Raw genomic sequence first — 56192 nt, 5'->3', positions numbered from 1 at the left:
GTGTAAGTCCAGGTACAACTGGGTAACAGAAATTCATGAACCATTTGCCTTCTCCTACTCCCTTCTCCAAGAATAGGTTTCAGGTGTGATCTGGGGGCCTCCTCTTGGGATTAGAGGTGTGCTTTGGTTTCTTGTGCTCTCTGTTGAGAAGAGCTGGTTTCTACCCCAGGGCTCACTGCTAGGGCTGAAAGTTGACATGATAATTTTGTTTCAGTTGTGGCTCTTCTTTTGAGCAAAAAAAATGTTTAAGTCTTTCCCCAGAATGTCTCTACTCTCCTGGAAGAATTTTTCTAGTCTATATTTAGCCTTTGCTGTTTTGGATCCTGACTGTGAACTCTGTTGCCACTGTGATTAAGTATGATTTTGCTTTTCTTTAACTTGCTGAAGCTGACTGGGCTTTCAGGCAGCAGTTCCCAAAGCAAGGTACCTAGCAACATGCAATTTGTGATATTTTCAGTCTAGGAAGCTCATATGATGTGCTAATGTCCCTGATAATTAGTGTGTGTGTATAAATGTCGGTTCAATTTTCCTTGTGGCCTGAGATTTTTAGGTTAACTGCATCATCTTGTTCTTTCCTATGATAACAAATGTCTGTCTACTGAAACACTTTTTGACCTCATTACCATGGTGCCTTTGTGTCTCCCTGAAGAGACAAACACCCCTGGTGTCCATTTGGCCTTTCCACTCTGGCTCTGCATAGCAGGAGATTCCCATTTCCCTTCAAACCCCATCAGATTTGTGTTAGGCTCTTCGTACGTGCTGCTTCCTTGAGGTCCTCAAACCATTGTGCTTGCTTGAGTGCTGTTACTGATGTTGTGCAGCCAAATAATCTTAAAGCTTTATTCTGGGCAGGTCTGGGGAGTGGGGGATGCAATCCTGACCTCAGTGCTTTGCTGTATGTCAAGTAGCAGGAGGAGCTTGTTCCCATCCCCTGCCTTGCGCCTCTGCTGATGTGGATGCCATCATCCTCCTGCTCGCTCTTCCCTTGGGGCTGTCGGTAATGTCCAGTTGGCATGTCTTACCCTGGACTGCCAGGCACTTTAAAATAAAGCATTTAAAATGCAAGCATCTCTATTTTTGTTCCCTGCATAAAAAAGTTTATAAAAAAAGAAAGTTGAAAAGAAAGAAAAGTTAAACTTGATCACGTGTGTTTAAAGAAAGCATGAATTACTTCAAATTGGAACTGTGAAAGCTTCCTTCTTTTTCTGAAAATGTGCACAATTTTCTCAAGCAACTGTTTCTGCTCTTTCTGCGTTTGGTAATACAATGTGGGTGATAGAAAACAAAGATCTTAAAGGCAAAATGCAGGAACAATGGGAAGAAAGAATTGCAAGACTAATGGTGGTGTTTTGCTAGCCTCAGTGAAGTTCATGGGAGTATTCCCATGGCCTTTTATTGCTTAATTTAAAGCCTATTGAAACAAATGTCCATGATCTCTCATTAGGGCTTTAAAAATCCTTATGAAACTTTTCCTGGACCAATGGCATCAGGATTTGCCTTCCCATGAGTGTCAGTATGCATCAGATGCTTCATTTTGACCAAGGCATGTTAGAGTTATTCCCTTGGTTAACATGATTTGGACCCTTTTCAGGGAGAGATGCCACAGCAGTATCTCACCATCGTGTAAGGTTTATAACTGAAATCTTTTCTCTGCTGATAGTCAGTGGTGGAACATAAGCCAAGTGAAGATTTATTCTCTTGTCGGTGTATTTTACTGATTTGTCAATCATTGTATTCTAGTATGGAGAAGTTTGAAGAATAGTTTGAAGCAACAATAAGTGATGCCAGGAGCAGTGTTGCCCATGGGGTTCCCAAACTTCTGAGGAAATGGGCAAGCCTACAAGATCAGCACTGACTGTGACTCTTAAATTTTGCCTAGCTCCTCAAATGACCAGTTTACAAACAAGACTCCAGTATAGGACAGGGTCTCAGTAGAGCAGAATGGGTCCAAGAAATTTGGAGATTCCTGGGAAGGCAGGAAAAGGGGTTTGCAGAAAGATGGATTTTGCCTGGAAGAGTTAAGAGTTTAAAAAACTGTTCCAAATAAGCATATACTTTAGCTTGCCTGAGCTGAGCCAGCGTTAGGGTGGCATTAAGCCTGTGAGGAATAAATAGAAATGATGCTGTGAGCATGCAATCAGCTACAACCCATCAGCATTCCTCTGCTACCACATCATAAGGGCAGCAGAGCATCTGGGCAGCATCGTTCTTGAAAAGGCCTCGCAACTGCCAGACTGGGCAAAAAAATATTGCTTTGTTGAGTCCTCTTAAACCAGGGGTGAATTTGTCCCCGTGCTCCAAATCAAGTATGATGCAACATCGGCCTCTAGTTCCACAGTGTCGGGGTGTGGTTCCCCCTTCTTCACCCTTGAAAATGTATGTATATGGATGTGTATATATACATGTACATGTATGTTGCATATTTATACAAGCCTCATTTGAAATACAGTCTCCTTCATAGATACTGAATCTGAAGGGCAGACCTTTTCTATCTTCACAGGAACTAGTGGAATTAGACCACAAATAAATTTGGTCTGAGATCTTAGGAGATTGGATCACATCTTGGCAGTTGTTGTAGTCACCACCCTTCCATGATTCCTTGTGAGTTAGAATAAATATTCACTGACCTGATACTTCTGGGATGTTTTTTTCTGCTCAGTCAGACCCAGAGGCTCTTCACTGGTATCACCAAGTTTATTTCTCCCTCCCCAAAAGGGATAATTGCAGATTCTCTGTTTCTAGAAACTGAGGTCTGAAACGGTCTCTGTTTCTAGAAACTTGTTTCTTAGCAGCTTCATCTACTGTAACTATCTAACTGATTTCTTCCTCAGTAAATCACAGCTTGTGGAGAATAGAGGTACAGACTCTGAGGAGCTCATTTAAGTAGTGGAAGAGTTAAATGCTGTGGGACAGCAACAGTCAATGGAAATAAGTATAGCTCATAAAGATACCTAAAGAGTGTGTGGCAATTGGTAAGATATTTTCAGATGAGGCAACCAGAGTCTACCCTACCCAGGCTTTGAACTGCTCGCGTTTTGGCACAGGACCTCTCCCACTCCTTTTTTCCAAGACAGGCGTAGATTTAGTTTTTCTCTAATACATTTTAGGTCTGGAAGTCTTGTGAACACTTATGTGCTTCTTCCCATCCATCACTTGAAACAACTTTACCATAATGGCACCAACTTCCCCACATGTCTGGTGGGACCGTATCTTTTCTGTTTCCTTCTCCCTCTTTCTTATTTTCTCTTCTGGTGATGCTGAACTAGTGATCCCAGGAATAAAGCTGTCAGGGGGAGGAGGGTGCAGTGTTCCTTTGCAGTGATTAATGGGCAGTGTACTTGGAGCTACTAAGTGAGACGAGTCTTTAAAATAACATTCATCAAAGGGAAGAGGCTGTTGGTTACAAATTTATGAGGGAGAGTCACTACCCTCCTGCTGTAGGCTGATAATCCGGAACTGACTCATTGACTAAAATTGTTTAAACCATCATATTCCTGAAGTATTACATTTCAGATGAAGGCTTAAAGGGCCAGGAGCATAACTGGCTGGCACTGTTATGAGTGTGTCAGTGTTTATCTTGAGGGAATACCGCAGCAGCAGGAGCAACCTCAAAAAGCTCTAGGCTCTCTGGTTGTTCCTAATAACCCCCTCGTTTTCTCTGTTTTCCAGTGAAAGCCACGTGCTTTGGAAAGAGGCAGTACGCTTAGGAAGCTGGTAATTTGGGTAGCACAGAAAAGATTCTTCCGTAGGTGTCTTCTGAGGGGCTTGGCCAGGCAAGCTCTCACAGGGCATGCCAGATGTACACAGGCAGAATTGGAGTGATCCAATGTGCTTTTATTGAAACTGCACAATTAAACCACTTGCCCAGCGAGGTGGAAGCTTTCCTTCTTGGTGGGAAAATCTCCTCCTGAGCTGGAGGGGACTTTGGCCTGTGTACCTCCCCTCCTTGGAGAGCGCCCTTGCCTCCAGCAGACACCCACACGGAAAGACTGTTTGAAACACAGTCCTTCCTCTGGAAAACTGTTCTACTTTGTATCTATGTGGAAATGAAAAAATCTGAAAAAGAATTGGTTAGTCTGCAGTCTAATAGAACTAATCAACTAATTTTTTACCAGCTGCAATCTGGTAGAGCTGAGCAGGCATTCCTGGCCCCATGAGCATCCTCACTGGAGGGGCCTGAGGGGCATGGGAAGCAGTAAGAAATACAGGATCTTGCACAAGAATGTGCATGGTACCACATGCTTGGGACTTTGGCAAGGATAAAAACTTCTTCCAAATCTTACTTGCTTTCATAAACACAGCTCTAGAGTCCCTATTCTTGTTGTCCCAGTTTGGTGGCTGGGCACTTATCCAGGGAGAGAGACCTGGAAAGTTCAGCAGTGATAAGCATCCATGTTTGATAAAATGGGACCTTGAACTCTGCCACACATCCAGCTTTCACTCTTTTATGTTTTCGGGCACAACAAACCACAGGAAAGAATGGGGTTTCTCTGCCAGCAGAGCCCCACCAGCAGGTATGTGTCCCCACTGTGCTGCTGGCCATGTCCCTGGGACCCCTGTGGCCTCACTGGCAGCTGGGGGTGGTGGTCATGGGCACAGGCTGGGCTGGTGGTCTGCTGTTCAGATACAAACATGTTGCATTAAAGCAGACAAAGAATGATCAGGAAAGCCTTTTTTTTTTTTTTTTTCTTGGACTCTTACTCAGTTTTCTGCAAATTGCTTAACAAAAATTAAAGCATTTGACAGCAAAACTGCTATGAATTATATCTCTGGGTTTCTTGATAGCCTGGAAATGGAAGCCTGCTGAAACTCAGTTCTGCTGTTATTAATGCTATTTTAACTTTCACCTCTTCATATGGAAAAAACATTTCATGTCTTAAATACTTCCCCCTGTCCTAGTCATGCATAAGTCCTAAATATTGGAGAAGTCTCATTAATTGTGCTCAGCCTTCAGCAATCAGTCAACTAATATGATTTTATGGTAGAGGGTTTTTCTGGTGGTAAAGTCATACCTCAGGCTACAAAAATAATTTAATGGACAAATTTCTTGAAAAGACCAGGAAAAATGCAGCAGAGAAATAAAATCCTCTCCAAAATAAACCAAGAGAGAAACAGACAGGGCAAATTAAGTGTGTGGTCAGATAACTTTCCCCTTTCTCATGCCTCAATGAATATCTGAGACATTAGTAACAGGAAAGTGTCCCCTAAACTGTTGTACCTGCTCTACTTTCTTTTGGCTATATTTGAGGAGTGCAGCATCCTCTGTCTGTGTGCAACAAAATCAATCTTCCGTGCAAGCAGTTTTTCATAGTAATTGCACTTCACTGAGCTTGTCCAGAACTTCAAAAATATCTTTACTGACACCTCCCCAAGCTGAGATGTAGTCTTTGGCAATCCAGGCTTCTGCCAGCCATGATACGAGTTTCCAGTACATGCAGCCTTAAAAAAGGATGCCCAGTGATTGCTGAGGAGAGTGCTTGTTTTGTTCCAGTGTCAAGTATTGTCGGCACGCTCGCTGCGGCTCAGCCCTGTGACAGCTGGGAACCAGCTAACTGCTCCTGTGTGTCAGACTTGTCACGCGGCAAAAATAAAACCAGCTGAGAAAGCCCTGCCTTCTGGGAAACCAGAGATACCGTCTCGGCGTGTCAGAGCTGTGACTGTGTCAGGGAATGACATTATCGTTTCACCTTGGCGTGATGCGTGGGGCTTGTACTGCTGCGCTCCCATGGATGGGGCAAACCCTTGCCGGAGGCAGAGCTGTGTGGTGCCTGTGGTGTGTGTGGGCAGTTGCGGTGCTGCCACAGCCTGTCCCGCTGTCAAGACCAGCAAACGGCCTCAGGAGACAGACAGAGCACCCTCTCACTGTGAAGGGTCGTCTTCAGGTTGAAGAAAAGGGGCGCTGAATGAAGAAACTTTGAAGGCACGTTGCTGCCGGTCTGCCGGATAGAAGAGGAAGGCAAGGCAAGGCAGACCTTCCTTGTTGTTCTAATGCCCGGGCAGCCCCGGTGTTTATTAAAAAGATTATGTGAGATAAAACAGAAGAGAGGATGTCAGCAAAGTGCGATGTAGGTCTCTGGCAACCCAGAAAGGATGCTGCACTCAGGATGCTGAGGAGAGGGGCGGTACAGAGACAGGACCTGTGAGCTCTTACTCTCATGCTAATACTGATTCTCCCTCTTTGCCCTCAGCAAATCACTTAATTTCTCCACTCTCTCCTTTCCATAAAATTAGGTTAATGATAGCAATTTCTCTGCTTCACAGGAGGGCTGGGTATGAATTAACATTTGCCAAATAATGAGACATAAAAGGCACTACATCAATGTGAAGTAAAATCATTGCAGAGGAAATGCAGTTTTAAAATTGTTGGGATCTCGGGAGTGAAATAGCTGGGAATGTGAATTAATGTCAAAAAGAGTTGGGAGTTCATGTGATCTGGACTGGAGTGCCTATTGCTGAGGCAGTGAGGCTGTGGGGCTTAAGGAACAGGGTACTGGTTTTCTGCAGAGTACAGAGAAGTGTTAAATATTTCACTGGAAATGGAAAGGAGACCCCAAATTAACAGCAAAGATCCTAGTTATGGATTTTTTTCTTCCTTTTTTATTGGCAAGTTAACATTAAACATTATGGTTTTAAGATAAATATTCTTAGCAGCAGACAAAAGCGATCTCTTGCTTTCTACTTTCCAGCTAATGTGGAAAGCCTGGTTCAACATTTATCCACATACCAGCACTGGAGTGAGGAAGATAAATGAGGAATTCATATTGTCTGACTAGATTCTGTGTTCGTCAATAATTCCAAAGTAGTTCCTGAATTAGTCTATTACTAATAATCTATTTTCACCATAATTGGGAGGACAAGAAGTTCTGGCAGGCGGCGCATGAGACATACAGGAGAAAATGATTAAAACGGAGCCAAAAATATCACCATACTGGAGTCATGAGTCAGATCCTGACCTTTCAAATAAGCACCACAGAGACTGAGCTCATGTGGATGGGATCCCAGTGATCCAGGTGAGAGTAATAGGACAGTTCAGCATGGCTGGCTTTTAATGGGGGGTGCAGGGGGAACTGGGAATGTTCCAGAGGGACGCTGACCCTTTAGATGGGCATGAGAGGTTGGGGACAGCAGTGCTGCCTTTCAGGTGAGTCTGTCTCCTGTGGCCTTCCCAAAGGAAAGGATTGCCCCACGCTGTTGAGCTTTACTGTTTCATGTGGTAGTATTCCTGATCGGTTCCTTGTAAAGAACTTGCATCCCCTGGTTAATGTAATCATAAACCATAACAAATCCCAGTTTCCTCTTGATTAGCATTTTAAAAGCCCCTTAAGCTTGTGTCAAGTCATATTTTCTCAGGAAAGGGGACTATTATAAACCGACTTCTTATGAAATCCACAGTTTGTGGTGAAATGATATGGTGGCAAGAGACAATTTCAAAGAAAAAGTGCCTGTTGTGAGACTCGTTGTAAAACTCAGAAGGTGGCTCTGCAGTGACAGAGCCGCTGCCCCGACACCTCTATACATTGGGAGCCACTGGTGCCTGTGCTGTCCCCAACACCTCAGTACACGGAGCAGCAGAAGCAGCCCGAGAGACCCGGCTGCCCTGGGAGCAATGGGGCCAGGCCATCGGTCCGTTCACACCTCGGGAGCGCTGGCAGCACGTGAAGCCTGGGGATGCTGAGTGCCCGAGGACCCTGCTGTGGGGTATTGCTAGGAGATGGGAACCCTGATGAGTGGCTGATTGGTGACTTAGGACTGCTTGTCCCCAGCTCTGCAGGGTGAGACTCTGCAGGTGTGCCTCTGGACAGGCGCTGGCACCAGCTGCTGGGTGCATCCTTCCCCAGTGCTATGGTGGTGAGATGGCCATGGTCAGGCAGGCTGTTCCTGTGTCCAGGAAGGAGTAGCAGAAAAATGTTCTTATCAAGCGTGTCTCTTGCCTTGACAAAGCGCTACCAGTGTGGGTTTCTTCCTAATTTTGGCTCAGGATCCAGACTTTCACTGAAGTCGGAACAAACCAGACTGGTTTATGCTTCAGGCCATGGGGAGCACAGGATCACCTGCTTCTCGGCAAGCAAAGATGTAACTGAAACTTAACCCTCAGCCCGCCTTTGTCTTGAGCTTTTACCTCTCCTTTATGGCTGGTTTTGCTCTGTGCCTGTAATGACCACCCAAGTGCACCATAGGAGACGGGTGGTGTGTGCTGGGGGGCTCTGCTGTGCTTTCCCCACCAGTGCCCTGTGGGAAGCGGGTCCCACAGCTGAGAGCGATGGAGTGAGCTCTGCTCCTGGGGCTGTGGCACACCAGGAATGAGATCCCAGGTTTGTTAATCACCTGAGCTGCTGATCTTATCCCTTGTGCTACAGGAAAAATTTCACTCCATTGTAAACATAACGCACAGACCCTCTCTCATCCAGTCGCTGTGAGATCCTCTGCAGAGGCAGAGAGGAAAAGCCCCACCTTTGCCCTGAGTGGAGATCTGTGGGATTCTTCTTCATACACTGTCCTGAGGCTTCTTTTGGGAAAGCTGCTGCAGCGAAACTCCCTGGGGAGTGCAGGAGAGCACCCAGGCCCCATGGAGGAGACTTCTCCCTCAGGGCTCCCTGCCTGTGGCGGTTCGGCCAGCCTCTGGGCAGCCCTGGCTCACAGAGAGGGAGAGACAGCTTTTGTCCCTTGTACCCAGGGCCTGAAGCTGTGAACCCTGCAGAGGTTTGTCCATCACCTTGCCTTCCTGCTGCCCAGGGAGCTGGGCAGAGAGTCACCTGGCCTCTGCATGCGATGCCTGGAAAGCCACACAGACAGCCACCAGCAGGAAAGGCATATTTGCATTCATGCTCTGTTAATAAAAATAAGTCTTTTTTTTAAGGTCATGGGCTGAGGAGTTGTCATGTTACAGCCTGCTCTTTATTCTTCCACAGCAACTCTTAACTTTCCAAGCAGGCAGAGCAGAGCAGCGATGGTCCCTTTGCAATAAATTACCTCTGCTCGCCATCCTGCCTTTGTAACAGCGGCACCCGGCAGGTCCTGTCCCAGGAACGGCTGTGCACAGAACAGCAGAGCACGACAAAATGACAGGGTGGTACCCAGGTGATGCTCTGTGCTTTGCTCCTCTGGGGACTGTGGGAGATGCTGCCTGTGCACCTCAGCAGAGCCTGCAGGATCTAATCAAAATCTGGTAGTTGGAAAGAATAATTAGAAATTTGTCTCAATGTTTGGATTCCAAGTCCAGAGTCACTTGCCCTCCCTTGGGTCTGTGGGTGTTTGACTGTGGATGTTTCATGGGATTATGGGCACAATTTTCTTCCTCCCAAGAACAAATTACTCAGCCAGATTAAACAAGCGAAAGATACTGGTTGTGCTGATTCATAAGGAAACAATTTCCCTTCTATTTCAGCACCATACCAGCAGGAAACTGCAGGGCGATTTGCCAGAGAGGCAGAGAAAATGAGAATAGGTACAGATTATCCAACACTTCCTGGGTGCCTGACAATTCCTTCACATTCTTAAAATCTGTGAGTAGGTTTATGCTGCACAATATGGTATAGAATAGAGAGATTCATCTTTAGGATGCTTCAATATCGGGAGAAGCTCGAGCAAAGCTGCCTAGAGCTCAGTGGAGTCTAATTGACATCACTGGAAAACGATACCTGAAGGGAAGCAAACCCCCATGGTGTTCCAGGCTCTACCAGCACTTGTGCACAAGCTGTTGGGTATTTAATAAGCATTCCCCGCAGGGACAGTTTTTGCCCCTGTCTCCCACACCTGCCAGCAAATGGGGCAGATCTCCCAGGGGAATCCCACCCCTGAGTGGTTTTTTGGGCACCTGAACCCTGGAGGTTTGTGGAAGGGCTGATTCTGTGTGTGGGCTCTGGTGTGTGCATGGTCAGGAGAAACACCATGAGACTAAGTCCTCCTTGGCTGGGACTGGTGGGCTGTGGGGAGGCAGAGTGAGGTCTGGTTGTGCTTGATGTCTTTGGCTTCCTCCAGTTCTGTGCCCACATGTGGCGAGCAGCTCCGCTTCCCATAGAGATGCAGCCAAAGTTTCAGTCCCTGCATTTTGAAGCACTTAAGAGTTTCAGGAGTTTAGACTTCACTTTGCAACTAAAAGCCTTGTTCACTACCCATGGAAGTATAATCGCCTATTCTTGTCTGCTTTTCAAAGTCATGAAGTGGTTTCTCCCTCCTGTGAATCTTTCCATAATACCCCTCTCCTCTGTTGTTAGTAAGGCTGTTTCACAACTCTCACTTCTCTCAGCATAGCTGTAGTACTGTGAGAATTCAATGGATTCACATTATCCTTCGGCAGCTGAAACTGCCCTTTTTGCCTCTGCTAGCCTCTTTAATTATCCCAATAAATGATCTGCGATGCCCAGAAAGATGCTATTTTGTGGCACTTGGAAATGCAGATTCAGAACTGATGAAAATTTGTCCTTTCATATTTTACCTCCGGCTACGGTGGTGGGGAGGAACCACCCCGACTTCTGGGACCTGCTCTTTGTGCCTGGAGCCTCAGGCTTTAAACATCAACTGCTCAGATAAACACTTTTGGTTCAGGAGAAAAAGACAAAAGATTCTCTAAACAAAGCGATCACTTTTGTTTTCTCTGAGAATTAAGTAGACTCTAAACTGCTTCTTCACTTAACAGCTCCAAAATATGTTTTTCTCCTTTACTTGTACTCATTATTCTTTCTCTGTGCTGCTGCGTGGCCGTGGCCGGGATCATGGTGATGCAGAGAGTTAGATCATCAATTTCCTGTTTTCCCCCCATGTCAGGACCATACTATTCTGAGTGGAGGACATCAGAACATTGTTTCTCGGTCAGATGACGGGAGATAACGCAGGGCAGGGCAGCAGAGAGCTATTGGAAGGGAGAGGAATTATTTAGACATCACCGAAAGAGCAAAATGAAAGACATCTGCTGTCTAATTGAGTAATCCAGCATTAAATATGATCTGTGTTAAAAAAAATCAATATAATTGTATGTTGGTACTTTTCTCGTTTCCACTACGATCTCACTTCAGTAGTGAAATAGCCTGCAAATAGAGGTGCAAATTTAACAACTTGTTGCAATCCATTGCCTACAGCCCTAAAAGACAAATGCTCAGAAAATATCCTGCTTTACAGCACCCTTTAAAGGAAATGATATACAGTCTGCAGTCTCAAGAGGCATCCTGATGAATGTACAGATTAGCTCATCTGCACTTACCTTCACTTTTGTTTTTTGTGGTCATGGTCCTCAACGTCTCTGAAGTTTTTAATGCCAGGAGAGCACTAAAAGCAATGCATGTGCTCAGATATGGAAAAACAAAACCACGGGGACTGGGTTATGTTAAAGGACATGAAGCAAACGAGGCTGAGCTTGAAGGAAAAGACCAAAGGAGCAGCACACTCCATCACCAGCAAGGCTTCCTCCTCCCTTTCTGCATCCCATCTCTTCAGGAGGTTAGCTTCGTTAACAATGCCTGCTTGGTCATCCTTGCAAGCTTCTCATACAGTTTGATAAATTTTTCAAGTAAACTTGTTTCTGTCTTTCCTGGTTTGGGAAGAAACGGACAGTCCTTCTATACAGCTGAAGGTGGAAGAGTGTAAGAACTGGGATGGTGCTTTTCTGGCATCTTAGCGAGACAAATCCTCAGGCTACCTGGGGATAGATATTCCCAGGAAATCTCTTTTCTACCCCAGTGGTAAGCTGCCTCAGCATCCAGGAAGTCTTCACTTGCAGCCAACTCCAAAAGCACCTTCACAGCCTGTGAAGAGCTGCTCTGTGTCTTCTGGTTCCCTTTTATGTTCAATACTTGTCAGCGAGTTCAGATTAGTATTAATTGCTGAGCCCTGCAGAAAAGTGTTTTGATACAGCCTGTAAAATGGAGATCTCGGATATTTCAAAGCATTTGAGAAACAGGCAGGCGCACGCAGACAACAGCATCAAAGCCAACATTATACCCTTCTGGTTTAATGTACAGCATTTGGTAGAGGAAGTAGATTTCATACAATAGTCACGTTTCTGGAGGAGAATACAAAACCGCTTGGTTAACATTTCTGAACTCCAAGAGCCACGCTGGTCGCATCACCAAGCTCGGTCACGGATCCTGAGCAGGTCCAGCAGCTCAATGGACAGGACAGGGCACAGAGAGGGACTACACCTGGGCCAGGCAATGCGAGCTGGCTCAGCCCAGGAGCTGCACCCTGTCCAGGGGAGTTGGCCAACGCTTGCCCAGGGCTTGGGTTGACATTTTCTTGAAATGATTTCTCTGAAGCACTATTATACTTAACAGCTTTCATTTTTAATACATTGACTTCTAGGAAGGAGGCATGGGCTAACATGGAGGAAAAAACATTGTTTAATCTAGATTTGAAGTTTTGAATATTCATTGTTTACCTCCAGGCCGCCCCCGAGTCTCCAGGATGGCATTCAGTAGTGTGAGCTACAGATTGCTTCAAAGCTTTTATTAGAAAACTAGATACTTCTGAATAAAAATGCCTATGTGACAAATTTGAATGTCATCTAGCAGAACAGCTCCGTCGTGCCCTGGCAGCTCGTCTGCAGAAAGCAACTGCACATCAATAAAATGCTCATTAAATAAACATTATCCAGTCCTGGTAGAGAAGAAACAGAAGTCCTGATGGAGGAATAGTACTGGACTGTGTGAATGAAGACTATTGTAAAACAGACGCATAAGCAGCAAGGATTCATGCCGCACAAGAAGCCTTCACTCCGGCATTTACCGATTGTTGCATCTTTGGCTTTGCAGCCTTAGCAAGTGCCCGACTGGGGCAGCTTCCTGTGGCCGAGCCCACAGGACAGGCTGAAGAGGGTGCTGTGCTGTGCTCTGAAGCTGTGGTGCTTTGCTGCAGAAGCTGCTGTTAACCCAGCTCCTGACAAACAGCCACTGCTGGAGCACAGCTGGTTCTGGGGAGCAGAAGCCACCAGAAGATTTGTGGCACAGTTTAAGTTACAGGATGCTATTATTTTGCTGTGCTTATTTCCCCATGCACACACAAAATGCTTTCTTCCTTTGTTTTTGAAATCTTCCTTTCAATTTTGTTGTCAGCATGCATGATGCCAATCATATACTAAGGAGAGAAGAGAGAAAATTGCTTGCTGAGCAGCCTGGCAGAAGAATCTCACTGCTTAAGGTCTTCATCTTCCCGGCTGCGGCAATGAAGGTACTCGGGTGGCTTTGTAAGTTGCTTCCATCACTTCAAGCGGTGATTGACTGGAGCAGAAAACACTGGCTGGCATGATTTGGAGATGTGGAGGTACAGCTGCCTCGAAAACCACCCCTAGCTTTAGCAAATCTTTTCTGACAATGAGCTTTTTGCACATGGGGAAGCTGTCAATTTATTATCGCTTGAACTGCAAGCAAAGCAGAACATCGGCTCGTCTTTGTTCACAGCTCCCGTGCAACTGTAACAGCCATTGCTGTACCTTCTCCTCTTCTGAGGTAAACAAATATTGTTTCCTGAATCAGAATGGGAGGGCACAGACTGCAAAAATAAGCAGACAGCACCAGCCCTGAGGTGTATCTCTGCTCTCACAGGAGGTCTCCAATGTTGACAACAGGTGGCTGTTTTCACCACAGTAGGATTTTAGGGTTCAGGTCCGCAAATCAGTTTAGGCTGGTCTAAGCCAGCCGTCCCCCCCCATCCCAGCAAGCCACATCAGTGACCAGGGTCACTGACCTGCACTGTCTTTTCTCGCTTCGATGATACCCTGTTGATTAGAACAAATGAACTGAATAGAAAGAGGAAAATCGCTCCTCAGGCCCAGCACTTGGCAATAAATTTTCTATACAAAAGGGAAATGCCCATGTCTTCAGTTTTAAGTGTTCATTTTCTTAAGCTAACAAAGAGAGGTTCCTGGTATTCCTCCTCTGCAGCCATTCATTTGCCTCTGGGAGAGGTTTGGCATCTGTTCTTGCCAAGCTAATCAGTGAAACAGAAAGAACAGAACACTAATGTGCATTTAAATCCCAGGCACTGTATAGTCACAACAAAAAAAAAAAAGAAGAAATTTTTGAAAGGTATATCCACCTGATCCCCACAGCTGTTTGATGGTAAGTGCTTTCATCTGGGGAGAGAGAAGCAGAGGGGACTTCTCAATTTGAAGTTTCCTGCCTGAGGTAGAAGCTAGGACAGGAAAAAAACTGGAAGAAAAAATGGATAAGACCTGAGTTCCAGATTGGGTAAGCCCCAAATATACAAATGAATCCATCACCCGGTGTAATTAAGCACCGCTGACATGAGCAGCGGGTTGTCGGTGAGGCTGATGAACAGACAATTCGGGCAGGTTTTCCAGAGGTCCTGGTGCTGGCCTTGGCGCCGAGGAGGATGGCGTTGAGCCAACCAAGGGCTTTGTAATCCTGTTCCATGTTTCCTCCTGGGAAAAGCCTTCAGCAGAAGTATTTCACTCAGTGTCTGTATTTTTGCCCACTGGGAGACTCCTCCAACATGTGGGTCTCCTCCTCTTTGCCATTGGATGCTTTGCAGCCTGGTGTTATGTGTCTCGAGGTTTCAGGCGTGGGTTGGGTGCGGTGCGACGCATATCGGGGAGGGAATGGGCAGTTCCCTGTCAGCATCCTCTCCCCAAACCCTGCTCTTTTCACCCTTATCCCAGGTGATTTCTTGGAAAAGCTGTGCCATATGGTAAGCAGCAGCAGACCTGTTGGAGGGTTTGGGCCCCCTCTCGTTAGCAGCTTGCTAAATATTACAAAAGCAAGAAAAGGTTTTGTAATTTTTGCTCTGATATCTGGAAAGGGAGGAACCCCACAGGGCTGTGATTTAGATCAGCCCCTAGAGCAAGAAAGCTGAACAGAAGCAGGAAATCGGCATTCCTGAAACTTCTTCTTGTACCAGATGTACTTCTGCTTCAGCGAGGGCAAACAACAGCCTCTCGGCTCTTCTGACAGGTACCCAACAGCTCGACAAATCTCCCCAAAATCCAGACGGAAACCTGAGAGTTTCAAAAATATTTTGAAGCTTCGTTTTAACCCAGTGGCAAGGAGAACGTATTCCACCTTGGCTCAGGAGGGGAACCCAACCCCTCCAGAAATCCCACAACCTGAAGGGTAATAGCTGGGATGCAGCATGCGTCTCCTGCCAGCAGTGGTAGCTGAGATGTGACCCACACTGCTGGTGTGACAGCTTGGGAAGCTTTACTAGCTGTGATCACTGATAATAGGTATTTTATTCTCTTTTTTTGTGAGAACCTAATTTTCTGGTTTAATAAAGCCGCATGGTTTTTTTCTTAAGCTGAGTTAAGCAGGAATTTAACTGAAGCTGGCAAATGCTCGGTATTTCCCTGGAGACAACAAACCCAAAGGGATTGGGTGGGTAAATGTCCAGGCCGTCCAGCTGGGCGGGAGCGACTGGAGCTGGGTTGGCTCCCTGTGGATGCCCACTCGTCCCTGCACGTCCAAGTCTCTCTGCAGGGGGAGGTTCCAGCGCGCGAAGGCAGAGGGGCTGGTGGTTAGAGACCAGAGACAGGGGCTGTTTCAAACCTCGGCAGTTTGGCTGAGGCAAAAAGACCGTGAACAGACAAAAGGCACTATACCGTAATGGATTTCCTTTCCAGTTTTGCTGACTCCTGCGCTTCTCACCAATTCTCGTTCCAGAAAATTTAGGTTTAAAATCCAGCGCAGCAAGGGCACAACATCCACCCACGGCCCCTGCCAGAGGAAGGTGCCGGATGGCAAAGGAGCCTCATGTGGAGAAGAGGAAGGGACTGGCCAGTGCCTGACTTCACCTCCAGTTTAATGTCTCTGGTTTCTTTTGGATATCTGCTCTTTCAAGAAAAAAAACTACGATAGGAAAATTTGTCTTTTTTAAAAATATATTTATGCTTTTTTTTCCCCCATAGAAAACAGTATACTAATATCATAGTGAAGAGGAAAAAATCTGCCCCAACTTTACCCAGCAGTGAAATGCATATTGATGGGCCTTAACTTTGCACTGTGTGACAGTTTCCATTTGAGTAAGTTGTACAAAATACTGCGGATAAAACAGCCGAAGCTTGCAGATGCAATATGTTTTGCCCAATAATTGAAGCTAGGAGCAGCCTTCACAGCAGATGCTGGCTGGCTGTATTCTCCCTTCTCCAAGTGATAGAGAAGCCAACAAGGAGAGGTGCCATGCTGGCCCTTGTTCTCACCAACAAGGAGGGACTGGTTGGGAATATCATGCTCAAAGGCAGACTTGGCTGCAGTGACCATGAAACAGAGGAGTTCAAGATCCTTAGGGCAGTGCGGAGTGCGCACAGCAAGCTCACTACCCTGGACTTCAAGAGAGCAGACTTTGGCCTCTGCAGGGATGTGCTTGGTAACGTACCACAGAATAAAGCCCTGGAGGGAAGAGGGGCCCAAGAAAGCTGGTTAATATTCTAGGATCTCCTCCTCCAAGCTCAGGAGCGACACATCCCAACAATGAGGAAGTCAGGCAAAATCACCAAGAGGTCTGCACAGATGAAGAAGGAGCTCTTGGACAATCTCAAACAAAAAAAGGAAGCCTACAGAGGGTGGAAGCAAGGACAGCTAGCCTGAGAAGAATACAGATAAATTGTCCAAGCAGCCAGGGATTGGGTTAGGAAAGCTAAAGCCCAGACAATTAAATCTGGCTAGGGAGGTCAAAGGCAAAAAGAAAACCTTCTATAGGTACATCAATGATAAACGAAAGACTAGCGAAAGTGTGGACCCACTCCAGAAGAAAACAGGAGACCTGTTTACCCAGGATATGGAGAAGGCTGAGGTACTCAACAATTTTTATGCCTCAGTCTTCACCGACATGTGCTTTAGCCACTGCTCAAGTTGCAAAAGGCAAAGGCAGAGACTGGGAGAATGAGGTACTGCCCAATGTAGGAGGAGATCAGATTCGAGACCATCTGAGGAACCCAAAGGTGCACAAATTCATGGGACCTGATGAGATTTATCCATGGGTCCTAAGACAACTGGCAGATTAAGTTGCTAAGCCACTATCCATAATATTTGAAAAGTTGTGGCAGTCTGGTGAAGGTCCTGCTGACTGGAAAAGGGGAAACATAACCCCCATTTTCTAAAAGGGAAAAAAGGAAGACCCGGGGAACTAAAGGCCAATCAGTCTCAACTCTGTGCCCAGAAAGGTCATGGAGCAGATCCTCCAGGAAACCATGGAAAAGGGAAGGGCAACTGGCATTGTCTACCTGGACTTGTGCAAAGCATTTGACACCCTTGTCCTTAAATTGAAGAGACGTGGATTTCACAGATGGATGACTCGGTGGATAAAGAATTGGTTGGGTGGTCATACTTAGAGTTGCGGTCCATAGCTCGATGTCCAAGTGGAGACCAGTGACAAGTGGCATTCCTCAGGGGCCAGTATTGGGACCAGCACTGTTTATCATTTTTGTTGGTGACATGGACAGTGGGATCAAGTGCACCCTCAGCAAGTTTGCCAACAACACCAAGCTGTGTGGAACAGCTGACATGCTGGAGGGAAGGGATGCCATCCAGAGGGACCTGGACAGGCTTGAGAGGTGGGCCCACATGAACCTCATGAAGTTCCACAAGGCCAAGTGCAAGGTCCTGCACCTGGGCCAAGACAATCCCAAGCACAAATACAGGCTGGGCAGAGAATGGATTGAGAGCAGTCCTGAGGAGAAAGGACTTGGGGGTGTTGGTTGATGAGAAGCTCAACATGACACAGCAATGGGCGCTCGCAGCCCAGAAAGCCCACTGCATCCTGGGCTGCATCAAAAGAAGCATTGCCCCCAAAAAAGTGAGACCCCACCTGGAGCACTGTGTCCAGCTCTTATGTCCAACATAAGCAGGACATGGACCTGTTGGAGCGAATCCAGAGAAGGGCCATGAAGATGATCAGAGGGCAGGAGCACCTCTCCTATGGACAGGCTGAGAGAGTTGGTGTTGTTCAGCGTGGAGAAGAGAAGGCTCTAGGGAGATCTCATAGCAGCCTTCCAGTACCTAAAAATGGCATGTAGTGGTAGGACAAGGGGAAATGCTTTTAACCTGAAAGAGGGTGGATTTAGGTTAGATATTAGGAAGGAATTCTTTACTGTGAGGGTGGTAAGACATTGGCCCAGGTTGCCCCGAGAAGCTGTGGCTGCCCCATCCCTGGAGGTGTTCAAGGCCAGGTTGGATGGGGCTTTGAGCCACCTGGTCTGGTGGGAGGTGTCCCTGCCCATGGCAGGGTGGTTGAAACTGGATGATCTTTAAGGTCCCTTCCAACCCAAACAGTTCTATGATTCTACAGCCATATGCTAGCTGGGTGGTTTCTTTATTTCTTTCCTGGATCATTTAGGATTCTGTATCAGAAGAAAGAAATGGAAAATTCCTACCATGTCCACAGTTATTACAGAAATACGTCTCCTGGTGGCTCCGGAAATCTTTCCGTATTGCTTGATCCCAGGTCCAGAGATCACTCCCCAGTGCTCTTATTTACCTCCTCAGAGCTGAGATTTTGAAGCTCCAATTTTCTCAAGGGCTGCATTTTGATCAGACGCTGTAGCCCCTGAACTGTTTGTTTGCTTAAAGGTGTAGAGGTGCAAGTGTGGTGCTGCATAACTACACGCCCCGACCTGTGGTATTTTTCCAGCGCCTGAAGGCCGGCCCTTCAGGAAAGTCCCAGCACAGCTTAGCAAACCCAAGGCTTTTCACAACATTGAAAAATGCCCCTTTTCATTTCAGACCAGTTAAGTTATTCCTCTTTCGATGCAATGTTTCCCCTGAAGAATGTCTCTGAGCCTACAGCCCTGCTGTCATTGTCCGTGTCTCCTATGGAGGCAGCTGGATGCCGTGCTGGGACAGACAAAGCAGGCAGGTGATTGCTCTCCACCCCGTTCCTGGGGCTGGTTGGGCTGTCCCATGCCCACAGTCCCGCAGCAGCTCAGTTTCTTCAAAAGCCTTCGCTGAGAAACTCAGCTGAAATCTTCCTGGGGACCCAAACTGGGTGTATGTAGTGGGTCCTCTTTATCCCCTTTGCCTCCCTCAGGCAAGGAGAACTTTTCTCTAAAACGGAGGTGTCTGTACTTTTCCTCCAGTCTCTCCACATTTCCCCACATGTGTGTTAATCCTATTTTTCAGGCTGCTTGGAAAAGAAGTTGGATGTGACATGAGGAGGATTGCCCCTGGAGCCCATTTTAGAAAGGATGCCACGCTTGCCATTTTCTGTTCCCCTGGTAACAGAAGGTAAGGAAGGTTTAACTTATAAATTGAAAAGCATGATAATCAATAATTTTGTTTTTGAGCTCTTTAGACCTCATGGGGTAGTTCCATTTCAAGTATGCTTTTCAGATTTCACTGTTATAATCCCATAATTCAGCCAAATTACCATATTTTCATAATTTAGCCAAAACCTAAATATTAAATCCTTCAGAGTGAGCGACCATCAAACCCCCCTCCTTTCCTTATTGTTTTTACTTCTGAGCCATTTGTTTGCAAATACAGAATGATATAATGCTCAAACCCCTCCTATCACTGCTGAATCTCAGTTCTACAAAGGCTTTCGCCCTCCCTGCGAGCACGCCGCTGACTCACTTGGCTTTTTTGCTGTTCAGAAACCCATCGGAGCCTCAGCACCCTCAGTCCTGTGCCTCTGCTGGTGTCCCAGCCCTGGCCATCCCAGGCCGTGTGGGCAAACCTCTGAGCGTGCCGTATGGGAAAAGGGTCAAGGCAAAATGTTGGCAGTCCAAAAAGCGATGCAGGGGGTATCCATCACTGATGCTTAGCAACCTTTTCTCCCCATCCAGAAGGTGGGGAAAATGCACAATGATCCTTCCCAGCTGACCTGGTGAGCTTTCACCACAGCTGAGAGGTTTTCTGACCCCACATGTCCATTAACAGCTGCCCACAGGCACATTTGCCACCACCTTAAGGTCCCCAAATCAGGGCTCTGGTGGATGACTTGGACCCAGTTAGAGCTTGGAAGGACGCTGCAGTTGCTCTCACCTTCTCTATGTGACCATCCTTTGCTGGCTTATCCAACTTTTGGCTTTGTCACCTCTCTTCCTTTGGTCAGAGCTGCACAAAGGGACAGATTTTTGAAATAAATGTGTATTTTACCACTACTTTTTGAGTCTCATCTTCCTTCATTCCTCCCTTTCTTTGGTATGTGAGTCATCCCAGCAAACCTATCATGCTTTTAAATTAATCAAGACTTTAAAGGGAGCAGAGATGATGAGCCATTTCAGGATGCCATTATTTAAAAGCCGGGAAAATGCTAAGGTGTTACCTAAGTTTTCCTCACCTTGTCAAATGCATCCAAATCTCAGGCTTTGGCTCCTTGGCTCATGACAGGTGAGGTGCAAATGAGAGGTCTCTGTGGCGTCTGCTGGTGCTGTTGCCTCCAGGTCTCAGGCACCTTCAAAATGGCTCAAAGTGACAGCATTTCTGTTGCAAAGTCTTGCCAGCAGAGTTTCGGTTGTCTGGCCTCAAATCAGCAATGCACTTGTAGAAGGGCTTAGTTTTCAGACTGTGAAAAAGTGAATGAGTTTTGAACTTTGCATCAAAGGCAACAGGGCTCCTTGTGAACTCAGTGAAGTGTGCTTTTACATGTAGTTTTTGCATGGTCTCACCTGAACTAGGGAGTGTCCCTGTTTACTGTTCCGTATCTTCACAGGCAGACTAAAAGCAACATGTGCTGTACATCACACACACGAAATGACTTACCCTTTCCACTTGTGGTCAAGTCATTTTTCTTAGCAATGAGCTTTCTGTTAAGGAAAACATGGTTTGTTTGTTTATTTTTCTGTCCCGTACTCCCACACAGAGGGTTGAAGAAGAACTAAAGAAGAACCTCCTAAGAAGAAAGCATACACTAAGGGGTGTTAAAAGCTCAGAGGCTTCTGGAGCTGAGAGTCTACCACAGCAAAGGAAAATGTATTTTTCAGAGAAGGTTGGAAGGCTTGGTTTTCCTGCGCAGACAGGCTGTTCTGATCTGAAGGACAGAAAATTGCCGACCCACGCAATGAGCCAGGTTGGAGCGCTTGGAGGCACAGGTAGGAACTGGCTGGTTGTCACTGTTATCTGCTGGTTTTTCATACCACAATGGAAATCATGTGGTCAGCTGTCAGGCAGGAACTGAACATGTTGTCAGTGGCATTCTATATGATTTCAAGGAAAAAAAAAAAAAATAAAATCAAGGCTGACGATCCAGACCCCAATGGAGTCACTAGACAATACCCATCAGCTCAAGGAGAGGGCAAACTTACAATGTCATATTGGTTTTCTTTGTTCTGTCACCCAAGCCTTTCAACTGAAAATTCAAGGACTATCAAATCCATTTTAAAGCCTTTCTTTTCCAACTGCTCTGAAGTTCCATTATTAGCAGCTATTACGTACTTGCCATTTGTATTTTGAATAATAAAGTCTAAATTGTAACTGTCCACAGAAAATCAAATGCAATTGCTATTGCATTGTTGCTCTTCTTATTTCTCCTATTGAAGCCCATTTTGTAAAATTTACCCCTCCACCCACTCGCTTGCGATGAATATAAGTGCTATTTAAAATATATGCTAATGGCAAACCTTAATCTGAAGTAATGTGTCTGAAAGCACTGTTCCCATTTAGATGGGCGGCTAATGCTAGATCATACTCTGACCCCGGGGAAATTGTGGAAGATTAGTTTGCACTTCCCGGTTCCTGCCACCTGAATTTTAATTTGATCTAAAATGGCAGATGAATTTAAAATTTGGTTGTAGTTTCTGTCTTAAATGTGAAATGTCAGTTGTTTAGAAATCCGGCATGTTTATCCCAGGTTAGGAAAGCCTCTGCACAGCTGCTGTGGGGTGGCTCCGTCTGGAGGGAGGTTTGTGGTCCACGCTCAGTGAGCCGAGCTCGCAGGAAACAGTAATACGAAGGGAAGCGGTCTGGTGCAGAAGATCTTGCCCTGCAGCTCAGAATTTATTAATCCAACCCCTGGCTGTGCTGCCACCACCTTTGGTAAACCCGAGCCGGCTTTTTAAACATGTGCCTCAGGAGCGAGAAGGGGTGAGTGACCGTCTGCGCGCATTAAACAGCACATGCAGGTATAAGGCTTGGTAATAAATATTTCAGGGACTCAGGTATACCTTTTGTGCCTTAAAATCTGGTGGTGATAATAGAGTAGACACCAATATTTGAGGGCAAAAGGAGAGTTCTTGCAGCTCATAAGTTAAGTGCCTCTGGCGCCTGTGTATCTGCGGTATTATAAATTCATCTGTCTAGAGGGCATCTAGCCCTCCAGGAAACTAAAAGACCTTCTGACATTTAAAAGACACAAGAAGGAAAGACACTCAATGTCTTTAATATCTCCAGCCTGCAAAGTCTCCGCAGAGACAGGCAGGTAACTTGAATTTTGCCCAAGAAAAACAGGCAGAAAATTCTAAGCAATTTTATTCCACAACAAAGCTATTCCTGCTCCTAAAATGTTTTCCAATAGGAAAAAAATCATACAAGCGTCAATTAGACACTTGTCTAATGACATGGAAAACAAAGGACTGGCAGCTCCATCGAGTGTCTGTGGGACAGGATGTGGCTGGCATGAAGCAAAGGTAAGAGTGTCCAGTGTCAACATCAATCAAAGCATTAACGTTGTGGGAAACTTAAAGTAAATGAAGACCCATTTAGTTGCTATGAATTCTTTTAAAATAGCTTCATTTCAATCAAATACTTTGAATCGTGCCTTTGGGAACAAGGCTGACAATGATTTTAGTCTCCGCTTGGATTTCAGGTTGCAAACTGAGATGTTCAGTTCATCAAGACATGGAGGCACATGCATGAACATCGGCTGCAGCAGAAGATCAAACCCACCACAGCACTGGGACCCATGGGTGATGCTCTGCTGAATCACCTCGACCAGTGGCTGCCAGCAGGGACCAGCTGGAGGCTGTGTGCAGGCTGGCTGAGTGTGGAAGGTCAATGTTAGCCACCAGGCAAGCGTACAGAGAGAGTGGCATGGAGAAGGTGAGCCCTTCCTCTTCCCCCTTCACCAAGCAGAGGGGCAGTAACCCAGGGCAAGAAGAAAAGCCAGGAGGAGGAGCAGGCATCCAGGTTCTTGCCTATCCTCAACCCAGAAACCAAGCAAGCAGTGAGGTGTACGTGGGCAATCGTGGGGCTGACTGCAAGGGATTTTTTTTCAGTCAGGAGGGTTAATAAGGATTATTGTTGTACAAAGGAAGGCTAGATGCCGCAATTGTAATGAATCAAGTCTTAATTCTTCAACCAGTGAGTGCTAGAGTGTTTCAAGAGGTTCTAGCACATGCTTGTAATTAAATAATTTGCATCTGGGGAAAGATAACATGCCTGGGATTTTGCTGGAAATTTGATTAGACTAAACTCATAGCTTTCCTCTTTGAACATGCATGCGGTTATAAAGCCAGTAATAATATGTGCCAGGCAAGAAAAATATGAGAGGATAATGAAATGACTCTTCAGATGCATGGGAATCTCAGTCGTGATGAGAATGACTTCAGGGGGGGAAGAAAAAAACAAAAGCAGAAGCCTACCAGATCATCTTGTAATGATAACAAATGTGTAGCATGTCCTTTCTACAGCCCTCAGGTGAGAAACTCCATAGAGTAAATACAAGACTTCATTCTGCTTCTGCTGAAAGCAACTGGAGTTTTGGCACAGGCTTGAACTGCATCAGCTTTGAGACCCTGCAAAGCAATAAATACAAAATCCTGAGCAAAGAACTGGTTCCCTGGAAACACACATCAAATGTACATCTTTCCTGCCACAGAAGCAACGCCTATCTCTAGGCTCCCTTTTTCTCCTGTTTACAAGGAAGATCTTCACTGACTTCTCAAAAAGCCTCTGGCTGATGTGCTGCAAGCTGGGGCGCTCAGTTTGCTTCACGGCAAACAGACATCAAAACTGGAAAACAAAATCTTTAAATTCTCATCACTGTTTACTTGCCTTGATGGAGGTCACAAACGTGGCTGGAGACCAGAGCGTGTGCTAGAGCCAGGACAAGTGATCCCAGCAAGACCCAGCGAGCGGCCGGGAGCAGACAGGCCAATGTCTCCAGCCCCGCGTGAGGCTCCACGGCCACCAGCAGCTCTGGCTTTGGGCAGCGTAGGAGAGGGCACATGCTGGCTCACCTCTTCCCAGCACCACCTCATCTTTCCAGGATTGGGAAACTGAGCTTGAGGATACTTCTGGATTATTGTGGTTTTTTTGTTATTTTTTTTTTTTTAATTCTTGGTAGTAACAGCTACTGGAGAGTAGTGAGTATTCCCAGAGAAGAACTGGGGACGCCAACTGCTCGCTCTAACAGCACGCAGAAAAGGTGAACTTAATGCCAGAGAATAGGATAGATGTTCGGAAACTTGTGTATAACAATTTTAAATACATTATTAATTGGAATTAGCAATAATCAGATAATTAGAAAAATAAGTGGTGTTATCACTGTAACAAACAGGACTACCAACACTTGCCTGTTGAATTGGACTGGACTGTTAAAACCTTAGGCTCGCAATAAATTTGGATTACTGGCTGCACACATCAGTGTGTGACCGTTTTACCTGCAAACACAATTCTTAACAGGAGGCGTGTTCTCTGTGTCCCATGTCTCTCCCATGCATTCCTCGTCCTGTAGCTGCTCCCCTGCCAGTGACACACGGCCCGGCAGCCAGCCTGCAGCTTGGCGTGACACGGCCGTAGAGGTGCCAGGAGAGAAATGGGCCGTGGGAACGGAGCCATGGGCAGGATCAGGAGATTACAAAGGCGACTGGAAGTGGGTAGAAAACAAAACCTTCTCTCTCTTTTTTTAAAACAAGATGAGTGACACACACGGCTTGCAAAATGAGAAAGACAATAATCTCCAGTTTAAAAATGTCATCCAAAATCTTTGTCTGAAACCTAAATTGTCTGGGTATTTTCACATTTCTGTGTCAGCATTCTGTCAAGAGGGATCCAGACGTGGGAAAAACACTTATCTAAGAACAATCTGTCAGTGCTGAAAACCCACTCAGAGCCTCATTTCAGAAATTCAGGCTCAGAGAATTTTGCAAGGATTTTCTTTTTTTTTTTCATTTTCCATCCATTACATTGCTAGCATCTCTGCAGGCACAGCTGCTCTGTACTGGAGAAGGCATCGAATGTGCCGTGCTCACAGCCCACCCAGCCTGGTTCCGCAGCCCCACAGCACAGTGGCTGGGGTGGGCTCTGCTCTTCAGCAGTTACCACATCCTTTCTGGGTGGCTGCAGGCACCGCAGCTCTGCCTGTCCCTGCTCGACGAATTGATCTGGAGCCCAGAGAAGCCAACACAAAGATCTCCATTGAGCTCACAGTACTTCAAATCCAGCTTTTCAACAATCCCCTTTCAGAAAGGTGGCACAGGCACTAACTTTCTGTACCAGCTGGTCTGGGAATTAGGTGAGGAGGAGATCAGACTTCCATCCTCAGCATCAGTGTATATGTGTTCTGGCAACCCACATGGAAGAATAAAACAGTGAATTATTCTAGCTCCTGTTAATGACTTTTGAGACCAGCCAAATCTCTTAAAAGAACAGAATCTTGTTCCCTTTCCTCAAGAACTTAGGAACAGCTCATCTTCAAAAGCAACAGTGACAATTCTCACTACGCATATCAAGCATCCTCTCTGCTGCTTCCTGTAAGTTTAAAATGAAAGAATAAGCTAAAACTTGTTGAGCAGCTCTTTAGTCCGCTAAAATGCCGTAGAGGAACACCTGAGTTACGATTCCAAGGGAGTTCTCTATGCTGCAAACATCTGTCTTTGTCTGGACCTCTCCTTTAACGCCTGTAGAGGGTATGCACACCTGTGGCACAGAAATGAATCAAAACAGACTCACTAACCCATCGTGTTCCGCAGGTCAGGTAGCGCCGCGCCTGAGGCTTTTTATGAATGAAGTAGTGACCGCGCCCCCCAGCGCGGTAATGGGACCCGGAGGAGCCGCCGCGGCCCCGTGGGAGCGGGCACCGGGGGATGCGAAGGAGCGGATGGCGGGGGGGTAAGTGATGGGTTTGTTTGGGTTGTTTGTTGTTGGGAAACTGTGTATAACTTGCGCTTGCAACACGTGCGCTCTTATCGTAAAGATTTGTCTGGTTCAGGGAGCGAAACGTTGATTTCTAGTCGGAATTCAAACCGTTTGGCAGACTGCTGTTGGGAAGATGTCTTTAAATTTGTTAGAGTGGAAGGTTGACAATTCTACATCAGGAAGAAATTATTGCCAAAGCAGCCAGGAGTATTCAGAAGCCTGTTTGGACCAGGCACCAGAAGATGTATGAAAAGTTGTACTGAGGTAGACTCTTCCTCTCTGGTCCTTCAGATTATACCAAGTGATAAAAACTAGAAGCTAAACTCTCTTATTGCATGAAACTGTAGTATTTCAACTCATTGGGATAACCTGCATTTAAAAATACACTTCTTCAGGAAAACAGGAGAGTCCTCTCTGCTGCACCTGAGATCTTGCCCAAGGCAGCAGCCGATGCTGAGAGTTTCAACAGTTACTGAAAGTAATGTTTTACTGGATAGAGAACGACCTGAAGGAGAAATTCCTTGTTAGAAAATCAGGTTAAAGATCCATCATCTTAAGCTCTTCCAGTCTCCTCGGGCATTGGTTCCTAGTGCCTTCCCTGGAAAGAGCAAGGTTCAGCCATGCTGTGGGTCAGGTCAGGAAACCAATCTGGCTGAAAACGCTGTTTTTTTTTAATTTTCAGGTGGATCAGCTTTTTCATTTGATTGTACAGGGACCTGAACATAGGTAGAAGAGAAATGGCTACATATAGTAAGGAAAAAGAGAGGTTCCCGTTCATTGTTCACATTTAAGGCCATGTTTACCTGATCACTGTGAGCTACTCAAGAGTGCAGATCCTACAGGTAGTCCTTGAGAAATGGGCTTCTCAATCACATGGGCACTTGAGAAAACTTGTTTGGCTTTTTTAAATTGAATAATCTGTACAAGATGTCTTCTTGTTACCTACCAGTCTAAAGTATGCAGGCTGCAAATCTGATTTGACACATGAGTTCGAACAGTTTCTTGAAGCTCAGCCTCATCTCGTGGCAGTAAAGACAAGTTTCCACATAAGAACATGAGGTAAATTGATGCAGGGAAGTCAATAGGTGGTTTCATCTGTCACACCACAACATCCTCTCAAGCTCAGTGATAGCATTTCAGTGTAGCATGAATATCCCAACTGTGCTTATTCAAAGATCAAAGTGGTTCAGCTGGAGCTGACTAAAATCATATTTCTTTGTCACACATATGCTGCGTTACCCTTACAGCTTAGTGCAGCTCCATCTCACTGCCTACTGAGAGCTGCCGTGCAACGTAAAGAATGAAATCCTCGGTATATAACGCAGCGGACAATAAAGAGGTGTGGAGTCCTGTGTGCCTTACCCAGGCGTGGGATGAACCTCGCAGGTCTCTTAAGGCCCTCAGTGCCCATCTGCTCTACCCCCGCAGCAGCCCAGCAGGATGTAGTTCTGGATTCTCTCATTACCTGTGTAAGCATTAAGTCCTTTCTGACTTGTACCGCGCTCCTAGTCTCAGACATGTTTCACTGCAATGAGTCCTGTGTGTAAACCACCTTTTTCAAACAAGGTGATTGATCCCTTTGCCTGGTTTCAGCTCTGCTCACAGATTCTTGGCAGTTCCCCAGGTTCACGTCTTGTGAGACAGTCCGGCTGGGACCCGCTCTAGGGCTGATCCTGATGCTCCCAATAGCATCAGCACTGGGAAGACAACAGGGAACTGAATCACCTGCTGCCCTACAGCTGCTTTGCTCTAGCAGAATCCATGAGCGTTTCTCACGCTTTCTGTCCTACTCAGGCTTCTTTCATTCATCAGAAATTTGTCCAGAAAACAGCCGTAGCCTCTTTTCAAGATCTGTTCTCCTCTCCATCTCCTGGATGATTTCTCCCTCCTTCCACCCCAACGAGTTGCTTTATCATCCATGGTTGATCTCTGATTCTTGGTGGTGTTTGCAGCCGAGGCCACTGCCACGACTGAACAGTGTGGTGGTTTGGGGTCTGCTGGATGTCTGCTTCAGGCCACCACCCGCCACGCAGCGAGCCGGCTGCCTGGGTAGCCTGCTGGTCTGCTGTGTGGGAAGATACTAGGGAGCCTTTTAGCGCTCTGAAAGATCTGCTTATTAATCCCTCACACCGTATGAGGTCCATTGATTTGTGCACACAGCCGCGGGGCTCGGTGGGAATGGCATGTACCAAACACACCAGCCACCCTCTCAGAGAATCCGACGGAGCTTCTAAATGACTTTCTCCTCCCACGTGTAGCAGATCTGTAAACACTGGTGTACATAGTTAATAGGTTCCACCTAACATCAAAACATCAATATATCAATGCAATCTAAAATCACCAGAAATATATAAAAATAGATATTGGTAAAGGTGAGGAAGCAGAGATTTTTGTCTAGGGAGTTGTTGTGTATCTAGTGCTGTGTGTTGGTTTGCAGATACTGTAAGCGGATCCTTTGTGAGTTGCATGCTTCTTCACTGCTAAGTCTTGCCTTTTGCAGGAAAAGCGGTTTTCTCGCTGAAACTGAAACACTGGAAGCAGAATTCAGTTGTTGTTTGGAGGAGAAAATATGAGACAGTCTAAAGTCAACTTCTGATATGATTTCCAGGTTCTGGATTGCTTTAGAAGAATTGCTGGGGTTAGATGCAGACAAAAGCTACCTGTGCTCTTAAAAATGATCCCCCAAATGGCTCTGCCTTTACATTTCAACAACAAAGAACCAGGTGTTCTGAAATAGAGGATGAAAGCACCAACAGCGGAGCTTTCTGTGGAACTTGGAGGAAAAATGGACTCAGGTGAGAACAAAGAAGAAAAAGCTGACTTGGGATTAAGACAACTTCAAGCCCCACCTGAGGTTTTTCTACATTTGCTACATGTGATAACTAGCTCTTCTTTCCAGCCTTCCCGCCTGCCTGTGGAGCTGTTGCTCCTCTTGATATATGAAGGGGTTGAGAGCACGCGGTGCCAAACCAGCCCCTTTCCAATGTGCCAGTTGGAACTGCTCCCCAGTGCTGCCTCTTCCCCTGGGGAACCCATCGCACCTTAGAGGCTCCCTCCAGTTTTCTGTTTTAAGCTGTTTATAATGTCAGCTGCATCTTCACCAGCTTCCTAGAGAACCAAGCAGTTGGAGCTGATGGATCACTTACTATGTGAGCTGGAGTTGTGATCCCTGTGGCCTCGAGCTGGTTGAAGACTCAGGTTAACCCACCATGCCTCACTTGCTGCTTCAGTCATACAAGTCCCAGACGATATCATTTCTTGAGGAGTTTGAGCATTACTCTTCCTTGACCAAAGTCATGTCAATCTACCAAGCAAGCAACAGGACCACCTTCAACTGGACAGACAGCCGCATTGTTGAGTGGGAGAAATTTGCCGAGCTGGCTAAATATGAGCCGGAATCCCAGAAACCAACAGTGAAAGCTCTCCTAATTGTGGCGTACTCGGTCATTATCATCATGTCTCTCTTTGGGAACATGCTGGTGTGCCACGTGGTGCTGAAGAACAAGAGGATGCACTCAGCCACCAGCCTTTTCATTGTCAACCTGGCGGTGTCTGACATTATGATCACGCTGCTCAACACGCCTTTTACCCTGGTAAGTGTCCCGTCGTGCTGTCCCTTCAGCCAGGAGGGCTCACAAGAATGCTCTGCCTGGTGGTCACGCACTCTCTGTGCATGCTCTTCTAGGACTGAAGCATGAACCCAACGCAATCAAGTCTAATAGACAACTTTGCCAGGCAAGTAGAACGCTGTTCAGCAGCCTTTGGGCTCTCTGTGCTCCATCAGGCTCTGTATCTCCTAAAAGACTCTAAAGTCTCTGCAAGTATGCCACCAAACTACAGCGAGAGCTTCTTGGGGAATGCAAAATAAGTGCCTGGATGACCATGTACTTCTAATGTAAATACAGGAGAGCACTAGAGAGTCACACGTAAAAATTAATGGGTCAAAACAACTTGAATGCCAGTCATGTTTGGGTGACTGGAAGAAAGTAGTCAAGCTTTTCAGAGCTGCTAGTTGGGTACAGTCTTCGGTGAAAGCTCTCCAGACCTGAAGGGGGGTTTGTGTGACCAAAACTTGGTCCACTTTTTCCAGATATACTTGTTAGTATAATCAAAAAGTTCTTACCACTGTTCACAAACGGTGTTTAGATGAACAATCTAGGAGGGCTGCGACAGCAGCACTCATTTAATCAGTGGGTTTTGACCTTACAAAGTCTTAAAGGTGTTTAAAATCCAGTGTAGCTAATCTTTGTTTGGGTTTCAGATGGAGCTGCCCAGTCAGCCAGGCAAAATCCATGTGCTGGCTCAAGTGCAATCCAAAGGGTTTCCCTGTGGATTTGTTTTCAGTACATTTGCTGGCTGATGGCCTGTTGTTTTCCACTCAGGTTCGGTTTGTGAACAGCACGTGGATCTTTGGAAAGGCCATGTGCCACATCAGCCGCTTTGTGCAGTACTGCTCCCTCCACGTCTCCACGCTGACCCTGACGGCCATCGCCCTGGACAGGCACCAGGTAAAATGCCGCCCATCCTCCATTCCCTTGCAAGGTTCTTCCCAAGCCCTTGTCAGTCTTGGTTGAGCCATGGGTTCAAGGTGGCTGAATCTTAGGGATTAAACCCATATCCAGTGAGAAGGCTCTAGAGCTAAATTCAGAGACGTGCCTTGTGTGTCAGGGGCAGGAAGGCTTGATGGGCTTCCGAGGGCTCCCAGGTACGGGCAGGAGGGATAAAACAAAATGCGGCATCACGGGTTTTACAACGCTCCCTGACTTTCAGTGAAAAAGGATGAGGACACCTTTTTCAAGTAGTTTGAAAAGAGGCAGGTCCAACCTACCCCCCACGTGCGGCAGGGCAAGTTGATTCAAGAGGCTTTGTTTTACATGGGGCGCCTTCAGAGACAGCAGAGCCAATGCTGAGCGCTAAGTGTTACTTTAGCTGTACAGGGAACTCTTCCAAGCTTTTCAGTTTACCACCCAAACCTCATAAAATGCCAGTCTGAGCGTTTGGTCCACATCAAGCTTCAGGAGTTCACAGCAACTCTCAGCTCACTGTCTCAGTGAGTAAACAGAAAATCTGAGACGAAAGCCCTGTGGTATAACTACGGGACTAACGCTGGACCATTATAAAGGGGGGCAGCAGAGTGGGAAATCCCTGTTGGACATACTGGGAGGAGACTTCAGAGCTGTGAGAAGACTGTGCCCACCATCCGCCCGCAGCGAGGCTGTGTCACCTGCCCACTGTGCCAAACGCTCGCTGCATTGCCAGCGCAGGAAAGAGAGGGCAGCTCAGGCCACGCACCTATCTCTAGCAATCACTCTCTTTTCCCATCAGCCAAATGGTATCTTCCAGACTCTCAGATTTTATAAGCCCTTTACCTTTTCATCTAACGAAGATGAATTGATAAAAGGTAAGTTAATGCCTCAAAAGAAGGGAGGAGGGCTCTGCTTCATAGGTTCAGGCAGAGCAGGAGACATTTCTTTATGTAATTCATATAGAATAAACAAACATACCCGTAAGTGAAGAGACTTGTGTAGATACCTTTTCTTCCTAATGAATGTAACCCACCATTTAAGGGAAGTGGTCCTTACAGAACAAAACAGGAAAAAGTTTATTTGAAAGTACTTTTGGGCAGACTGAAAAGTTCAAGGTTTCCCATTTTCCGTGTCACTCTAATAAGCAGGATGTTTTCCTAATCACGTGTCATTTTCTTAACAGCATTAGATCGTGCCAAAAAATGCCTCTGCTGTGTGCATTGGTGAAGGGACTTTGCTTTCCCATGAGATGAGAGTCACAGTGAAGTCTGTGTTGCAGGTCATCCTGAACCCGCTGAAGCAGAGGATGTCACTAACAAAAGGAGCATTGAGCATCTCTGTTATCTGGCTGATGGCAACCTGTTTCTCCCTACCCCATGCCATCTATCAAAAGCTTTTCCAGTATAACTACAGGTGAGTTATTTCCCCTTCCAAGCAAGCGTGAAGGGGTCCGATAGCCCTCTGGGGGGTGGTGGCTTTCAGCAGTGAGAGCTGCTGGAAGGGCTCCCAGGCTTGGGGAAGGACATAGTAGAACTGGTGGGAGTTTGCATGTGGATGAAATTTCATTTCCCACAGCAGAGACTTGGCCCGCAGGTTGGTGAGACAAACCTTCTCCAGTGTCACGATCCTGTTAGGAGGGGCTTTGTCCCAAGAAGGCCATTTTCTCCCAAAGGCGTTTCATCTTGTCTCCTCGTGCTCGCTCAGCTCCCTAGACCTAAGGGAAGACCATATCTAGCCAACTTGCCCAGGCAAGGAGGAAAGAGAGAGCCAAAGCTGCAATTTGAAAAAGAAAGAAAATTAAATTCATGGTGCTAGCATCTGGTACTGACATTGGCAAGACTATACAGAGAGAAGAGGGAGGAGAGGACCCCCTTTGTGAGTGAGCAGGGCCATGAAACCCAGACCTCCAAGACTTCATGCGCTGATGCACGCATTTTAGCTTCCTTTCATTTCAGCCACCTGGATTTATGAAACAGGACCAGCCTTCCTTAAAGCTTGAGGCTTCTCTGCCCAGTGTTACCTAAACAAGAAAAGCAAAAGAGAAACCTCCACCTCTTCCTCTGCAGTGGAGGTGAGAGGAGCAGTGCTTCGACAGGGAAACAAAGTCATCTCAGAGTGCTGCTTTGCCTTGCCCAGCAGGGAAGGGAGCTCTTCGCTTGGCTGAACACAACAACAGAAGCTATTAAAAGGAGATGAAGTGGAATTTCACATCCGCGTGAGGACTGCGGAAGTATCAGAAGAAAGCAAAAGTTCTGATATAGAGGGGGGAAAAAGGAAGAAAAAAAGAAAGAGATTATCTTTCCCCCCCTTCCAGCTGGTCTGGTGATGGCATGCATTGCTGGGAAGCCACCCTCTCTACCAGGGAGAAATATAGAACCACAAGTTTTGGGTTGTTTTGCCCTCACAGTGTTTAGTTCCTGCATGGTACCCAACCTGTTCTGGTCCTCTTGTCCCCACCAGCCTGTGGCATTGCTATGACTCCTCCTGGCTAGAAAACAGTCTATGATGCTACACAAACTGGTGTTTTTCGTGGTGGTGTGTAGACCCAATACACTTCCAAGGAGGAATGCCAAACTCAAGGCCAAGGGGATAATCTTACAGTGAACAGTATTTTCAACCTGAGCGCGGCGTCCCGGGGAGGAGGGTAAGGAGGCAGTAACAGGCAGCAGGAGGAAGATTTCTATTGTAGCTATTGCGCTTCTGTATAAAGGACAAATATCTTTCTTCCTACAGCACTGCCACTTCCCTCCCGTCAGCGTGGCAGGGAGAGGGTTTGACAGCCCGCGCAGGCTTTTTACTGCTGTTCGTATACAAGAGGCTACACAACATGGGAGTGCAATCTGGGGCTTCGCAGCTCTTCCTTATTTGTGCTTCTGATTGGTTTGACTGAGAGATACCTCCGTGGGGGGATATAATATCTTCAACTGCTTAGACTTTGTAAACAAAGTGCTGGGTTACTCCTGTACTCGCATTGCTTCGCAGCTGTGTTCGGGGTATGACTGAACAAATTGCTTATGAATGAACAAACGCCGCTATCTCTTTCACAGCAGCTGTCTCTGTTCATCCTTCAGCATGGCCAGAGGAAACCTAGCCTTGCATCGGCATGAGGCGGCTCAGCGATATAAGGACTTCCAGGACATGCTATTCTCATCCCTGCTTTCCATTGAATAAAAACCGCCGTTGCTCATATTAGCTCCTGCAGGGCCAGGGAGAAGTCCCACCAGAAGTTGGGGTTCTGGGGGCAGGAGAACGTGGGCTCCACCAGCATCAGACCTCTCTGGCTGAAGTGTGGCCAAGTGCACAGTCATACCAGAATTTACCAAAATACAGCAGCCTGTCTGGTTTTGCTCTCAACCAGCCTCTTCCCTGAAATAACTGTAAGCTGCTTCTATGGCTTGGAGGGTGAGAGCGAAGGGGGCGGCGAGGGCAGCAGTCGATTTTTGCTTACCTGTGGGCTCACCCTGCTGCCCGCTCTGTTCAAAAGTGTCTTTAAGCTCTGCAATCACCGAAGCATCACCCTCCCCAGCCTTCAGCTGCGTCACGCTGTCCCAAGCTCAAGTCTTCCCCAGTTCCTGGGGCAACAGTGGGGGATGACTGCCCCACTCCCGCCCTGTCCCTTCTGCTCTTTGCCTACGGCTTTGCTCTTCAGCCATGGCAGGTCTGACCCCGCACTGCAGTGTCACCTTGGGTGCTGCACTTGCTTCTCCTGCCAGATCTCGGGTTGCTTGGGCAGGTCCCCTTCGGCAGGCAGGCAGGCACAGCTGCCTGCAGGCAGGGGCTGGCCTTGCCCGTGCTGGCAGTGAGCCGGATCCCGGGGAGAAAAAAGGTCAGGAGAGTGGTTTATAAAGGATGATTTTCCCTTCTGCGTCAGTTCCCCTCTCGAGCAGCGTCTCCAGGGTCCTCCACGGCCACGCTCGGCGGAGCTCTGCTTTTTGTCATCCCTCCGACAGTGGCGCGCAGGCCCTGCTCGCAGCCGTCTGTTTTCAAGCAATCTTCTATTTGTGGCACAAAAGCCAGCTCCAGAAGCTGAAAACAGGATATTAAAGATACTAATCAATACTGCAACAAATAATGCAGCTTGATGGGGACTAAAGTCTGTGCTAAATACAAGTGAGCTGAGGACAAGGGTTGAAGAGAGAAGGGCAAAATGGACTAAGAGGAAGAAAAAGAGGTGGGAAAAAAAGAAAAGGAGAAAATATCCACCAGAAATAAATGGGCAAGTGCTCCTTTCTCCTACTGTTTCATCACTTCCAGTCATCTGCTGTGGGATGCAGAGGGGACACGTGGCGCTCTGCGGAGCGTGCTGGGGTGTGTTAGCTGAGAGCCGGAAAATGTGAACAGAGCCTGGAGCTGCTGGGTGGGACGGGACAGGGTGCAGAAGTGCTGTCAAAATAAGATATTGCATAGAGTTAAACTCAATTCTTTTGTTAGTCAACCATCAGAAGTTAAACTGTCAGGCTTATGTTAAACTTGAGTTAAGCGACCAGGTTTTCTAAGCGTCCTGCCTGTTTTTAGGTGTAGCAATAAGGTTTCAACAGGCAGTCTCCTGAAAAGCTGATGGAAACGGGCTGGTGGGTATGGGATGGAAGGAGTGCTGTCCCTGCAGGCAGGGTCGTGCCTGTGAGGCTTTCACATGGCTCCCAGCCTCCAGCAGCCCCTTCCCCTTCTGTCCCTAATGGCTTTGACTTCCCAGATGGTGCAGCGGTTTTCTGCTCTGGCCGAGGGGTTCACGGAAAGGCGGGTGGACCCGTGTAGGGCACGGACTGCAGATCCAGCCTGGAAAAGACAATTTAGAGCTATTGCATCCATGCTGCAGCGGTGATCCCAGCACCTGCTGTGGCTCTGCCATGTCACGAGAAGATCGGCTCAGGTGTGTTTGGCCAGACAGCACTTCGCACAGCCCACGTGCAAGAGGAGTAACACATCCCGGGCTGGATTTCTGGGTGGGCACATTCCGAGAAACCTGGGCGTAGTGTGTCCTTTTCCCAGGTGTGTAGGAATTGCCTATGGGACTGAAGAAAAGCAGAAGTTAGGTGGGTCTCACCCACCGCCCTCTTTCCTCCTGCACTGGGTTTTTGGGGCAGAGGAAACTGGCGATGCCGTGTCTGTGTGGCCATGCACACCGGGAAGATGCAGCCAGGTCAGTGCTTCCTTCACAGTAGCCCCTTCTGTAAGAATGGGCCATTGGGGGTGACTTTCGCCATGTTAAGGGAACATAAGGGACTCATTCAATTAAAATCAACAGCAGTTTCTAAGAGGAAACTCCAGTTTGTCTTTCTCAGAATGTCTTTTATCAGACAACACAATTTAAGGGGAGAGGAGATAACGATACACAGCAGCCAGGCCTTACCTTGGTAAGACAGACACAGAGAACATAATGAGAAGACTTTCTGGGAAACAGAGGTTTGACTGAGTTTTGTTTTGCTGAGGTGAGCAATATCTGGCCCTCCTCTGTCTGTACTGCAAATCTGAGGAGGTAGTTGTGGGTGGTTTGCCAAATTGGCAGCATCCATTTGCACAGCAATGGCCACATGCTATATATGTATTTCTTTGCTTTTCAAGGGAAGCCACTGTCCGGAGTTTGTGCCTCCCCGATTTTCCTGAGCCTGCAGAACTGGTCTGGAAGTATCTGGACCTGTCTACCTTTCTCCTTCTTTACCTCCTGCCTCTGTTAATCATCACTGTCACCTACACACGCCTGGCCAAGAAGCTGTGGCTCCGCAATGCCATTGGAGACATCACCACGCAGCAGTATATCACCCACCATAAGAACAAGAAGAAGAGCATCAAGATGCTGATGCTGGTGGTGGTGGTCTTTGCTGTCTGCTGGTTCCCTCTCAACTGTTACGTGGTGCTCATCTCCAGTCTAGGCATCAAGACGAAGAACTCCCTCTATTTCGCCCTGCACTGGTTCGCCATGAGCAGCACCTGCTACAACCCTTTCATCTACTGCTGGCTGAACGAGAGCTTCCGCTCGGAGCTCAAGTCCCTGCTCTGCATGTGCCAGAAGGTGCCTCAGACTCAGGACAACGTGCTGCCACCAGTGGTTACGTCCTGCCGCGAGGCGTGGATGGAGCAGGCCAGGTACAGGAAGGGACCTGCCTCACAGACCATTTGCTCCGCCGTAAACATCCAGACGGCCAACACGGACCTGTGAGCTGAAGGGCTGAGGTGAGTTAGCTGGATTTCATTGGTATCAAAGCGCGTATCCCTGTTTTGCCTCAGGAATTGATGTTGCTGCTCTGGTGTTTTATTACTGACTTTTGTTTTGTATGACAGTAGCACCCCCTGTACTGGGTGCCGTGGGAGCAGAGCCTCTCCAGCACCCTCCCCGTGAGCCCACAGCCACTGGTGTGAGTGCAGGGGACATGGAGGTCCGCGGACAGGGTGATTTGCTTTTGGGGGTTTCCCATCTTATTGCTAGAAGAGGGAGTGGGACCCAGGTTTCCATCATTGCTTGTGCTGTCCTGAGTCGCTGGCCTGTCTCGGAGCTCGTAACACATGTCACGACACCAATGAAGCTTTGCAGAGCAATAGAAACGGACCCCATCTAACATGTGTTTGAAGGAAGGACTTGGACATCCAGGTTGACTCTGTCCATATGGAGTTTCACCAGAAAATCTATACCACAGCCTCCCAGCAGAGGTGTAAGGGTCAGTCAGCAATTTCCCCTTCAGATGGTGCTGCTCTTTCTCCCCTCACTCTGTCTGCCCACCCCTCCTTCTGCTGCTGTTGGAGCTCCTGAGCCAGCGGAAAACCAACCCTGGCTGAGAGAGGAGTGGGAACACACACCGGGGATCAGCGGCAGCAGCCTCAGACAGCACTCAGGTGGACAAATTTAGTCCTTTGAGAATTCATTTCTGTTTTTATTATAAATACATTCATTCAGGAAATAAACCTACACTGGCACTAAACAAAAGGCCACAAAATATTTCATCAGGGCTGTAGCATTCACGAACTGAAGAATGAAATCATTCTGCGTAACTACTAATTGCTGTGAAAGAGTTTCATTTAAACAACAGAATTGACTAAGAGGGAAGGTTTTGTTTACAGTCCTGGGAAAGATAAAGTTTAATTTAGCTATGCTTAGGGAAGCAGGTGAAAAAAGGATACAGAACAAAGGAAAGATTAATACATGGGGGGGGAGATAAAGATGGGGAAAAGAGATATTAAAGGCAGAAAGAAACCAGAATTGCTATGTGATTTTGTAAGCAGTGTGGAGCAGTGGCTGGGCTCTGGGGAGCAGGAACTGGAAGGACCTCCTGGCCTGGCCAGCGACATCCCTTTCTCCATCATACCATCCCTCTTAAAAATTGCACCAAGACCAGAGGCCAGACTTCTCCTCCCAGCTTCCCTGGTTGAGCTTGAGCAAGGGACTTCTCTTACTTGAAGAAGACAGACAAAAGATGGGAAAATATTTAATACTTACTTATCCATCCAGACTTCAGGTTGATAAGTCTTTTGCAGGAATAGCGCTATGTGTGTTTTGAGCCCCAACAGTTCCTGGGTAATACTTCAAAACTCAGTGCTGATGACCAGTACGTGCCGCAATGGTGACAGAGGGGCTCTGGTACAGACCAGCTGGCGTGGTTAATCTCTGGTCCTCTAGACTGAAATTCATAAGGAAGCTCTGTACTTGTAGCAAAAAAAACAAACAAACAAACAAAAAAAAAAAAACAAAAACGCAAACAAACTGCTTTGGATAAAAAATAGTCAGCGTTGGTGTGGCCTCACTGTGAGCACTGTGTGCAGCTCTGGGCCCCACAATTTAAGAAGGATGTGAAGGTCTTTGAACGCATCCAGAGGAGGCAACAAAGTTGGTGATGGGGCTGGAAGGAATGTCCAATTAGGGGCAGCTGAGGACTTTGGGTTTGTCTAGTTGGCGAAAACCAGGTGATGTTTTTCAGTAGTTTAAAGGCAGTCATGGCTGCTCAGGGTCAGGGGTGCTTCTGGTCTACCCTGCCGATAGCCTGAACTGAACTTCTGCCTGGGGAGGAGTCAGGGGGGACCCAGGTCGCTGGTGGGGATGAAGACATGCTCCCACCTACTTCCTGAGGGAGGATGAGACAGACTGAAGAAGGAAAACTAAGGATTGATTTTTTTTTTTTTTTTTCTTTTTCCCCCATTTGTGCAGCAAGAAGGAACGGGAGAGAACGGAGGGGATGTACTCACTTCCAGGCCACTTGACCCCACTCAGCCACGTCCCTGTACCTCAGGTGTACATTGCATCATCTGCACGAGGAGAAGAGAGCAGAGGATCATGAGCAGCAGCAGAAATGGATGAATACATGATCCCTGAGGCGCTTCACTTGGTAACTAACAACTATTTGACTATGGGAATTTAAGGCAGCCTATTGCTGAGCGCAGGCACTGCTCTCTCTGTGGGTAGAGCAGGAACCATTTTCAGTTGAAAAACATCATTGTGAGTTTTCCAAAATGTTAAAAACATCTCCAAATAATGAGCATCACCTCATTTAATTATTAAGAGAAGCTGTGATTTCCCTTTTCGCTGTTCATCACTCCTCATCAACTTTTAGTGAATGGCCCTCAAACTACCATGTATTCCTCTTTATTAAAATATTATTTCTTCCCTGTGGAAAGGTGGATGTCAGTATGGACTTTTTGGTTTCCACTACGGAAATTTGGCAGCCTGTTTCCATTCAAATATCTTCAGAGGTTTAAGAGCCTTTTTCTCAAAGATTGCAAAAAACCAGCATCCTTCATCCTTCAGTTGCTGTAGCATAAGTTTTTAGCACAAGCTGAGGATGTAAATGAGACACAGCTAAAAGGTACAGTGGATGGGTTTCTCCCAGCAGCTGGAAAGTTTCTTTCAAGAGTGGAAATGTGAGCAATGGCAACCTCAGGGCAAACTGGGAGATGGCAACATAATACCTGGAAGGTGCCATGTCTTATGGGCTCAAGAAGGACAAAAGTCCTGGGAGGTCCTGCTTTAAAAGGACTAACTGGAAAAAGCCTCCCCCTTCCTTAGAGTCCAGAACAGGGATGAAAAATCAGCAGAAAAGACAGTTCAGCAATGGTTGGGTAAAGCATGGAGTTGCCCAGGACCCGGCCTGGAGGCAGGCAGGATCAGCCCTGTGGCACCGAGACCCCTGCTTGGTCCTTGCTGGAGATCTGGAGGACTTGTTCAGGGCTATTGAGTTTCTCTGATATGCTGTTGCAGGACCCCTTCAGAAACCGAGGTTTAAACTGACTGTTTGCCAGTAGGTAACAAGATTCATACCAAGTAATAAGTTAAAAAAGAGTACCCGTCTCTCTAGTGCCGTAGCAGCAGTGCTAAGTGAACTGTGATCAGTTCATCAGTTCATAAGGCAGACGCAGAGCTTGGTTAGCTGTGATTCATGGGCTTATTTGCTGTTCACAGTTATTCAGCTGATCCAGATAGATAATCACGAAAAAAAACAACACTGGTGTCACGCAAAAACCATGCAGAGTTTAACAAAACCACTCACTAGAATTTCCTCCTGGATGAGCATATTCTTAATTTGCTATGTTTTATTGCCCCAGACAAAACTTTCTCAGTGTGCCTTTCCATAGGCTGCTGTATGAGGCACTGTGCACACAAAACTCAGTTTCTAAAGAGATATTTCTATGTTTTCTTTCAATGTACATATTATATCTTGGGCTTTTATGAAATAACCATAGCAACAACACTAACACTGATATCTTCCATGAGAAATATTAAGCTATGGCTCTCGCTGTGATTCTGAAATGACATCTACCTTGCTGTTGGCAAATTCTGGGGTACGAGCCAAGCTGGGGATTAAATCCCGTCCCCAGGGCTGGTTTACAGTGCAAGACGGATAGGTAGAAATTTTCAGTAATTTCTTGAGATGTTTGTCCAAGAATGCTGGTACAGACTGGCTGCTGGTTTCCTCAGAAACAGCCAAATTTCTGGGAAGCAGCAAGCAAACCATGGAGTTGTACCTGCCCATCATCCCTTTGATAGGAGAGCTGTTCTGGGAGCCCCTGTCACATCTATTGGCTATGGGTGAAGTAGAAGTCTCTTAACCTTGTGTTGAGTCCATTGGTAATATTTCTTAGGGTTTTTGTTCCCCTTTCTTTCTTTCTTTAAATGGCTGCATAATCTTTTTCTGGAGGAATCAAAGACCTCATTCCGAAGAAGTGGGTCTCTCTTCATACTCCCTTGATCTTCTGCTAATCCATGTAGTTAGCTATCTCTTGCTGTGAAAAATAACCTGGCTGGTTTTCCTTGGATCTGTCAATCGTAGCATCTCTTCATTGCTGAATTTTTCTCCCCTAAATGGGCATGATGTAAGAGCTGACTGTATCGCATCTTCGTAATGGCTTAGCTATCTAGACTGGTAATTATCAATGCCTGAATGAGATTCAAAGCCTCACACGCTTTGCCCATTGCCTCAAGGCTCTTGTATCTCTTGAGGATGCCCTCACTAACATAGCAGCACTCTCGCAGCGGCATTCAGGCAAATGATAGGATGCACAACATTTGAAAAAAAAAAAAAAAAGAGAGATAAACTGAGCTATGTTGCTTGACTTGGGTAAGGAACAGTGACTGAGGGGCAAGAGATTGCATCTCTGCTGAACTGCAGGCGCAAGGCTTGCTGCAGCAATCAGAGTTTAACCTAGCTGAGCTCGGGAAAAGAGAATCTAAGAAATTCTGCTTTTGCTGGAACAGGCCAAAATCTGAGCCAACTCAGCAGGTAAATAGATGCTTAAACATTCATTAATTTGTCTTCACACACACCACTTGCCTGTGGGAATGGCTTCCTGTGGCACCAGAGGCAGCCCAGTGTCCACCATCAATAGGACCAAGGAAGAGCTTTCAAAAATGGGACCACCGCTGGCTGTTTTCCTCCCTGTTCCCAGCAGGGCTGCGCTAGTGGGCTGCTGTGAGTTTTGTGCACAGAGACCTGCCCTGGCTGGGGCAGCCCGCGGTGACGTGCGGGCAGCAGACGTGACATGGTTTGCTCCCTGCAGCCCGACAGTGCGGGAGCCCGGAGGCCGGAGATCTGGATGGGAGCGTGGGGTGGGAGAAGAGTCCACCAGGAAACCTGTGCCATCTGGAGACCCTTCAACCCGCTCATGTGCTGCGGACCGAGCCATCACCCTATGCCTTTGGTGGCCACAGTGTGGCTGTCCTTGGCATGCAGGTGACTTGAACTTGTCCCTTGCAGGGAAAGCCTCAGGAGGCAAGACCCCAAGGGTGAATTTGGAGGACAGATTATTAAAACACTGAGTAGCCAGAAGTCTACTCCAGAGAAACTATTTGAGCACACACAAATCAGTATGCAGAGATTCAACAGAGACATGTCTGAGTGATTAACAACCCAGATTTATTAAGGTTAGCTCATGCCAAATGCATCTAACTGCCTTCAGCATAGTTACTGATGAAGACGATAACAGAGAACACAGTGCAGGGGATACCTGAATTCCAGAGACAAATCCCCTTATATAGCCCCATCACATAATGAACAAAGAAACCACAAAATGCCAACTAGATTAACAATAAGCAAGCAGAAAGAAAATGCAGAATGAGTCAGAAAATTAGCTCAGGAAGGAGAAACAGAATACAATTATCATCAGTTAGCTCTTCAAGTGGAAAACAGTACCGAGGGGCTGTCCAAAGCAAGCTGAAGGAATAAATGGAAACATCCTCAGTTAAATCCAGATCAAGTCTTGGGAAGTGGGGATATAGCTGGGTCGGTGTCAGAGACTGTCCTCTTGCACTGAGATACAACTCAGCAGATTGGGTCACTCCTAGACCAGGGGAAGAAGAGGGAGGGCAAAGCCCGACCCTCACCCAGGAGGCTCCGATGCAAAGGGCACACCCAAAATTAACACTTGGCAGATAATGAGCAGACACCCTCTGCCATGGGCAGCAAAGGAGAGTCTCTCCCTCAAGTCAGGGCAGATGGCTCTACCCTCTCACCGACTGAGGAGCAAACATGCCTGCTTCCCTCCAGCTATCGCCTCCTGCGCTGCGGTAGGGAGAAAAATGTTTCTGATCTCCCCAGACTTTGGATGAAGCCCAAGCAGGAATCCTGACAGGGTAAGGGCAGGTTTATCACGCCAAGCACAGTGCTGTAGTCGGCTCAGTTTAAAGATTCAAGGGTTTTCACAAAGCTGCCCTGTCACCCGTGCTCAGCAGTAATTCCAGTATATATTTCCCGAACTGCTCCCCCGAGCTTGATGTCCAAGCACTCCCAGTGTACACGTCTTTCCATCAATGACCGCTGTTCAAATCATCCCCATGAGCTTTCTGTGCCGAGCAGGCATGTCAGGAGCAGCCTCATTGCCAAGATGTTTTGGCAATGCCGCATTTCGGGCGTCTACGTTGGAACAGGACTGAAGTCCTTTGGGGTCACTGGCTGATGGGACGAGGCAAGAGCGCAGGAGCAGATTACCGACGGCTGCTGCAGCTCAGGTGAGTGCCTGAGCAATGCTCCAAACTGCGCTGGCGAGGGTAGGTACCAGCGGGTGGGAGGGAAGGGAGCTGATGCGGCCGCAGCAGGGAGGTCTGCGAGCGCCTGTGCCTGCTGCACTGCACTGCAGCAAACCCTTCCTTAGGAGGTTGCTGGAAGTCTCCCCAGAGAGCAAAGCAAAAGCACTTCTTGCCCTGCTCCCCCTCCAGTATTTTTTTCCTTTAACCCAGTAATAAGGGCTGAATTAATGTGTTTGGCCCTTGTAATGAAGTGGGGGTTTTTTCTCCCATGAGCCCATACTGGCTAATAATGCCTTGTTCAGCAATCCCAAATTGCGTGAGGACACTGCCCTCTGCAATGAGCTGTTAGTGAAGAGCAGCTGTCACTTATCAGAGGTGAGAGGAAAAAAAATGGTAATAGAAAAAATGAGAACCCAACAGGCTGAGTCCTGCAGAAACCACGTGTCTGATTTTACAACACAATAGTCTGTCACTTGAAGAGACTTTTCCATGACAGGCCTCATAAAAATCTCCTTGGCAGATAAGAACAGACGAATTGCTTTATAAAATCAGATTCATGGAGCATCTAATTTGTCTGCTGGAGACAAAAAACAATTCCTTTATGAGAGACCATAAGGGACAATTATAGGGAGTGTCCCCATTAAAGGAATTTCTCCTTATTGCCATGCAATTAATGCTGCTTCAGAACATAAAGGTTTTTATCCTCTCCAAGTATCATCTGTATCTAACGTAATAAAGGTTTTTATCCTCTCCAAGTATCTGTATCTAACGTGCCCGTATGCTTTCATTGTGTGCATGAGTATCTAATACATAGTGTGTCCTGGCAGGCTGTTGAGCCTCGGTGGTCTCTTGCCCCAAGGATTTCCCCTCTGCAAGGAGCTTCAGTCGGTGTTTGCAGCTGAAAGTGGGACAGTGATTTTCAAAACCTCATTTTTGACAGTTTCATGCTGTTCTACCAGAACCGCAGCATATTTCTCAACCAGGTCTGCAGAAGTCGTTGCGATTTCAAATCCACAATTACAGCCAATTTAAGCACCGTAATCAGTGTGATTCCAACATGGCCAGACTTTGGGTGTTGTAAGGAGATAGTTTGTGATACGTGATAAAAATGACGGCAGGCAAGTTTTAGAGCAACAGGTTTTGTTCCTTTTTTTGAGTCGGAGATGATGTTTGCTTGCTGCTGCATTCTGTCTCAAGCAATTTCCAACAGGAATTAAGTGATCAATTAACAGATGACCTAAACCTTTTTGCAGTTTCTTTCTCCTTCCACTGTTCATGTTGATCTTTTACTGGTGATACGTGTCAAACGAGGCAGCATTCAGAATTATAAGGACTTCCTGGATCACCCAAAACTTCCATGATAGACTTACCACACAGTTCAGTTAATGAGGAGTTGCAATAGACTGGATGACTCTGGGATATTTTGGAAATTTTTGTTTCCTTCTGAGCTGTGATACATTGCTCGGACCTTTCACATTGAGGTTAATAAACCAAGTCCCTCCTAAAGACTGGAAAGGAATCAAGTTTTAGTTTTACCATTACGGTATTTCTAGGATTCCCTTCATAATACATTGTCTTTCCTGAATCTGTCATTACAGGTCAGTTATTTAACAGACTATCTTAATTGTCTACCCTGTTCTTGAATTAAATGCACCGGTGGCTCTTGCTTACGACCAGTGAATGATGCCGACAGTTCCCTGCATGGAGATGGTGATAGTGACAGCTCCAAATAGGTACTTTAATGCAGTATCCTCTCTTTATGTTCCCGTTTCTATTGCAGGCTATAGATTTTTTTTCCCTTTATTAAAATTGAAGGTTAATTTTAAGAAACCTAAAGCTAAAGGTGACTTGAACATAAGGTTACTGTCTGTTCTATTTAAAAGAATTGTATTAAATTGCATTACCTCGCCTTCTGTTTAGTGCAATATAAGTATTCTGTTGTCCTTCACAGCTTGCAGGACATAATGTAGAAATATATTCATTCTCTAGGTGAACTGTAATGATTAACATAGCTAATAAAGACCATGAATGTTTAGCAATATATTCAGGCATCTCAGCTATAAATGGGAACAGGCTGAAAATGAACCTTAAGCTTGTCTGATCCCCAGCATTCAAATGCCACAGGCACCATCATGGTCCTCCTTCCAGCGCTCGGGGATGAGCAACTTTTCATGACTCACTGGTGCCCTTATGAAGTACTTCAGGTGAGGAGCTGGAGGATTATATCTTTAAACTGTACGTTGCAAATATAAAGTTTAGTGCCCCATGTTTCTGGTTAGCTCTGGGGGCACTAGTTCTAATTTAAGGACAGATTTTTATTTCATTTATGATGGAATTCATGGTGTGGATAGAGAAACGGAAAGACAGAAAAAAAAGAGGAAAAAATTGCTCTGAGGGTTAGTGACAAACCCATCTTGGGTATGCAAGATGTTCCAGCAGCAATTCCTACGCTTGTTCCCTCAGCTTTGTCCACAGACCCCGGCTGAGCATCCCTCTGACCCCGGTGGGCGCTGGTGGGGTGGTCAGAGCCCTGTGCCCAGCCTGAGCCCCCCAACCGCCCGGCAGTCGGTCTTCTGATGCTAACTCGATTTCACAGGGGGCCAGACAGAAACAATGGGTTCCCGGGGTTTTGGCCAGGGAATCAGCAGCTAAAACGCTCATTTTAATCCTCAGTGCAATCCTGCAAAGAGATCCTTGCATTTAAAGCAGCGAGGTTGCTAAACCCTGCAAGTGACAGTAAAGGGAGGCTGGTGACCTCCGGAACAAGGACCTTCTATATTTTGTGCTCTTCTTTTCCTCCAAACTCAAACATTATAAAATCCAGCTGCCTCACATGTTCTTGCCACATGAAAGGTTATTTATCACCGCATCCTCTAGGTCTTACCCGAGACTGACAGAAGAGCTTGCTCAAGAAGTGGACAGACACTTCAGCTCCAGAACAGGCTTTAAAGGAAGATTCTTTCCCTTTCCCTGTGGGTGATTTCGCTAATCAGCCCTAACGCCCTGCTACCAGTGCCCACCCCCCGCCCAGCCAGCTGTGGCACAGCTGTGCCCACGGGAGCCCTGAGTGAAGGGCATGCCTTTGGGAGAGGCACCATGTCCCAGGTGTGCCCAGGAAGAGTCTGGCCCCCGGCACAGCTCATCACTTGCAGACTGGTATGAGAGGGGTTAGTAAAAAGAAGAGAAGGGAGGACACAGGCAACATCAGCTTGGCTGCTATCCCTTGTTACAGAAGCTTAAAATAGCACAGAAAGCCCAAATACCATGATTTTTATTCTCCATATATTCTTGGGGAAACTAAAGCTCTTTTAGAAACTTTAAGAGTTCTGTTTTACATCCTTTTATCTGTTTGATCCTTTGAGCACTTTCCACGATGAGACAAAATGTTTGGTAAGTGAAGAACACTGATCATATTTTCATTATCTTAGAACATTGACATAGCAGCAAATTAATAGAGTAGGAAATAAAACTCAGGCTGTGCACAAAGCCGGGGCGCTAAAAGGGGGAAAGGCAGAGGGAAGGGATGCTTTATACTGAGGTATCATCCAGAGGAGTACGTTGTGCGGTCAGTTGGACCTGAATAGAGACCCGTCCATCTGCGCAGGCAGCGGAGGGGCCTGACTGGTCTCGCCAGAAGCAAAGGTAGTGCTGACAGTGCTTTGGTCACTGTCTCTTTGCTGGGCACCGAATGGTGATTCCCCGTTTGGCACCAAGCGTGTGGAAACAAAAACGGTCACGCCATTTAATGGCAGTCTAGTTCCTGCAAGTAAAAGACGTTGAGATCTTCTTGGAGCTCCTCTCTGTGGGGAGAGAGGGGGGGGTGTGGATACAGAGTCTCATACCGTCTAAAACAGAGTGGGAAGTGGGAACGCCTGCAAATGTCGCTGCAGGTTGTGCGCTCACTGGCACGGGCTGCTGCGGGATGCTGGTAGCTCCGGGGGATCAGCCCGGAGCCTGCGGCTGCCTTCGCCTCCAAGGAAAAGCAAAGTGTGCGGGGAGGTTATGCTGGGTTTTACCAAAATATTCTATCCCCAAAAGTGGCTGTAAAGAACACGAGAGTTGGAGAATCAAACAGTAAAAAAGTAGGCAATTAAAGCCTCCCATGAAAATTGGTGTCCTTGTGCCTGTGCATTATGCTATAGGTACTGCCATTTTCAGCTCCATCTAAGCCAGATATGATTAATGAGATCTTATATGTGAATGTGCGCGTGAAACATGTTTTCCACGAACCACATTCTTCGGAAAAGCTTAATTCTTTCATCTGGAGTTTTCCAATAAAAACATGGTTAGTCTGAGGCAGACAGAGTGTGGTAAAAATCCATGGAAGTTACTTAGGTGAGGCAAAGTTAATGGCCATGAAAACCAGAGCTCCGTGCTGGAAAGTAGTGCTCATGGCTCCTCGCCCCGGCTCTGTCTGGACTGTTGGTGTGTGATGGCTGAGTGACGATGTGAACCCTCAGCGCTCACAGCTCTCCCACAGACACCTCCAGCTTTCCTGCCGTGTGGCTCCCCGGCAACTCAAGGTTTTCACCCCGGTTTGCCTCTCCCACATCTTGCCTCCCTCGGCATCTCTTCCCTGCTCAGCTCGGCCACTGCTATCCCCAAGCTGGTCTCGGCTTGTGCCAGACCAGTGACAGCCTCAGTGGCCAAGCCTGAATCCATTTACCTATCCTTTCTGAAGCCAAGGTGTCAATTTTTTTTTGTTCTGCCATTGCATTTCCCCTGGTCACCGCAAAGGAAGGAGAGACTGAGGGTGAAGGTGTCTTAAGTGTTGCTAATACATTCTCTGCTCCCCTCCTCCCCTTTTACAAGTGGAGGATATGAGCCTTTCCTCCATTACATTTCATATATATATAATATATATGTGACTATTATATATATATGTCTGTGTGTGTATATATATATACACACACACACTCTGGATGTTAGCATGCCGTCCTCCATTTCAAACACTTTTCTGTGGCGCACGTGCCACGGAACAGGAGCACGTCTCTATCGGCGCCCGGGGGTAAAGGGGGTCCACGCTTTGGGAGGACCCTCTAGGACACAACCAGGGTGAGACCTCAGCGAGGACGCAGAGCAGCTCACAACCCGCCCTGCTCTGCTGACGGAGCGGTCCTCGACAGAGCAGTCCTCAACGGAGCGATCCTCGACGGAGTGGTCCTCGCTGCCTGCCCCGGCTCCTGCAGCATCGGCACGGGCGCAGGGATGGAGCCCCCCACCAGCTCAGGGTTGTGTCTGACCCCAGCCTTCGGAGGTGGCCGAACACCGTGTGTTCGTTGCTCCTACTGGATTTAAATTAACTGTAGGAGGTAAGAAATTATGCAAACTGGCCCTATTGTCTTTGTATTTGATTGAAGTAATTATTTGTAATCCAATAATTTCTTAAAACCAGCTCATAGGAGGATGTGAGGGGGTGTTTGAAGAGGTATTGAATGGGTTGCAAAAACACTATTCTTTTGCTAAAATGCTGTTCCCCAATGCAGCTGCATTCGAATCCAAAATCAGCCCATTATCCAGTCTGTTGGCTCCCGTGAACATAATAATTGTCACACAGAAATAGGCCGACCAGTCTCAAAAAACCTCATTTACCACCAGGACTCAGGGAAGGAATACAGGAATTTCACTGGGATAATAATGTATTTTTGACAGATAGTAATAACTATTGGCATCAGACTGTGCCTGAAGACAAAGAGTGTTTGTTTTTCATCAGCAAGGTTTTATGATTGGAGCTGCAATGTTTTTCCTTAAAAATTATCTTCGGCTGCCAATAAAAGGAATCAGGCTCCCATTTCTATTTTTATTTTTTTTACTTTTTTGGTGGCTGTTGTTGTTGCTCCCAGCTTGCTTCCAGTTGAGAGGGTTTGCTTTCATTAATGTCCCCCTAATCCTCTAAACACTCTGTCCAGTTCCCCAGCACCCGGTCCGCACAGCTGGGGCAGCGTGGGCTGAGGGGGGGTTGTCCCCTTCTTCAAATTTGGAGGGAATCTAAAGGCAGAGACAGCCCCCGAGCCTGGGTGCAGGTTCGTCTGCCCAGCAGAGCTGTGGGGTGATATTTGCACTTAACGCGCAGGTGATGCAAAGCAGCCGGAGACGCCGGCATCCCAAACACACGCACCGCCAGGCTCTCTAGCTGCTTTTTGAAAACTGCATCTGGAGAGATCCTGTGAGTCAGCCCACAGGTTTGACAGGTGAGATTGGAAGGTAGAAGAAAAATAAACGTCTGTCTCCTGGCAAACACATTCAATAATTCAATAACGTGCTGTAAAATGTGTGTTTTCATTCACTTGTAATTGCCCTTGTGTCCTGCAGAGCAGCAGTAATATGAGAACCATGCACGCAAGGGAAACCTTGTGGAAAATACAGAATGGGAAAATCAGAGAACAAACAATAAAAAATCATCTGTGGGGAAGGAGAAGAAAGAAAAGAAGGAAAGAAACTTGGGACTGGAAATTCAGTTCTCTCTAATGGATTTAAGTCTTCATTTTTAGCAACCGAAATTTAATTGACTGTCCTCTAGCCCCTATGCAGAGACAGGAGCACACAGAAATTGGTGCAGAGCGGATTTAAAAGCTTCAGTGCCACAATTACTCTGTCAAGGAGAGCAGAGAGGTGTAGGGCTGAGCAAGATGAGCCCAGCAGGAGAAGTGCTTTATTACCGCGCTAAATGCGACCGATGCCTACGGGCACGAGTAATTCCCACGCGAGGAGCAGCAGCAGAGCAGAAGGGAGCTGAGCATCACCTGGGCCTGTCCCCCCCCTGACATGAAAATGAACTGAAATTTAATTACCGGCTTTCTCCTTGAGTTCACCCCTGTGAATCCCCTTCTCTCCCTCCTGTCGTTCCCCTGGGGTTTCTGCTCTTTCCTCCTCGTAATGGACACACAGAGGGAGGCTGGAGAGTGGAGCCGGACCCTCCGCCGTGGGCAGACTCTGCATCGCCACTCCCACCCCTCACCTAAAAGCCACTGCAGCAGCTCGCCACCGCCGCTGAGCGTGGGGACGTGAGGAATACTCAGGGCACGGCCCTGGCTCTGTTCCCCCCTCGTCAGTGGGGTCTGCACAGCCAGGGACAACCTGGCACACTGGGGCACCAGGCTGAGAGCAGGGACCAGCAGCAGGTGCCAGCATGGGGAGAGCCATCAGCATGTTCCTCCCCCCCTTCCTCTTCTCCATGGCTGTCCCACCCTTGGGTCTGAGGACAGCCTGTCACAGATGTTTGAAGGAAACCTTTGGAGGAACATACTGGCTGCTTACCTAAATTGTGCCGAATTATTCATGCTGGATAAGTAGATGTTAATGACTTGGCTTAAGTTACTTTAGACTGACACAAAAATTTGGTCGGACAGTTTTCCGCCCACCTGAAATGCTCTCTGAACGTTTGTGAAAAATTCTTCTGTCACATAATTGAACGCAATCAGGCATCTGTGTGTGCTAATGAAGCAGCTGTGCCAGATTAAACCTCTGCAGAGCTGAGATGCACAGGGCTCACCTCCGCTCGCTGCTGGGGGGCGTTCTGCCTCCCTTATTTGTGGTGGCTCATGTTTCTTCAGACTCTCTCGGTCTGCGTTTAAACATCATCGCTTTCGTTAGGGTGGGTGAGAAAAATGAAGTGCAAGCTGGAAAGCTCCATTTGCCAAGGTGCTACTGAGCACTCATCATTTCTGCCATTTGCTCACTCTGCCCCAGCTTTGCAGTTTAGTCAATCTCCCCTGAGGAGCATGTGCTTCCCTCTTCTGACCCTTTTCTACAGAGAAAAGACCAGCCTTCCTCTGGTCATACAGTCCCTTCTCCTGCCCTGTCCTTCCTGTGAGTACAGTTCTTTTGGTCTGCATTTTCATGCAATATTGTTTTTAGCCCAGATAATCTCAGACAAATGATGGACAAGCAAACACAGGGTTTCAGGAAAAAGGTCTTGCTGTAAAAGCACTTGCTCTGTGCCTCCAGAATCTGCACGAGGGAAACCTTAGAAAGCTCATCTGCCCGAACTGTTCACAGATCATGCAGTTCTCGTTAATACAGGGCTCATCAATTAGCCGGGCTCTTGCTGTAAGTTGCCAAGCAGGATCCCACCCGTTTACGTTAGTGGGAACATCGTCACCCTGGCCAAACGTCTCCATCAGCTCCCCGTTGCGACTCAGTGCTCACTGGACAGAAGGACCCCCAGCCCTCAGTCAGGACCCACCCTGGGAGAAGGATGCAAAGACCCCACCTGACTTCCAACAGCACCTCAGTAGATCTCAGATAAAGTCTGCTCAGGGTTTACTGGTCTGCACAAGGACATAGCGTCACTGGTCTCCACCTCTGCAGTTACTGCGTCAGGGGATGTAAGTGATGTATCTCAACACACCGCACATTTCAACCAAGTTCTTTAAAGTAAAATCCCACCAGCCAGGAACATTTGGCGTGGCTGCTGGGAAAGGCACGACACACGTCTGCATGCCTGCTCGAGACCAGCTCAGGAGAACACCCAGTGCATGTGCCTCGTGTGGGCCAAATGGCATTTACTGGCATCCTCCTCTGGAACTGGAGGCTTGTCAAGCAGTCAGCCCATGTGCTTTGAATGCCTTCGTACAGTTTTGCATCCCAGCTGGAGATGTTCCTCCCGGAGGCGGCTGAGGTGAGGACCATGTGCTGCCAGCCTCTCTGCAAATTGCAGTCGATGAGGCACCAGGAACTGGAGAGGTAAGAGTCAACCTTGTTCTGACCACTTAGGAGCTGGTGTTCAACCCCACACTTCTTTCCTTGCATGGAGTATGTTCCTCCTGCCTGCTCAGGCCCACAGATGCCTACTTTTATCAGTGTTGAAAACAAGAATCCCAAGTACTTTGAGGGGAACATGGTTTATCATGGTTCCTTGTGTATCAGCCAAAAAATGAGGCGAGACCAGACAACACAAACGCTCCGAGGCAAGGAGCAGAGCGAGGTGGAAGCCTCTTGTTCACAGGGAGCTCCTTGGTTCACGTGTAAGAGTCTGCTTTGCATGGGAGTGGTCACCCCAGGGACTTCTCCAGAAGAGCAGACCCTTGAGGTAGGGCCAAACCCACCCACACCTTACCTACTGCAGCGTGTCCAGTCCTCGAAGACCTGAGAATAATAAGTCCTGGATGGTTACAGCCCCCCAAACCTGGAGTGACTCAGAAGGCATACTCAGAATTCCCATCCCGACAGCATGCAAGAGGCTCCTCTCCCAACACATGCATCTCAGGTGCTCTCCTCCAAGCACAGCCTTCCTGCAGCACGCCAGCTGCCTCAGGCAAGCTGCTCGGCATGGGCTGGGCTCTCAGCCCAGGTCCCAAGACCTGCCTCACCCGTGGGAGGGCTGGGCTCCTCCTGAGCTGGAAACATGCCTGCCTGCACCATCCACCTCCGGTTCTACTGGGGCTCGGTGTAGGCAGAGACGTGAGGATCACCGACTCCTTGCAGACTCTGAGTAAGGACGGCTGTTTTCAGTGCAGCAGCAAATCCTTTTCACTGTTAACTTGGGGTGTGTTATTTCGAGCATCTGTGAAAACAGAGGCTCCAAGCACCCAAGGAGATCCATGGAAAAGGCTTCTTTGGGAACCACGCACGCTGAATACCTCTACCGATACTATGGTTTCGCATTCCGTGATGAATGACTGCTTCTTCTGGGCCTTGATTTGAGAGGCTTCTTTAACTGTACCTATTTTATTGTGTTAATGGCAGAGGCGCAGCTAGCGATGCAGGACTGCACGCAACAGTATCGTGTGCGGGTATTCTTCACAACAGGATAAGCCATAGCAGTACAAGCACCTATAAAGCCTGCGAGAGTTTGGACAAGTATAATAGCTTTAATTAGAAAAGAAAATCATCATATCCTTCATTCTAATAATTACTTTAAAGAACAGACCAAGTGTAAGGGCATGAACAGACTTAACAAGCACTGTAATTACCAAGCTTAAAGAACGGCTGCTCCTCAGCAAAGCTGCAGGAATGGGAGCTCCTTGGGCATCGTTCATGAGGTCTCTGCCTCCTCCCTGCCAACAAACCTTGCCTGGGATTTGACCCTTCTGAAGGAGATCTAACCTGCACAATAAACAGCAGCTGATGCCCCCTGGCCAGGGCAGGCACCCTGCGGGGAAGGGACCAGGGGCCATGGCCCCTTCTCTCCAGCAGCACCAGTTTAAGCTGTTCCTGCCCCATTCCCACACCAACGTCACGAGGATGATGGACTCAGCTGCAAGAGCATCAGCTTTGAAAAGTGCCGCCTGCCCCTGCCAGACGTACCCCTCCACCGGACCCTGTGGTCAGCACCCACGTCCCAGTCCCAGGGATGCTCCGAGGGCAGGCGGGGGGGCTGGAGGTCACGCTCCGCTGTACCCTCCAGTCCAACAGACAGACCCACAGGCAGGAGGGGAGAGGAATCAAAAAAAAACTCACCGAGCATCACCACCTCCGTCTCTGAAATTTATTTAACTACAAACACACAGCATTCGAGAGCACCAGGTCTGGGAGGAATGTGGGGCACGCACACACCCCTTGTTTAACAAAAAGGGCAGGAGCTTCAGCTACTGCTTTATTTGAATACAGACATCACCCCAAAAAAACCAACAGGAACAATTCTACTTCAGAATTACAATGGCAATGACACAGAATTTACAAAAATATAAATAACCTATTCATCATCTCAAAGAAAAAAATAACATCCACCATAGAAAATACCATGTATTCCCCCTAGGTAAACCATGGCTACAGAAATGTATTATTTTTTTTTTAAAAAAAGCACCAGAGTCTGCATTATTAAGTAATCCAAAACACATAGGGCATTTCCCCCTAACACTTGCAGACTTCTCCAAGAAGTGTGCCCAGATCATTAAAACTGAGTTTTCTTCAGTATTGCCTGCTTCTGTAAGAGCATATTGAAGGTACAAGTCTTATAAGCACCCTGTTCAAGAAAAGCACCCAAGGATGTACTAATTGTTCATTTTAATAGGATTTAAGTTCGTGCCTATTTTTAAGTCTATGCTTAAGAGCTTTCCAGAACAAGGCTGAACTTAAACTTATCATATAAATTCCTCTGCAGATCAGACTTCCAGACAAGAGCGGTGTCAAAAACAATCGCTTGTAAAAAAATAATCCCGCTGCACAAAAGCATTTCCATTGTTCAGCGCCAGCTAAAGTTTGCACAGATGCTGAATTATTTGATTTCTTTCAACTCTTTTTGAGCCACGCCAGCTTGGCACGAACAGCTTCCTGACGCGGCAACACGAGATCCAGCGCTATGGGAATTTCCTTCCCTTACATTCCATGTATTGTGCTGAAAATACTATTAAAAAGTAAAAGTCAAGTATCAAGTCCATTGGTTCCCAGCTAAAGAAATTCACCGGCCAGGGACTGCTGTCCTTGCTGATGTACAAACCACAGCGATATGCCCCGTTTTCCAGGCTCTCGTGGTTCCCCATCACCCAGGAGCTTCAGCCGGGCTTGCGGCAATCTGGCCGCAGGGGTCCCAAGGAGGGTGTGTGGGTGTGTGTGAGTTAAAGGCAACTCATAGAAATTCTGGCCTGTGTAAACACAGCTGATTTTGTCACCACAGCTGGAAGGAGGGTGCACCAGTGAGAGTGGGCAGCAGCCCCTGGGTGGGAGGTGGGGGGGAAAAGCCTCATCCTGCAATGCTCAAGCCTCCCTGGAGCATCAGCCACGGTGACTCGCACCAAGACCACATATGAGGCTCTGGGTGGGACTGTGAAAAGTTAAAACATGCCGAAAAACCACCCCTGCCTCGTGCTGCCAGCTCCTGCCAGCCCAGCACCGCTGGCAGCGTGCCCAGCAGCACAGCTGGGGCTCGAGGGGCAGCGTGGCATACACACACCCTACACATCGTACATGGCACGGCACAAACCCACCCTACGCACCGTATAGGGTACGGCACACACACCCCCTGCGTGCCGCCTCCTCGGCTTCGAGGCAGAGGTTAAGTTTCAACCATGAATAATATTGCTCAGACACGAAACAGCTGAAAAACAATAGTTTACCTTAGAAACTATGAAGTGACTGGGGTTGGTTTCTTTAAAGAAGGCAGAAAAAAAGTTAAAAAATGATCCATCTAATGGGTCCAGAGCCCACCCACTGGCACACCGGCAACTCAGCACACACGGGAGGGACAAATGCAAAGACCTGCAGGACACACATGTGATGATGTCCTCATTATTCACTGTTTTTAATTTAATGGCCATTCCTGCCCATCCCTTGCTCCTGATGCTGCCACGGGACAGGACGAGGCTGGCTCTGCCCTCCTGCCCGGCCACCACAGCTCTGAGCACCCCGACAGACCACCCACTGGTGGCACCGGTGACACCCATACACAGGGACATGCGGGACAAGCCACTCAGACTAGTTCCAACTTCAAAGCCAGAGCTGGTGAGTCGAGCTGCACAAATGCCCTTACTCAGCTGTAGATGAATTTATCTTAATTTTTTTCCTGCTGGAAGTGACTAAGTGTGTCAACAGAGGGATTAAATATTTATTCGATTTTGTTAAGTGATTAATCCAAACACTGTCTCTCTGCTGCAGATAAACCTCAAACGAAAAAACCCTGACCCCAGGCTACGTTTGCTTTAGCAATACTTTTCCTGACTGCTCCGTAACAGACCAAGCATGTAACGAGAGGCTGACTAACCCCAGCCTAAAATGGGTATAAGGTTTACTGCTTCTGGTTCTTGCGGAGCAAAGAGCACTAAAACGACCTTGACTTTGGAAGAAACGAACAGCAGGGGAGAGAAAGTGTCAGATCCAGCTGAAACTGCCCGTGCCTCCCGTTATCTAACCACATCCTGAGCGCGTTCAAGTCTTAACAGCATTTAACGGGGAAAAGAAAAAAAAGAACAGCAGCTATTAATACCCGTGTTCGGGCAGATCTGAGGAAAGGGCTGCCTTCCCAGAAGGTCGCCCGCTTTTTCCAAGTACTGTGGTCAGATAAAAGGCAAAACTTGTGAGCTCAGGCAGGGATGCCCAGCGGGTGTCCAGGCAGGCGGCAGGGTAACAGTGCCGCTTGCTGGTGGCCGGCATGGCCGAGGACCCCGGGGATGGCAGAGAAAGCAGAAAGCATCGCCAGACCCAACCACCAGCCACAGCTTTGAGGAACAAAGCAACAAAGCACCAGAGCGAGTGCCACCGGCTCAGCCCCTGCGCAGCCACCCAGGGGTCCTGGGACATCCCGGGGTGACACTTATCGGATGCCACCGGTCGCAGGGAGCTGCGAGTTGCCAGCACCCGCCGCAGCCCCACCACCGGCTGGTCCCGGCCCGA

At 47.4% G+C, this 56192-nt stretch overlaps 1 protein-coding gene across 1 annotated transcript; it reads left to right on the top strand.

Annotated features, from left to right (window-relative positions):
* Window positions 1-29164: 29164 nt before the first annotated feature.
* On the top strand, window positions 29165-36638 carry LOC104282584 (probable G-protein coupled receptor 83). Its single transcript, XM_009880687.1, has 4 exons — window positions 29165-29548; window positions 30338-30463; window positions 31761-31894; window positions 36044-36638. Exons 1-4 carry the CDS (start codon window positions 29165-29167, stop codon window positions 36636-36638), a joined length of 1239 nt encoding a protein of 412 aa, XP_009878989.1.
* Window positions 36639-56192: the final 19554 nt, after the last annotated feature.

The sequence above is a fragment of the Charadrius vociferus genome, unplaced genomic scaffold (genome assembly GCF_000708025.1).
Source record: "Charadrius vociferus isolate BGI_N301 unplaced genomic scaffold, ASM70802v2 scaffold473, whole genome shotgun sequence".
Taxonomy (NCBI): Eukaryota; Metazoa; Chordata; class Aves; order Charadriiformes; family Charadriidae; genus Charadrius; species Charadrius vociferus.
The sequence above is the reverse complement of the archived record's forward strand: the minus strand, read 5'-3'. Positions and strand labels throughout refer to the sequence as shown.

Bases quoted from the DNA above. Each gene is read 5' to 3' on its own strand.
- LOC104282584 (XM_009880687.1), top strand. From the start codon at position 29,165: ATGCCTCACTTGCTGCTTCAGTCATACAAGTCCCAGACGATATCATTT. The intron at 30,464-31,760 runs GTAAAATGCCGC...TCTGTGTTGCAG, and splicing joins TCGCCCTGGACAGGCACCAG to GTCATCCTGAACCCGCTGAA. The intron at 31,895-36,043 runs GTGAGTTATTTC...TTGCTTTTCAAG, and splicing joins CTTTTCCAGTATAACTACAG to GGAAGCCACTGTCCGGAGTT.